The sequence below is a fragment of the Nelumbo lutea genome, chromosome 1 (assembly GCF_056320005.1).
Source record: "Nelumbo lutea isolate HS-2025 chromosome 1, American lotus-T2T, whole genome shotgun sequence".
Lineage (NCBI taxonomy): Eukaryota > Viridiplantae > Streptophyta > Magnoliopsida > Proteales > Nelumbonaceae > Nelumbo > Nelumbo lutea.
Genome location: NC_142684.1, coordinates 8452711 through 8524799, shown reverse-complemented (window position 1 = coordinate 8524799; position 72089 = coordinate 8452711). Strand labels below are relative to the sequence as shown.

The following is a 72089-nucleotide window of genomic DNA, read 5'->3' as shown; positions in this document are numbered from 1 at the left end:
AATAATACCTGATGGGCTAATCTTGCATCTACCCACAGTCCCTAGGTGTTACAAGGTGGCTTGGCCCAAGGACCACTTAGGGTAAATGTTGGACCCATAGGGCCCATCTGATGGGTTTCAGGGGGTGCACTGTCCATAACAGTGTATTCAGCCAGGTCTTGTAACAAAGGCTAGGCTGAACCCATGTGGCTGATGTGTAGATCAATGTTTGGGTCCCACGCCAAACAAGGAAGCCCAATTAGGCAGCAGTTTGAAAGGCTAAATGAATACATAACCTTAAATGGGCCTTTAGCCCATTTCGAACTGGGCTAATTTGATTAGTCATTTAAGGGGCGAATTCTGAGATGGATCAGCTGATAGGACTGAGCCCACACCCTATCCACTTAGAGAGTCCAAGATCTAAATAAGATTTAAATCTGGAAACTTCCTAATTAGATTAGGAGATGGTTGATCTAATCTGCAGATAAGATATGGGTTATCACTTATCTTAAAGGGACTTCTAATCTAGATATGATTTGGGTTAGCAACTCCTAATGGGATTAGGAGCTGATCCCTTTAAGTCTATAAAAGGAAGAGGGGGCGGCAACCTTTAAACATCACAAGCAAGCAACAGATAATCTTGTCTTCAGAGCTGAAATCACAGAAGAGAGAATCTGCACCCTGTAAATACTCTCTTGCCGCCTCCTTTCTGCAGCCGCCGCTTTCAGCAGTTCGATCTCCAATTCTTTGGAGAAATCAAGATTGGATCTTGATTCTAATCTTTTGGAGAAAAGATTGGTGGGAGTTGTATTCACAAGCCGTCCAGGTGATTCTTGAGAAGGGTCAAGTTCTTTTGGAAGAACACTGTTGATTCTGCTCCACCCTACACTGTGCCATTTTCAATGGGAGCAGATTTTGGATCCTTCCTTGGGCGTGAACACCTCCATTAGGAGATACTATTTCTCTGTATCAGGTATTATCTCTCCCTACTCCTTTTGGTTCAGATCTGGTTCAGTTTATGGTTCAAGAATGATCCTTGAATATATGATTTTCTAAATGGGGAATTCGATTCCCAATTGAAGGGAGAGAAAAATTTTTGAAATTTTCCCCCTTATTCCGCAATCTTTGGGCGTCCATGTGATAGATTTCTTATCCCTTCATAATAATTTTCATTCTCATCAAATCCCCCCACACTTAGACCTTGCCCATCCTCGAGCAAGACAAAATTCAAGCAAAATAAGCAAACTATTCTTCCAGACTTTAAACTCAATCTTCCTTCATCTTTTTCCACAAATATTCTTGGTTAACTATTGTAAATCGTTAAATCAACATGACCAAGTTACACACGACTCATCTATCAACCAGTTCAACTTTTGCTACTATAAACCAGGTAGTAAACTAGGGAAAACATTTTTATCTTCACTCTCTCTTTTTTCTCTTCTTGGTGAAAGTGAGTGCATTTTATGCTTCATCTCACATTTAGGAATACTTGGCTAGTAGGTGCATTTTATGCTTCATCCTACTTTTGAATGGCTGGTTAGTAGGTGCATTTTATGCTCCATCCTACTAGGTTACCTCAATTGTATGGAAAAAATGTTTACCATATTTACTTAAACCTGAATTTAGGACTAGCTTAAAAGGAAATGGCTTCAGATAAATTGTGTATTCCCTAATCGCACCTCATCATTAGGTTCACAAGAATTTTCCCAGAATATTGCTTCAATTGATTTCAAGAGTATTGAGTTTTTTTTTTTTTTTGAACTGAAATAAAGACTACTTATCTAAAATCCTGAATCAAATCATATACTTCCCCCCCACACTTAAATCATACATTGTCCTCAATGTATCAAAGCAAAATTCTAGTAGTATAAAGATAAGGGAGACTTCCTTGACTAGTGAGCTTTTGACGCAGCGGAAGGTGGGTGGGGAGGATAAATCATATACTTCCGCTTTTTGTAATCCTTTTCGATCGCATCTTCATCTTCCAACTCAAAAGTTTGCTGCACTAAAGAATCAATAATATCTATAGAAAAAACAGAATATACATCACTAGGATATCTCATAGCATCATAGATATTAAAGTTGATAATCTTACCATCAAACACCATGGTAAGTGTCCCCTTATGCACATCGATTTTAGTCTTGGATGTCTTAAGAAATGGCCTTCCCAACAAAATTGGAGTTGAATTGGAATAATTATCTTCTTCCATATCAATCACATAAAAATCAGTAGGAAAGACCAGATCATTGACTTGGACTAACATGTCCTCCAAAACCCCCTTTGGATATGTAGTGGATCGATCAGCAAGTTGTAGGATCACACCCGTTTCTTTCAATGGCCCAAGGTTCAAAGTTGTGTAAATAGAACGGGGCATGACATTTATCGAAGCTTCTAGATCTAACATTGCTTTCTCAATCTTAACATTTCCTATCTTACAAGGGATAGAAAACATGCCTGGATCCTTGCATTTAGGAGGTAATTTCTTCTGGAGGATTGTTGAAACATTCTCCCCTATTTGGACTTTCTCATCACCCTTCAGCTTTTTCTTAGTAGTGCATAACTCCTTGAGGAATTTGGCATAGCGGGGTACTTGCTTGATTGCATCAAGGAGGGGATATTTACCTCAACTTTATGGAATTTCTCAAGAATATCCTTGTCTTGCTCCTCCTTGAATTTTGCAAATCGGCTTAGAAAGGTGGAGCAGTCACTACAGCTTGGGGTTGCTTACCGCTTGGATCTTGAGTTTGGGGTAGTGCTTCCTTCTCTATTTCTTCTTCGGTTGTATTCTTAGGCACTTCCTTGCTAGGTCTATTCAGCTCCTTTCCACTTCTCAAGGTGATCGCACTTGCATTTTTCTTAGGGCCAGCCATGGTCTGGAAGGGTAGTTTTCCCGATCCTTGAGATTCCAATCGACTTACAACAGTTGCTAATTGGCTGACTTGATTCTCTAGGTTTTGGATGCTTGTCCTTGTCTCCTGTTGGAATTGCTGGGTATTAGCTGCAAGTGTTTTACAATTTCATCCAAAGACATACCTGGTCTGGGAGGTGCATGTTGTGGAGCTGGTTATCTAGGTTGAAAACTGAAGGGCTTGGCTCCATAGCTAAGATTAAGGTGATCCCTCCATCCTGGATTATATGTATTCGAATAGGGATAGTATCTCCTTTGTGGGAACCCTCCAACAGCATTGGCTTGTTCGTAGGGTTCATCTTAAAGTGTAGGACACATGTCAGTTGGATGACCTGTAGTGGAACAAATGCCACAAGTCTTTACTTGTTGTACATGACCTACTACCAATTTTTCCACAAGAGAGGTGAGAGTATCTAATCGCTGATCGATGGAGGAAGTACTTACCTCATTGACTCTCCTCGGTATGGACTCTTGTCTATTTTCGAACTGTTGTGCATTGGTAGCCATGTTTGAAATTAGTTCCCTTGCTTGAGTAGGAGTTTTGTTCACCAACACACCTCCACTTGTAGTGTCAATCATACTCCTATCGATTGGCAATAATCCTTCATAAAAGTATTGGATAAGGAGTTGATCTAGAATTTGATGTTGAGGACAGCTAGCACATAGTTGCTTGAATCTCTCCCAATACTCATAGAGAGTCTCTCCAGTGAATTTTCTTATCCCACAGATTTCCTTCCTAATACTAATAGCTCGTGATGCAGGGAAGAACTTCTCAAGAAACAACTTCATCTCATTCCATGTAGTGATAGAACCGGAGGGTAAGTAGTAAAGCCAATCCTTAGCTTTGTCAACTAGTGATAAAGGAAAGGCTCGCAACTTGATCTACTCTTCGGTAACACCTTGAGGTTTCATGCTCAAGCAGACTACATGAAATTCTTTTAAGTGTTTATGGGGATCTTCACCTGAGAGTCCACGGAAAGTAGAAAGTAAGTGGATAAGACCGGATTTCAATTCAAAAGGTATCGTGAAATCTATATATTTGATGCAGAGTGGTTGCTGATTTAGATCCGATGGAACTAGCTCTCTAAGAGTTCTTTCGTCGATGTTGGCCATGACTTCTTCTTCAGAGTTGTGAGATGGCTTGACGAGGTTTGTTGCCGACTTCACCCCGGAAGATGGGAGCGATGCCGATTGGTTGCGACGTTACTTGGCTTCCTTTCTTAAATGGTGAACTGTGTTTTCGATCTCGAGATCGTACTGGAGTTCACCTACACGAGAAGAGTGAGGCATAAACCAAGCAAAAGGGAATAAATCTACTTAGGACACCAATCCCCGGCAGCAGTGCCAAAATTTGGTGGGTGTTGAATCCAACCAAAGATAAATGTCCGGCTCAAATTAAATATTTTTGTAGATAGTGATGAACAAGGTCGTCTCCACAGGGATTGGGTGGATTTATTTCCAAGATAAAAGAAAATAGAGGGGTTGTTATAAAAGCAAGGAAATTAAAATAAAATAAAATAAAGCAAGGATTAAATCAATGGGAGATAGCTTCTGGTTGAAGGGACAAGTTCAACCTTGATTCTTATCATTGATCACTAATGCAAGGATAAATTCATATGTTTATGAATAAATTAGTTATAGCCATTAACATGCTCTAACAGTCAGCCTCTACTCATATTTCTCGGCAACCAAAACAAACTCTTTGATTGCTTATCTTATTAATAGAGAATCCTAAACAAGCTCTTAGGATTTAATCTATTAATAACATTAAGAGGGGAGAGACCCAATTCTGGCCAGCGATCTCACAAGCTTGGACCATTTAAACCAGATCATATATCCTCCTAACATAAATAAAAAACTTGTCCATAATCACTTTATATTAGTTGCCACCATGATTAAACCTACCAATCATATACGAAATTGGAGGTTCAATCGGCCATAGATTATTCTCATTGAATGAGCAAGGGATCATTCTTGCTTAATCAATAAAAATAATCCTCACAGGAAATCGCAGATAACATATGAATACCCATAAACAATGAACTGAAATAAAAATCAATTAGATCTCACAATGTTTAAGAATCAAAGCTTCCCTAACCTTTCAACTAGAAATCAAAAGCTTACATACACTTCATGTAGATATCGCAGCTTCCAGATGAGGGGGAAGTATTCTGCTTCTTTTCTCCCTGTTGCTGAATTCTTGTTTCCAAGATTTGATGATCCTTGGGTGCTAGTCTGCCCCCTTTATATAGCCTTAGGAGGGAGCAGTTTTCAACTCCTCTTAAGAGTTCTCTTTCTCAAAAATAGAAAGTCTTATTTCCTAATTCAAATCTAATCTTATCATTATCTCTAAATAGAAACTCTTAACTAAGTTTGACTCAAACTCTTTTCTTTCTTTAATATTACAATAAAAATCAGATCTGATTAAAGACTTTTAGCCAAATTCTATTAGGAATGATGAGTGGGCCCTACTACTGTATGTTGAATTGGGCTGGTCTTCTCCAGCGAGCTGGGCTTCTCTGCGAATTGGGCTTCTCTATGAATTTATAGAGAATTCAGACCCGATTTTAACCTTGATAAAGTCCGAATCTATCAAAACTCAAAACATGAAAATTATAAAAATTTTCCTTATCTTTCCAATGCATCTTGACTCATTTCAATCAGAGTCTATATGAGAGAGTTAGGTCCAAATTACCACACTGCACCGAAACTGTGCAATATTACCCGATTAGCCTTTTTTTCACCTAACGCCTCATTTCGTGCCCTACATCGAAATATAAGAATAGTGAGTCCAATTAGGCACTAAATAATTATAAAAGACTGAATATTAATGGATAAAGATATGATAATTTTCATTCTCATCACTTTTTCTCACACCAAATATTTAGAAAATAACATATATAGGGTTCCAATTCACAATAAGCAACTTTATCCACTCTAGTACAAACAACCAAGATCTGTTTTAGGAAAAAACCCTAACTGATGTAACCGTTTCTGGCCACGTACCAATTTTTTGTGATGTATAAATTTTTTGGCTATGTACCTCGTTATTTGACTCGGTGGTGACATGCCTTGGTGATGAGCTACTTGGTGGTGAACTCCTTGGTGGAGAACTACCTGGTGGTGAGTTCCCTGGTGGAGAGTTACTTGGTGATGAACTGCTTGGTGGTGAACTCCCTGGTGGAGAACTACCTGGTAGCACTCCCTGGTGGTGAACTTCCTGGTGGTGAACTCCCTGGTGGCGAAATGCCTGGTGGCGAAATGCCTGGGGGAGAACTGCCTGGTGGAGAACTCCCTGGTGGCGAATTGCCAGGTGGCAAACTGCCTGGTGGTGAACTACCTGGGGGAGAACTGCCTGGTGGACTCATCATTTGACTTGCTCCTAGGCGGCCTGCAACTCAGAGGATGGTCGAGCTCCATGGTGCAACACAACCCGACTGCACTTTGCATGAGGTGATTTCCTCTCCTTTGTAGGCGGCGGGAGCTGAGGGACCTGCGAGAACTGAATCAGAGGACCCGGGGGTATTTTACCGGCGGGGACTCTCTGATGCCTAAATTAGCACTCTGATTACAGAGAGCTTGGAGAGAAATGAGAGAACTAGAGAGCAGGGGTTACCATCCTTTTTTCCCTCTCTTTGGCTTTGGGGGTCGGAGTCCTTATATAGTGGTGTCCTCGCGAGTTAGGTGGGTGAAAAGCCTTCAAACGGTAAGACTCGTCATATCCCGTTAGAATTGGGGTACAGTATTGAACTCCTCGAGGTTGTTAGACTGGTGCTTGTGTCAGGCTGCCAGGTCGGCGCCTGGGCCAGGTTGACAGGTCGGCTCCTGTGTCAGTTGGCGGGTCGGTGTCTGGGCCAGGTTGTCAGGTCGGTGCCTGTGTCAGTCGACGGATCGGTGTCTGGGCCAGGTTGTTAGGCAGGAGATCTTCCTACGATACGCCAAACTACTCTTCTGTATCGAGCTACCCTACAAGTGGCGAGCTGCCCGGGGGAGCTATGCCAAGCTACTTGTGGCGAGCTTTGCCGAGCTTTGCCGAGCTGCCTGGCTCCTTAGTGGCGAGCTCCTTGGAGAGCTGCCTAGCTCCTTGGTGAGCTCTTTGGTGAGCTACCGAGTTCCTTGGCGAGCTCCTTGGTGAGCTACCAAGCTCGCGGGGTATGCCGTTATGGTTCATCGTGGGCATCTTATGGGTTGCCAGGTCAGCTAGGTCGGATCATGTGCCAGGTTGATCCAGCTAGGTCGCGTGCAGGCCGTGTAGGCCGCGCCAGCTCATGCGCAGGTCACGCCAGGCCGCGCTAGGCCAGCCAGACTGGTGCCCGGGTGGAACACCAACTTGGTAAGTTGTTGCCTGGGTGTTTGCCTAGTTGTCACGAGGTGCCACGTGCCACAATTTCACTGGAGGGCCAAATCCGCCCTCATCAATTGCCCCCCACTCCCGAGATGAGTGTAACTTAGTGAAGGGAGTAGATTTCTTTCGGCCCGTAAGTCGACGAGCTAGTAAGTGTTGATCTAATTCCTTAGGCTTCGAGAGCTGCCTGTATGTGACAAATTGCCAGTAAGGCGAGGGGGTCTCCGCCAGTTCAATAGGGCTTTGGGAGTGACTCGTAGTCTACTCTTTTTTTACTTTGCTCGTGTCGGAGAGACGACCGGGTCTTAAGCAGTAATGTGGCCCGTAGGCTTTGCCTGTGAGGTGTCGAGCTATGATTGTGCTGCATCAGCTTCGTAATGCCGGTCACCCACTCCTACAAGAAGCTACTAGGAGCTCGACCTTCGGGGGCAACACTACTAACTTTAGGTCGTCAGCTCACACGGGAGCCTTGGAAAGCTCGACCGATAAGGGCGCCTATGTAGTCTGTTGGCCGCCAACTCCCGTGGAAGCCACGAAGAGCTCATCTTTGTAGGGGGACCTTGCGGAGAGGACTAGTGAGGCATTATCTGAATTGAAAGTAAGGTTGGTTGAGCTACTTAGTCTGTTAGCTCCCTGCATAGTCTTTGAGTTCATAAAAAAATGTAAACTATAAAGCGATAGCTTCAATTTCTAAAAAGTGAGGGCTTAGCTTTGGTAAGATGAGAACTTAGCTTTTGTAGGATGAGAACTTAGCTTTTTGTAGCGTGTTCCCACAGACGACGCCAATTGATGTAACCGTTTCTAGTCACGTACCAATTTTTTGTGATGTATAAATTTTTGGCTAAGTACCTCGTTATTTGACCCGGTGATGACGTGCCTTGGTGATGAGCTACTTGGTGGTGAACTCCCTGGTGGCAAGCTCCCTAGTGGAGAGCTACTTGGTGGTGAACTCCCTGGTGGAGAACTACCTGGTGGCGCTCCCTGGTGGCGAACTACCAGGTGGCGAACTCCCTGGTGGCGAACTACCAGGTGGCGAACTCCCTGGTGGCGAAATGCCTGGTGGCGAACTGCCTGGGGGAGAACTGCCTGGTGGCGAACTGTCAGGGGGAGAACTGCCTGGTGGACTCGTCATTTGACCTGCTCCTAGGCGGCCTACAACTCAGAGGACGGTGGAGCTCCATGGTGCAACGCAACCCGACTGCCCTCTGCATGAGGTGATTTCCTCTCCTTTGTAGGCGGCGGGAGCTGAGGGACCTGTGAGAACTGAACCAGAGGACCCGAGGGTTTCCCGGTGGGGACTCTCCGATGCCTAAGTTAGCACTCTGATTACAAAGAGCTTGGAGAGAAATGAGAGAACTAGAGAGCAGGGGTTACCATCATTTTTTCCCTCTCTTTGGCTTTGGGGGTCGGTCCTTATATAGTGGTGTCCTCACGGGTTAGGTGGGTGAAAAGCCTTCATACGGTAAGACTCGTCATATCCCATCAGAACCGGGGTACGGTGGTGAACTCCTTGAGGTTGTCAGGCTGGCGCTTGTGTCAGGCGGCCAGGTTGGCGCCTGGGCAAGGTTGTCAGGTCAGCGCTTGTGTCAGTCGGCGGGTTGGTGTCTGGGCCAGGTTGTCAGGCAAAAGATCTTCCTGTGATACGCCATACTACTCTTCTATATCGAGCTACCCTACAAGTGGTGAGCTGCCCGGGGGAGCTATGTCGAGCTGCTTGTGGTGAGCTTTGCCGAGCTGCCTGGCTCCTTAGTGGTGAGCTCCTTGGAGAGCTACCTAGCTCCATGGCAAGTTCTTTGGTGAGCTACCGAGCTCCTTGGTGAGTTCCTTGGTGTGCTACCGAGCTCACGGGGTATGCCATTATGATTCACCGGCGGGCATCTTATGGGTTTCCAGGTCAGCCAGGTCGGATCATGTGCCAGGCTGATCCGGCCAGGTCGCGCAAGCTGCCCACAGGCCATGCAGGCCGCGCACAGGCCACGCCAGGTCGCACGCAGGCCACACCAGGCCACGTGCAGGCTGCACGTAGGCCGCATGCAGGTCGTGCCACGCCGCGCCAAGCCAGCCAGACCGATGCCTGGGTGGGACACCAACTTGGTCAGTTGTTGCCTGGGTGTTTGCCTAGTTGTCACGAGGTGCCACATGTCACAATTTCACTGGAGGGCCAAATCTGCCCTCATCACTAACCCTACAAACTTGCTAATAAGATCTATCATTTAGTTTGAATTTGAATTATTACCTTAAAACTAAGAATAACTTAAATTTAATGAGAGTGCAGAAGTATGAAACATTTTTGAATTTTAAAAGTTTCAATATAGGAGATAATATATGGTTAATTTAGTTTAAAAATAAGGGTAAATTGCCAAAACCTCTATTAAAGTTTTTAGTTGTTGTTGAAACCTCCCGAACTTTCTAGCATAGTTGCAAGTAGATTTCCTTTGTTAAAATCCTCTAAAAATGAGGCATGAAAGTGTGCAAAATACCCATGTGGTTGCTTTTGACCAAAACGTTTATTTTCCAAATTTTTTGTTCATATAATTAATCGCTAACCCAAACCTTTCAAATATCTTTCTTTTTTTTTTTTTGAAATTGATTTGTTTTCCAAATTTACCCTTCATATCAATCCCTCAAAGGTAAAGTTATTATAATTTTAAATTATCTTCTTTTCTGTGATTTATAAAGTTTATATTATGTTTTTTTTCTATAGAATCCAGCCTCAATAATAACTATATGAGTATTTTAGACATTTTTATAACTCTCATGCGGATTCTAACAAATGGACTTTACTTGCAATTGTGTTAAGAACTTTAGGGGAGATGATTGGAATTACCAAACTCCAGAGGAACTTTCGGTACCAATCAAAAACTTCAAGGAAGTTTTCATCAAATTATCCTAAAAATTAATTATAGAATGTATTAAAAATCAGCAGCTTTTTTTCTTTTTGGTAAACAATAAAAATATTGGTACACAAATACTATGAGAGTATTGGTCCATATTGTGGACATGGGTAGAATAAAGTTGAATTTCAGTGATGTTCCGAATGTACATGGTGATGTTACCCTGTTTGCGGTATGTCCTGCACTACTAGACCCCGGTTGATCCATTTGCAAATCGTACATTTCCACTCCTTCTCCGAAAGGTGTTCCAACTACACCTGTCTGGAAAGTGTAGGACATTGGGCCCATTGCTTAATTATTTTGCAGAATCACATGGTGGTAACATCTTCATACAGAATGATGTCATTTCTATATCAGAGTCAGAGTCTTTTATGAATAGGAAGGTAAACAGAAGAGACATTAGAAATTTGCCAGGATATCCATTCGACGAGGTTGATGAGATTAGAAACCATCAATATTCTGGATTAATACAACATGAGCTAGTAGATAGCTTGATGATAAAACAACCAACATTGTTTTTAATGCTGACAAACGAGACCACACTGCATATCAATCGAATTCAACACAGAAAGGAGCTTTTGTTAAAGTCGACCATCAATTCAAAAACCCACCAGTTTGGCTATAAATTCGTCAATGTTTTTATCAGAACTTCCTCCTCCACTCACTGCCTCTCTAGCCAAATCTCTCCATTTGATGGCATTCTTCCTAATCTGTTTCCCCTTCTCTCCTTCCATAACTTCCATTATGCATCGCTCCACTTCTTCCCTACTCACAATCCCCTTCTCATCTGGCTGAGCTCTGAGGCCCATTCCCCATATATCCTGAACAAATTTTGCGTTCAGGGTTTGGTCTGTCCACTGTGGTATTCCCACCATTGGTACTCCCAAGCTCACTCCCTCTAGAGTTGAATTCCACCCAGAATGCGTAACAAAGCAGCCCACAGCTTGGTGGTTCAATACCTCTAACTGTGGGCACCAACTTACTACCAACCCCTTGTCTGATGTCTCCTCCACAAAGCAGTTAGGGAGCTTGTCCGTCTCTGACCTCCTCACCACCCACAAGAAGTAGCTCTCGCTTCTCTTCAAGCCCCAGGCAATTTCTTCCATCTGTTCGACACTGAGTGCAGCCATGCTCCCGAATGATACGTAAACAACTGATGCATCAGCCCTCTCGTTCAGCCAGTTTATGCAAGCGCCATTGTCTGGTTTGTAGAGATTGAGACCATAGTCCTTGTCATCTTCCACCCGTTTGTCCAGGAAAATGGACGGTATTGTTGGTCCGATTGCCTTCAGTGGCAAGCGTTTAGCCATCCACTCCACCACCTAAAGTACACAATAAAATCAGTTCAACAAGGAAGGAAACAAAAATCTCAAAGAAAAATTAATGCGCATGAGACAGATCGACATGATCGATCATCAGACGACTTTGGATTAATTATTAGGATTATATTGTAGGTACGTACGTAGAAGTTGACAAATCACAAACCTCTTCCTCCAACTTGTTGAAAGTGTTGACAAGTATGCAATCTACCTTGTCTAAGTTAGAGAATTGACCTAGGATCATTGCAAAATAAGCTGGGTATAACCCTGGAGCAGAAATGTAAGATGGCATGTCCTTAATATCAAGAGGGGGCAACCCAGGAATGGAAACAGCGGGGTCTAGCAGTGGGAGAGTGAGCAATCCCTGGTGGAGATGGTAGTATATGTTGTTGGTGGCACACATTTGAGTGAACAAAGGAACCCCAACTATGCCAAGCTGTTTGGCCACATCCAGAGCCCAGGGGAAGAATGAGTCATATATCAGACAACTGACTGGTTGCCCAGAGCTATCCATCTTGTTGATGAGTTTAGCCAAGGTCTGAGAGCCCACTTCCTTAAAACGAGTGAGGTAGTCATGGATGCTCTGTGCATGCTCAAAGCCACCGTCGTCAAAACCATCAGAGATCAGCTGGAACTGGAGGGAGTTGGGTTTGGCGTGCATGGACTTAGAGACAAATCTGGTGATAGCAAATGTAACTTTTAGGCCTTTGAAGGCTAAGCGTTTGGAGAATTGGAGCAGGGGGTTTAGGTGGCCTTGGGCAGGGTAGGGAAAGACGATGACATGGGCTTTATAAGACTGCTCCTCCTCCATTTCGTTACTCTAATTTCTAGCTAGAAGCTAGAGCCTCTAGAGGGACGGACTTTCCTACTACACAGATCTCTAACTGTTAGCTGAGTTGCAGCTTGGGATGGGCGTCGTTGGCTTCTTTTTATAGACAAAATGTTGTCGAAATTAATTACTTTGTCGACTCGTTGCACAACTCGTGGAGCTGGGATTTTCCGAAAGCAAAAGGCGTAGGAACAACGCAGAAGTACAATGAGTCTATATGACACGTGTCCTAAGCATTCATTCAAACGTTTTTTCGGTTAGTCAGAAGTTATTTATTATTTTATTATTTTTATTAAAATAATTAAAAATAAAAAAAGTAAAAAAATAAAAAACCCAAACGTATTGGGAGTTGGGACTCATTTACGTTTTCCTTTTTCAGCCTGTTTGGCTTTAGCACGCTTCTGCCGTGCATACAGTGTGTTGACACGCTTTGACAAGATGCATCCTGCTTCTTATCAGTTATCCATGGTAGTGTACATCGTGATTAGTGAACAGCTAAGCTAAGGCGCTGCGAGTCCATCATCGCAACTGATGGTCTGATAGCAACTCTTCTTCTTCCTCTAGTTTCCCTTAGGGCTTCTGCTTCTATGTCTCATGGTTTTGAAAACCGGATCGGCCAGACGGTAGGACCAGTTGACCTGGCAACCATGTCAACTATCATAGGTCCGGGACTCCAAACCATCTGACCCTAAGCTTGGACTGGATGGTCGGACCATTTAACCAAAAAACCAATGGTTAAATAATTAATAAGTATTTATATTTTATGCACTATTTTCAATATTCTTTTATAATACAACAATTACAATAATTAATTTCATATAAGGTTGTTCAACAAATTGATGAAACCAACTAACTCAACTCAAGTTGGTCAATTTTCTAGTATTTCCATTTAGCTTTCGTTCAACAATTTCCCAACTCGACCAAGTTGAATCAATTTCGCTTTGGCCATTTATAAATCGACCAAAATCGAACGATCTGACCATATATTTATATATATATATATATATATATAATATAATTTTCTTAAAACGAGAAAGTGAGAAAATTTCCATATTTCTTAGTCTAAAATATTTTAATCATAAACTTAATTTTTACATTTATTTTTTTAATAATGCTACTATAAATTTTTTAAATTTAAACATAATTTTTTAAGTTTAAATCTTTTTAACCAACCGATACAATCCAAGTTGGTCGATTATGGTTACTCAATTTCAAGTGACCAACTCCTCAACTTGAACAGGTCAATTTGGTTGGACAAGCAACCTACAACCAAGTCAAAGCAACCTGTGAACACCCCTAATTTCAGCTAAATTAATAGCCCAATAACTAATAAATAACAAATAGTTTAATCTCCCATAATTATTGAAAATTAATAGAAAAAATATATAATTTGAAAATACATTGACAAAGAAAATATAATAATAACTAATAAAAATACAATAATCACAATAAATTTATACATAATTATAGAAAAAATATTTGTCACAAAAACATTATATAATTATTGAAAATACAATAAATATTAATTTTAGTATACATAAATGTTGATTAAGATTTTAAAATTATTATTAATAAATATTATTTTTTGGAAGTTATTTTCTAGAATTATTAATTGATATAAGTGAAAATAGTTATTTATATTATTTTTTAGTTATTTAAATAATATAATTACTTGAATTTAAAATATTAATTACTTATTGAATTTAATAATCTATAAAGTTATAATTTATACTATTAATACATAATTTCGTTATAAATTTTCTAAAATATAAAATTATTATTAATTTTAATATTTTGTTATTTAAATTTTTTAGTTATTAAAATATTTAAATAATAGTTAATTTTATTAATTTGAAAATTTTATTGTTTGAATAACATTTAAATTGAATAATTTGGAAAATCGTAATTTATATTGTTTGTACATAATTTTGTGATGAATTTTGTAAAAATATGAAATTATTAATAATATGAATATTTTTTAAATCAATTATAATTACTTTTTATGTTTTGAATAAATATTTTAAAGTTATTATATAATTTTGTTAGAATTTTAAATCATTTTGATATTTTTATAATTCAATCTTTCTTTAGCTAGATATAAATAAAATGTAGGAGAGAGGATAAATAGGAATTACAGATAATTTAGAAGAGAAACTCTATACAAAATTAGAGATAATTTAGGAGATGAAATAGGAATTAGAGAAAATTCAAGAGAAAGTGAGGGAGGGAGGTAGTTTAGGAGATGACATTATTTAGGTTATTGAGAACATGAGAGAGAGAGAGAGAGATTTTATGGGGAAGGAGAGCATCTCATTGGTTGTTTAAAAAAACAACATGGAATAAAAAGTAAAAATGAGAAAAATGAGAAAATTTCTAGACTGATGTGTTTTAGTCTGTGTGTGTGTGTGTATTAATTATTTTTTATTTTATTATTTTTAGTTTTGTTTATTAACAGAAAAGTCAATTTAATATTTAATTCTCAATTATTTTTTAAAAATAAATATGATGTTTTTTAATGTAAATCAAAATATTAATTAACAATTTGTAAAAGAATTCTTATTAAAAACTATACATATCTTTAGAATTTCTAAGATACATATCATGTACAAATTCTTAAACTTTAATTACTCAAATAATTATTGTATTATTCGTGTTTTATTTCTATAAAATTCCAAAAATTAAACATCAATTTCTTATATAAATAAGAGTGGGGCCTATAAGATGCATGGGCTTTGTTAAAATAACTTGGGGCAAAAGGAGTTAAGTTGCATCTTGGGTAAGCTTAACCTGAGCAAAACCAAGTTCAACCAAAGATTTTGCACAGGTTGGACTTGAGTTTTCAAACTTCAAGTTGGACTTAGGCTAAAATAACTCAAGTCTAACCTAAATTAAGGTTGAGCTTGGGTTGAGGCCACAGGTAGCCCAAGTTTGATTTGATCAATTAGAGTCTACCAACATTTTGTGATATATATATATCTTACATATTATCAATATATTAATTCTACCTAGAAATTGGGCTACAAAGTTCAACATGTCCAATTCTAAACCCAATCCAAGATGTTGGGTTAAGGCTCAAGTTAGGGCTAGGTTGGAAGGAGAAAAATTACTGGCAATTTTCAATAATTATTGATAATTTACTAATATATAACAAAAATAATATGACAATAATTATTGAGAATTTACTACCCTAAGCTTGAGTTTATCAACTTAGGTCCAATCCGAGCTTAACCTAACATCTTGGCCTTGGTGCATATTGAACTATATAGCTTAGTCTATCATAAAATATTGGCATGAGCTCAAATGGGTTGGATTGAGTTCGAACTACCCGAGGCTTCAACCCAAGCCCAACCTGAGTTTAGGTTAGACTTAAGTTTTTTTTGCCTAAACCTTGCTTAAAGTTTGAAAACTCAAAACCAACTTGTGCAAAAAGTTTTGGTTGATAAAACTAATATTTCATAAAAAAATATTGTTGTTATTAATAGTAATATTCAGTAATATTATTAATTAATAAAACTAATATTTTGAATTATCAAAAAAGTAATAAAATAATTAATTTAATTATTCATGAAAACACATATTAAATTTTTAATTTTAATATTAATATAAAATAACTAATTATTATTGGTAATTAATTAATTTTGATAATATATCACTAATTAATTAATAATTAATTATTAATATATCACTAATATTAATTATTAAAAAGTAATATATTTTGGTAATGCTTAAAAAATCGTGGATATAAATAATAGATTTTAAGTGAGTTTTGGTATTTTTTTAATTAATCCTGAGAATAGTTAATTAATGTTGGTAAACTATTAATAAATTGTCAAAAATATTAGTAATTAATCCCAAAATATTAATAAAATAAAAATTATTAATTATTAGAAATAGTATTTTTGTGAATTTGTAATTAATCATGAAAATGGTTAATTAATTAGGAGTATAAAAAAAGTTAGTTATGAGCAATATTTAAAGAATGAGAAGATGTTTTAGGAGTTGGGAGATGACATGTCTTAAATAATTGGAAGGGTATAAAATAAGAGTTTTATGGGCAATAAATTAGGAGTGGAGAGATTTTAGGAAAAAGGGTATAAAGAGAGAGATTTTAGGATTGTTTTTGGTAAGGAAATTTTAAAGGCCGATGACTTGTAGTTTGGGAGTGGTGGGAAGAGGGAGGAAGAGAGAATTAAGGAGAGAGAGAGCAGCATGGGGGGTTTGGATTAAGGAGAGGCCCTCTAACGTGGACCACTTTCTTTATCCCGGCAAAAAGTTGACCCAAGCCACGAATTTGACCCAATCCAACCTGAAAAAATAGGGTTAGGGTCTCATATTTAGCTACCTGAACTTGAGAATGACCGAACTTGGAGAAAAATGGGTTGAGTTGGGTTGGGTCATGCGTCAGCCCGCTTACCCGATTGTCAAGTCTAATTAGGACTATTTATGTATTTGTTAGAAGTTTCCACTCTTTAATCTTTACTATTTATTCTTCACTCTTTATTGTTTGCTATTTAAATTGTTAAATATTCAAGTTATTTTTTTATTTTATTTTGGAATTTTAAGATTAATTCATTTAATTTTGGTATTTTTTATGTATTTTTCATTGTTTTTAAATTTCCATTATTTTTTGGAATGACCCAAAATGACCCATGAGTCAACCCTAACCGAACAGTTAGGGTTAGGGTATAGCATTTACCAACCCAACCCGAAATTCAACCCAACTTCAAATTAACCCAAAATATCTTGGCCCAACCAGAACCCAACCCAATTGCCAAATCATTCAATTCATTCTTTTCTAGAATTACATGTGACCTCCATTTTTTTTTTCTTTTTACTTACCTAGCATGGCTTGGGAAGACCCATTGGGTTCATATTGTGTACCAACTGCAAGTTGAATTTCATTTTAATTTGTATTTAATAAGGATAGATTTGAAAATCCATAATTAATAGCATTAATAGTGGTAATGGAATTTGAAATTTTAGTTCTATGAAGACCATAGTTTATATGATTAATGGTGGTAATAATTAAATTTGCTTACCAAAAAATGGTGGTAATAAATTGTCTAAAAAAGCTGGTATGGCAATTAATGATGCAATTAAAGACGCGATATAATTCAATAAAGAAATGTCTGTATTGGGTATAGATGTTCCACAACACCTATTGGTGATCAACTCCTGGACTCCTGTAGGAGGTATGGAAGTACATTATTTAGTGCATCAAACAATACAGTGTCGTTTACTAAGTGGTTGTTTGGCATCGTTGTCATTTTTCAGAGCAATGGTGTTATATTAATGTCATATCGGAAAAAATGGTGCTCTACGAAACGAGCATTTGTTTGGAACCGTTTTTCATAAAAAATGGTGCTCTAAGCCATGTCTCAAAAATTTAGAAGCCATGGCTTGGAGCAATACCAAATTCGACGTTTCCTGGGGCTATAATTCGTTGCTACCAATAGGACAGTGATGCGGCACTGGATAATGAATACCGGAACTGCAAACGTTTACTGGAGCATTAGTGAAAAAAAAATTGTTGCTCCAGGAAACGTCCTAACTAGCAACAACGATTCCAAACGTTCTTGGGTTGTGTAGTTCCCCGTGATTAATGGCTCGACTCATGTTATACGCAACTTGAGTGTATAGAATACTTACACATATAATATGCTTTATTAATTATATTATATCAACTTAGGATGTATTCAATTTAGAGGAAAAGATAAGGAAAGAAACGGAAAGTTTAGAAAATTTATACGAAACTTTATATGGATTTCCGTATCTTTTCCTTCATTTGGACCAAACACAACCATATGTCTTAAGTTAGAATGATAGACCACTTATTGGAGGTCAAGAATAAAAGACTTTTTCCAAGTTTAAAGTTCTATGCATAACTTTTTACCTTTAAAGTAAGAACAGTGAACTTTTTCTTCACTTTTGGTTTCATGGGCTGTACAGCAGCATCCCCACTTCCCCAGTGCCCATAACCTCCTCAATCCTTTAAGAACGAGATTTGGTACAAAGTTTCAGTTAGCCGGTCTGCCTATCAGTTGGTGAGAACAAGTTACTTGGAGCTCTCTTAGGGTTTTGGTTAAATACTGAGGCCCTTTTACAGCCATGTATCCAGAATATCTCCATATTTATATATGGGGAGATATTCTCAATACATATCTGTAATTGGCTGTGAGCAAGGTGTAATCAACATTTTGTGAGGACAGAATCCCCTTTTGCATCTCCACTACTTGTGAATTGTAACTGTTGAAAGCATTTAGTTTAATTAATACTTTCCAAAATGTCATTATGTCTCCATACCGATGGAAATGAAAGGATCTCACGTTTTGCTACAACGTGTTCAACTTTCAGCCTTAATGGGCTAAAACCGTGAATAACGATCTCCTTTATGACGTCACCTCATCTAATCCAAGGTGACGTCACAATACCTTGATAACACGGGCGGGAGACCGCACTAAAATCAGGTCCCTGCAAATGGATTGAAAAAGGAAAAAGGAAAAAGCAAGAGGCACCATCATTGTGGGGAGTTCGGATTAGGGTTTGCAATTTTGACTCAATCCATTCATCTTAAAGCGCACACATGCCTAGTTGTGGGTCAATATTCAGTCCAGTGACTCTATTTGAAAGGAGTACAAATCACTGTTTTCAAAATCGGACCGAACTGGATGGTTGGACTAGAAAAACTGGAAACCGGTCACTTGATTAATTCCATTTTCCTTCAGAACCTTTATTTTTCTCAAAACCATTGATTTTGGTTAGTAAATTGCTGAATTGGTCGGTTAACCATTTGAATCTTTCAAATCGTTCGAACCGTTTTGATCGTTTTCCAATTCTTTATTTTTTTTTAATTTTTCTATTTTTTTTGTTAGAATGGGCCGGTCATTCGGGTCGAACTGTCAGACTGTTCGAACCGATAACCGAACCCCTGACCGGTTCAGTCATCAGTTTGTTTTTAAAAACCATTGTACAAATACAAATATGTAGAGAGTAAAACTTTGTATTTTCTATTATTTTGTATGTATTTATACTGTACATATTTGTGTTTGTATTCATTTCAAACTGAGCATTAAACTCAGATTGGGGTTGGGTCGTGAATATCTATTAGTAGATCAGATTGGCACCCCACAGACTCTGTCTCATAACCGCTTGGCAATGTTTCAGCATTCATTAGGAACATCTCTCGTATTTGTCATAGGGAGATGCTCTCAATACACAATTGGGATGGGTTATGGGGCACGTATGGGGCGCTGATGTGAATTCAACTCATTAGAATTAGGGCTAAAAATATTAATTATCAATTTGTAAACAAAATCTTATTTAAAAATATACAAATCTTTGGAATTTCTAACTCTTTGTGTAATCATACCACGAGTCCTTAATTGGTTGGAACCAGTGAAAAATAAGTCTATCAAGTTCGCCATTCTCACATCATTTTAACCCTAGCCTCTCTAGTCAGCACAAGCTGATCCATCATTTTCCTCACAAGATCTTCTACATGTTCGAAATTAACTACGTACCTACCACCAGTCCTCTCCACACATAGCTATAAATTTGACAAGTTCTTTATGCTTGGGTTCTCTGAGAAAATATGGTATTTGGGATTCATACCCCATATACATTCATCTACTATAACCTCTTCATGTTCCCTAATCACCCTTACCGCATTTTTCTTATACCTGATGATGAATCAATTTTTAGTGAAATATCAAATTTTTGTGCTAAGTACTTTGTCATTAGGTCTGCTTCCAAGTGGCCGATGACTCAGAGGTCGAAGTGGAGAACTTTTGCTGGACAGGTTGACCAAGCCGAGCTGAGAGCAGATTAGGAGCCGAGCTGATTGAGTCGAGCTGGGCAGGTTAGGTGCCGAGCTAACTGAGTCAAACTAGGCAAGTTAGGTGCCAAACTGACTGGGTCGAGCTGCATATTAGGTGACAAGCTGACCAGAGTGCCGAGCTGACCAGAATGCCGAGCTGCCTATTAGGTGACGACCTGACCAGAGTGTCGAGCTGCCTATTAGGTGATGAGCTAACTAGAGTGTCGAGCTACCTATTAGGTGACGAGCTGACTAGAGGGTCGAGCTGCTTATCAGGTGATGAGCTGACCAAAGGGCTGAGCTGCCTATTAGGTGACGAGCTTCGTAGCTCTTTAGAGTGAAGGGATGAGAGATACATCCCATGGGCGCCCAAAGATTGCGGAATAAGGGGCGAATTTCAAAAATTTTTCTCTCCCTTCAATTGGGAATCGCATTCCCTATTTAGAAAATCATATTTTCAAGGATCATTCTTGAACCATAAACTGAACCACATCTGAACCAAAAGGAGTAGGAGAGGATTATACCTGATACGGAGAAACGGTATTCCCCAACGAAGGTGTTCACGCCCAAGGAAGGATCCAAAGACTACTCCCACTGAAGATGGTGCAGTGCAGGATGGAGCAGAATCAGCAGCGTTCTTCTCCAAGAACTCTATCCTTCACAAGAAACAACAGGATGGCACGTAAGCACAACTTCCTATCAATTCTTCCTCCAAGAACTGATGTCAAGATCAAATCTTGACTTCTCCAACAACTGGAGATCGAACTGGCAAACAGGGGCGGCAAGAACAGGGAGGCGGCAAGAAAGAATTTTTCCAGGGATACTTAATTCTTCCTTCTTAATTTCAGCACTAAAGAAGATCTGAATGACCCTTTCATCTAAAGGCTGCCACCCCCTCCTTCTTTTGTTAACCTAAAGGATCAACTCCTAATCACATTAGGAGCTGCTTATCCAAATCATATTTGGATCAACCTTCTCTCCAGGTGATAAGGATAAACCCTTACCTTATCTACAGATTAGATTAGCTTTTCTCCTAATCTCATTTGGAGGTTTCTAGATCTGAATTACATTCAGATCTGGACTCTCTAAGTGGATAGGGTCAAAACCCTATCCTATATACTAATCCATCTCAGAATTTGCCCCGTTATTAACTAAATAAATAGCCCAGTTCAAAATGGGCTTTAAGCCCAATAAGCTTATGTACTCACTAAACCTTCATAACTGCTGCCCAGTTGGGCTTCCTTGTATGGCGTGGGACCCAAGCATTGATCTACACATCAGCCACATGGGTTTGGCCCAGCCTTTGTTACAAGGCCTGGCCGAATACACTGTTACGGACAGTGCACCCCCTGAAATCCATCAAATGGGCTCTATGGGCCCAACACTTACCCTAAGTGGTCCCTGGGCCAAGCCACCTTGTAACACCCAAGGACTGTGGGCAGATGCAAGATTAGCCCATCAGGTATTACCCTCAATGATCTTACACATAACCTCTCAGCCCATAATGATCATACACTACCCGACAAGAGAGGACCTCTCCCTCGGCTGCAAGGAATAGTGTTGCACTCTCTGCTTATATGGATCACAGGAATTAAAACATTCAACATTTTAGAAACCATAATATATATACTTTTATATCTCATATAAAATATACTTAGCAAAATAAATCTCAACGGTTGAAATCGGTTGCCGGTAGTCTTGGTTTCCATCAGTGAGAGTGCATCCCCGATCATTACCTTTGTCCGACATGAAGGGATGAGAGATCCATCCCATGGATGCCCAAAGATTGTGAAATAAGGGGCAAATTTCAAAAAATTTTCTCTCCCTTCAATTGGGAATCGCATTCCCTATTTAGAAAATGATATTTTCAATGATCATTCTTGAACCTTAAACTGAACTAGATTTGAACCAAAAGGAGTAGGGGAAGATTATACCTGATACGGAGAAATAATATCCCCCAACAAAGGTGTTCACGCCCAAGGAAGGATCCAAAGACTGCTCCCACTGAAGATGGCACAATGCAGGATGTAACAGAATCAACAGTGTTCTTCTCCAAGAACTCTGTCCTTCGCAAGAAACAGTTGGATGGTACGTGAGCACAGCTTCCTTTCAATCATTTCTCAAAGAACTGATGTCAAGATCGAATCTTGACTTCTCCCACAACTGGAGATCGAACTGGCAAACAGGGCGGCAAGAACAGGGAGGCAGCAAGAGAGTATTCGCAAGGTGCAGAATTCTCTCTTCTTGTGATTTCAGCACTAAAGAAAATCTGATGTGTGTCTTCTAAAGGCTACCGCCCCCTCCTTCTTTTGTTAACCTAAAGGATCAGCTCCTAATCCCATTAGGAGCTGCTTATCCAGATCATATTTAGATCAGCCTTCTCTTCAGGTGATAAGGATAAACCCTTATCTTTTTTGTAGATCAGATTATCTTTCTCCTAATCTCATAAGGAGGTTTCTAGATCTGAATCACATTCAGATCTGGACTCTCTGAGTGGATAGGGTCAATAGCCTATCCTATCTACTAATTCATCTCAGAATTTGCCCCATTATTAACTAAATAAATAGTCTAGTTCGAAAATGGGCTTTAGGCCCATTAAGGTTATGTACTCACTTAACCTTCCTAACTGCTGCCCAGTTGGGCTTCCTTGTATGGCGTGAGACCCAAGCATTGATCTACACATAAGCCACATGGGTTCAGTCCAGCCTTTGTTACAAAGCCTGGCCAAATACACTGTTAAGGACAGTGCACCCCCTGAAACCCATCAAATGGGCTCTATGGGCCCAACACTTACCCTAAGTGGTCTCTGGGCCAAACCACCTTGTAACACCCAGGGACTGTGGGCAGATGCAAGATTAGCTCATCAGGTATTATCCTCAATGGTCTTACACTTAACCTCTCAGCCCATAATGATCATACACTGCCCGACAAGAGAGGACCTCTCCATCGGTTGCAAGGAACAGTGTTGCACTCTCTACTTATATGGATCCCGGGAATTAAAAACTTCTTGCAAACATTTGAGAAACCATAATATATATACTTTTATATCTCATATAAAATATACTTTGCAAAACAAATCTCAACGGTTGAAATCTGTTGCCGACAGTCTTGGTTTCCATCAGTGAGAGTGCACCCCCGATCATTACCTTTGCCCGACAAAGGGGCTGATCCTGTCACTATGATCACCCACTCAGATGAATTCTCGGACTGTCCCAACATACCTAGGTTTTGACCCCCGCTAAGGATCTCACTAAATGGTACATCAAAGACAACCCAATCCGACACCTAGTGCAGTATCATAATCGAGTCTAGGTGTCGGGTGTAACTTTCTAGTTTTGCCCATCAATCTCCAAGGTCCAGGGCAATACTGGAAATCTGGTCCAATTCATAGATTCAATTAATCCTACACTGTATATGCCTAGGGTCTCACCCTGGCAGCTGAGATAGGCCACCCCAACCGACTTGGTGGCACCACGGTGTTAGCCTTGTCAAAATAGGTCTCCCTAAACCGATCCACTGGCTGTGAACATTCTAAACTAACATGAGTCTCATTAATTGTCCAGTTTAAGGGCATTACACAGAAACATACCAAGGGAACATGAATCAAATATGCACTTTTATTCATTTACAATATACTGATAAAGTACATCATTCTGATTGAAGCTAAGGGCATACAAAACTGTCTAATAGCTCCCACTTGCACTTAGGTCCAATTAGGTACTAGCCGGAGTCCCATGCTTTCCACGTGTTTCTCAAACACTATCTATGATAGTGGCTTCGCCAATGGGTCTGCTACATTTTCCGCTGACGCTACTTTCTGAATCAGGATGTCCCCTCTACCAACAATCTCCCGCTGTACGTGGTACTTTCTCTCGATGTGCTTCGACTTCGAGTGGGCTCGTGGCTCCTTAGCTTGAGCAATGGCTCCATTGTTGTCACACAACAATGGGATGGGTGATGTGCTGGACGGAACTACTCCCAACTCGTGAACGAACTTCTTCATCCACACGGCTTCTTTGGCAGCCTCACTTGCAGCAATGTACTCGGCCTCGGTCGTGGAGTCTGCAGTGGACCCCTGTTTGCTGCTTTTCCAGCAAACAGAATACGATCCTATCGTGAAAACATATCTAGATGTAGACTTTCTATCATCTGGGTCCGACTGGAAATCGACATCTGTATACCCTTGGATCTGTAGTGAGCTACCGTCGAATACTAGACAAAACTCTTTTGTCCTTCGAATGTACTTAAGTATGTTTTTCACAGCAGTCCAATGCTCCTACCTTGGGTTGGCCTGAAATCTGCTTACTACACTCACTACCTGAGCTATGTCAGGACGAGTGCACAACATGGCATACATGATGCTCCCTACGGCAGAGGCATAGGGAACGTCTTTCATGCCATCAATCTCCTCAGAGGTCTTGGGAGACATTTTCTTGAACAGAGTGACTTCGTGCCTGAAAGGAACATTTCTTTTCTTGGAGTTTCCATGTTGTATCTTTTGACACTTTTGTCAAAGTAACCAGATTGAGATAATCCTATTATCCGCTTCGATCTATCTCTATAGAATCGAAGACCCAGTATATAGGAGGCTTCTCCAAGATCTTTCATGGAGAATTGCTGTGATAGCCATACTTTCACCGTAGTTAACATTCCTACATCATTCCCAATAAGTAGAATGTCATCTACATACAGAACCAAGAAGGTAACCTAATCTCCACTGTACTTTCTGTAGACACAGGGTTCATCCGGATTCTACTCGAAGTAAAACGATTTGACAACAGAGTCAAAATGGATGTTCCAACTTCTAGAAGCTTGCTTAAGTCCATAAATGGATCTGTTAAGTTTACATACCATGTTTTCCTATCCTGCAGCAATGAAGCCTTGTGGCTACTGCATATAGATATCTTTAGTAAGATCTCCATTCAGGAATGCAGTTTTGACATCCATTTGCCAAATCTCATAATCATGGTATGCTGCTATAGCTAGCAGGATCCTAATGGATTTAAGCATGGCCACAGGCGAAAAGGTTTCCTCATAATCGATGCCCTCTTTCTGAGTGTACCCTTCGCCACCAGACGAGCTTTGAAGGTCTCAACCTTACCATCGAGGCCCTTCTTCCTCTTGTAAATCCATTTGCAATTGATTGCTTTTACCCCAGAGGGTGGATCTACTAGAGTCCAGACTCCATTGGTCTCCATTGAGTCCATCTCTGCTCTCATGGCCTCCACCCACTTCTGGGAATCTCTGTCCAACATAGCTTCCGCGTAAGTTACGGGATACTCCTCACTAATCAAGGTTTCCACCAGGTAACTATCCTGGTCATAACCATAACGGACTGGTGGCCTGGATACCCGAGTGGATCTTCTAGGTTGGTCACTACCTGGAACTTGTGGGACATCTCCCACTGCTCCTGAGCTCACCTCATCAAGAAAAACTTCCTGACGATGGGTGTCCAGGATATAATCAGTTTCCAAGAATTGTGCATTTCGATTGCAGAACACTTTCTGCTCACATGGGTCATAGAATAGGTAACCTATAGAGCCTTTTGGGTAGCCTACAAATAGGCAACGACTGGTTTTGGATTGCAACTTGTCTGCACTCGTTCTTTTAACGTGTGCTGGACAACCCCAAATCTTCAAGTGTCTGACACTTGGTTTCTTTCCGGTTGAAAGTTCATATGGAGTATTCGGAACCGATTTGGTTAAAACTCGATTCAGCACATAGATCGCAGTCTCTAATGCGTAACCCCAAAAGGATGTGGGTAACTCTGAGTGTATGAGAAGTGACCGGACCATATCCAATAAGGTCCTATTCCTCCTCTCTGAAACACCGTTAAGTTGTGGTGTAGCAGGAGGAGCTAACTGTGATACTATCCATTGTCCTTTAAGTAGTCCCTGAATTCATCAGAAAGATACTCGCCACCTCGATCTGATCGAAGGGCTTTAATTTCTCTCCCTAACTATTTCTCGACCTCTTATCTAAACTCTTTGAACTTTTCAAAGGATTCAGACTTGTGTCTCATTTGGTACACGTAACCATATTGTGAAAAATCATCTGTGAAGGTGATGAAATACACGTGTTGGTTCCGTGTCCTAACACTCAGGGGACCACATACATCAGTATATATTAGGTCAAGTGTGCTTGTACATCTTTCAGGCTTACCGTTAAATGGCCGTTTCGTCATCTTACCTTGTAGGCAAGGCTCACAGGTGGGAAAATCTTCTACAGTTAGAAAATCCAAAGGACCATCCTTTACCAACCTTGTGATTTGGTCAACACCAATGTGGCCAAGTCGGTAACGCCACAGACACGTGGGATTGACTGTATCACGGGCTCTCTTCTTGGGGATTTTAGCCGACGTAGTTTCAGTTATGTTAGTTTCTAGAGAATGAAGTAGAACATAGAGACCATTCTCCAGTTCCCCGTATGCGATGAATCTGTTATTTCTTTTAATAGTAATTGTATTACTAAAGAAGACAGAATAACCATCTGCACACAGTTTTAAAACAGAAATCAAATTTCTCCTTAAATTTTGCACATAAAGACAATCTTTCAGTACAATAGTTCATTCTCTAAAAAATAACTCCACGGTTCCTATGGCGCGGCTGCAACAGTTGCATTAGTCCCCAAGTAGAGTGTGACTTCTCCTTCACTCAGCCTTCTGCTTACCTTGAACCCCTGCAGTGAGTTACACGCATGAGTTGAAACCCTGGAGTCAATACACCAGGACGCAGAAGCTACCTATAAATTGGTTTCTATAACACAAGTTTCAAAATTACCTTTCTTGGATTCCAGGTAGGCAGGACAGTTCCTTTTCCAGTGGCCAGTCTTCTTGCAGAAGTGACAGGCATCCGATGCTTTGTCTTTCTTCTGCTTCTTGCCCCTAGTGGCTTTCTTCTGAGGCTTCTTTGCCTTCCTCTTTCTCTTGCTTGTCTCTCCTTCGGGCCTCAGAAGCCCTATCACCTGGACGCTCCAGGGCAGGATTCTTTGCCACTTTGTCTAGCTTTTCAAAAACTAGGACCAGCATAAAGTTCCTGTACAAGTTGGCATAGTTTGGGCCCTTCAACTTGTTGTTGTCAAGTAGTTTTGCAAATGATCCGTTTGCCATTTTCTGATAAAAGAGCAAACATCAGTCCACAACCTAATTTGATACATGTTCAATTCATAGATATGAATTTTAATTTACGTTCCATTTCCATTTATTCATCTCTAACATTTCCCTCCTTTCTCAGTGACAGACACTACGGGTCGTCTCTGGAAATGTGGGAAATCGCATAGGGTGCATGGATCCAATTGTTTCAACTACATAACCCCACCACCTTTTCTGTGAAGGATCATATCCACTCATCATATGAGTTTTCCCTTTGGCCTCTGTCAGATAAGGTTCAGAGCCGTTTCCAATTAAACCTTTCTGTCCAGTGAGTGCTTACCCATCATATTCGTGAATGCCAAGGTACCGTGAGAGAGTTCCCATTTTCTGGTGAAGCCCCTCCCACATCGGTCTATGACGCCCCTATCATCCTATGAAACACTTAGACAAGCCCAACAGCAATTGGATAGCCCATTTTCTGGTGCGTTTCCTCATTACTGAAGGACCCATCCTCATGCTAATGATGGAAGGCCTTTAGAGATTTCATCATATGAATCTCCCTATCACATGCACTCATATTAGCTGGAGGGAACCGTTGATTACGCCCTAGTTCTAATTTTAGGTCAAACCAAAGTGGCTCCCACTGACTTTCATAAAGCAAAATTTCGGTGGGCCTAAAACGGCTAGGGTTCCACACGTAACCACTCGACGAGGTGTGGGGCCCACCACTGAGGGAGGTCATCCAATGACCAAAAAGGGACACCATGGCAATGATGTGCATTCAGCCATGGTGTGCGCAAGAGCCACTGTTGACTGAGCATGGGCCAAGTACTTATGGCCCATATACATAGCACATCACACATCCATACATCACATGCAGGGATAAATTGATCCAATCAATTAATCATCTGTAAGGCCCATTTGAAGCCCATTTTAAATCCATAATATTAACCATTAATATTATCTAGGTACATGGGCCGAATGGTTCAGCCCATATAGCTTTAAATGTTAAGTGGGCTTTTAGCAGTTTTAACCTTTTAAAACTGGGCCTTTATAGGTTGGGCCGAATTAACCATTTAATTAATCATCAATCCTTAGGCCCATTAGTGGGAAAATTAGGGTTGACTTTCAGCCTTGATTAAACCCTAGATTCGGTCCAAACAATTTGAACCAATCTTGGTTCGAATGGGTTTACGGTTTGATCTTTAATTAAATCTTTAATTCAAGAAAATAATTTGAAATTAAATACCTCTAAAAGAAAATCAAGAATCAGTCAATCAGGCCTGTTCACACAATCCATCCTGCAAAACAGAGGTTAGATCACAGAATGTAGTTTCACAAACTGCAAATCGCAGATAGCGATTCTCCCATCTGCGAAATCTCCTTCTCTGCGAAATCTCCTTTTCTGCGCCGCCATCTTTGATCCAAAATAAAATAAATAGAAATCCTATTTCTATTAATAATTACATCAGATCGAATACCTATACATTAAGCCTAGAAAATTAAAAAAAAAATTATTTACAGACCAAAAATAATTCAAGAACTGCAAAATCGCAGGTTCCCTGCGCAAGTAAAGAATTCGATCTCCTCTTGTACGAACAACCCATAAATCACAAAAATCATAAAGAACAATTCTAAATAATAATCAGATTTATGTAAAATTAATTTCAGATTATTCGCCCATTAATTTTGGAAACAAATTTCCCAAAACCCATATCTGCGCAAAGCGGGGAGAACACCTTCTGCCCATTTGCGTAGGTTCAGATCTGAAACAAATTGGTTCAAGATTTAAACCTGGCTCTGATACCACTGAAGGGATGAGAGATCCATCCCATGGACGCCCAAAGATTGCGGAATAAGGGGCAAATTTCAAAAACTTTTCTCTCCCTTCAACTATGAATCGCATTCCCAATTTAGAAAATCATATTTTCAAGGATCATTCTTGAAACTTAAACTGACCCAGATCTGAACCAAAAGGAGTAGGGGAGGATTAAACCTGATACGGATAAATAATATCCCCCAACGAAGGTGTTCATGCCCAAGGAAGGATCCAAAGACTGCTCCCACTGAAGATGGCGTAGTGCAGGATGGAGCAGAATCAACAGTGTTCTTCTCCAAAAACTCTGTCCTTCGCAAGAAACAGTAGGATGGTACGTGAGCACAACTTTCTTTCAATCCTTTCTCAAAGAACTGATGTCAAGATCGAATCTTGACTTCTCCCACAACTGGAGATCGAACTAGCAAACAGGGCGGCAAGAGAGTATTCGCAGGGTGCATAATTCTCTCTTCTTGTGATTTCAGCACTGAAAAAAATCTTATGTGTGTCTTCTAAAGGCTGCCGCCCCCTTCTTCTTTTGTTAACCTAAAGGATCAGCTGCTAATCCCATTAGGAGCTGCTTATCCAAATCATATTTGGATCAGCCTTCTCTTCAGGTGATAAGGATAAACCCTTATCTTATCTGCAGATTAGATTAGCTTTCTCCTAATCTCATTAGGAGGTTTCTAGATCTGAATCACATTCAGATCTAGACTCTCTGAGTGGATAGGGGCTAATCCATCTCAGAATTCACCCCATTATTAACTAAATAAATAGCCCAGTTCGAAATGGGCTTTAGGCCCAGTAAGCTTATGTGCTTATTTAACCTTCCTAACTGCTGCCCAGTTGGGCTTCCTTGTATGGCATGGGACCCAACCATTGATCTACACATCAGCCACATGGGTTCAGCCCAGCCTTTGTTACAAGGCCTGGTCGAATACACTATTATGGACAATGCACCCCTTGAAACCTATCAAATGGGCTCTATGGGCCCAACACTTACTCTAAGTGGTCCCTGGGCCAAACCACCTTGTAACACCTAGGGACTGTGGGCAGATGCAAGATTAGCCCATTAGGTATTATCCTCAATGGTCTTACACTTAACCTCTCAGCCCATAATGATCATACATTGCTTGACAAGAGAGGACCTCTCCCTCGGCTGCAAGGAACAGTGTTGCACTCTCTGCTTATATGGATCTCGGGAATTAAAACCTTCTTGCAAACATTTGAGAAACCATAATATATATACTTTTATATCTCATATAAAATATACTTTGCAAAACAAATCTCAACGGTTGAAATCGGCTGCCGACAGTCTTGGTTTCCATCACTAAGAGTGCATTACCAATCATTACCTTTGTCGGACAAAGGGGCTGATCCTGTCACTATGATCACCCACTTAGATGAATTCTTTGACTATCCCAACATACCCAGGTTTTTACCCCCGCTAAGGATCTCACTGATTGGTACATCAAAGACAGCCCAATCCGACACCTAGTGCAGTATCATAATCGAGTGTAGGGGTTGGGTGTAACTTTCCAGTTTTGACCATCAATCTCCAAGGTCCAGGGCAATACTGGAAATCAGGTCCAGTTCATAGATTCAATTAATCCTACATTGTATGTGCCTAGGGTCTCACCCCGGAGGCTGAGATAGGCCACCCCAACTGACTTGGTGGCACCACAGTGTCAACCTTGTCAGGATAGGTCTCCCCAGACCGATCCATTGGCTGTGAACATTCTAAATTAACACGAGTCTCATTAAGTGTCCAGTTTAAGGGCATTACACAGAAACATACCATAGGAACATGAATCAAATATGCAATTTTATTCATTTACAATAAACTCATAAAGTACATCATTCTGATTGAAGCTAAGGGCATACAAAACTGTGTAACACAAATTATACAAAAGGCAACTTGTATTGCATTAATCAGTGGTAAGCACAAGCACACAATACAGTGTCGAGGGGATCTCGTGCTTTACCTTTACATGTTTATGAGCTCACTCGACTACCTACCTCCCCTCAAAGAGTACGTTAAGCTTTTGGGGGAGTGATATAAGAAAACATCAAAAGAGTGGAAAATCATACTAAGTAATTACAATAACACCATTGGCGGTCCCCCTTTACAAGATACATACATAGTCTACCCATGACACACATGATGAAACCAAGAAGGCACGCTGTAGGCACTCTGAAGGCACGATGATAGGTGCTTGATGGCGCAGTGAAGGAGTCACTTGTGACAATGTGTCACTATTTCATTGGTGGGCCAAATCCACCCTCATCACCTAATGTTATAATCTTTCATCTTTTCCGAGTTGTACCATCTTAGATTCTTCATATCTATTAGTGTCATCTTTCTCTCCAGAGTGAACCACTTCATCGCAAGCCTCTCCACCAAATCATCCCAAGTGTGAATGTCGGTGGGCACTATATTCACGAACCATGTGTATGCTTACCCAATATAAGAATTCTCTCAACTTTAGATCTCCCTTGGTGGAGTGTGGTCCCAAGGTTTATAAGGTTTTTGTATGATGTGGATAGGGTAAGGTCTTTGATAGGATAAGGACTTTGTTTTGTTCCTCAAAACTACCAGCTACAAATACTCCAAGAGCACCTCCTTGGTAAAGTGTTGAACCCTCTCTTTCTAGTGTTTCTTGGTTTGGAACACTTTGAATCAAAAAACATCAAATTAGTGTCGTTTGTGGGAAACATACAAAAAATCATTTCCCAAACCCCTTTCCATGCATTAAAAGCAACTATGCCTAAGAACACATCCGACTGCTCCAGAGCCTGTTTCCCATCTCGGGATCCCGCTCACTTCGTAGCTCCCCACCTCGGGAGCCCCAGCATCAAGTAATAGTTGACCCCGCACAATTCCTCCCTATGTAGTAGAAAGTTGACCGTATCCTCACCATGATGAAGACGCAGGGACAACCGGTGCACACCCCCAAGCCACTTGCCCTTCCCCAGCCGATCCTCACATTGAGGACTCCAAAAAGCGTCATGCAGGTCAGCATAGGGCCCAATCCAATTGCAAGTGTCTGCATCCATCCCGAAGGTCTAACCCCCCAACTTGGCCTCGTGTGCACGATGCCCATAGTAAATCACATCACTTTGGCACAAGGATTGTAGTGTGAGAACTACTTGAACAATGCATACAACAACCACCAATCTTGATAGCCGAATCCAACTCACTTCGAGATCAACAAGCAGTTCCGAAAGCAAAGAAGTCCATCAACATGGTACTGGCTGAAAGGGATGCTGAAATCGGGGACCTATGACAATGGTTGGCTGAGCCGGAGCGTAGCTAAGTAGATCGCAACATGGCCTCTCCGACGACCCGATCAACAGAACAACATCACGATCAACAACCTGCAAAAGAGCCCATCTTCATCTAAGAGATTGTCAACAAGCTTCCTCCATCCGGATGGTGGCCTCCTCAGTTCGAAAGGTACAATGGGGCCTTAGACCCAAACAATCATATTGAAGGGTTCAAGGCGATAATGATTTTACATAGCTCCTCTAAGGGTTTCATGTGCAAGGCCTTCATCGCCACCCTCCATGGAGTCCCAGAACCTGGTACGCCTCCCTTCCACTGCGGTCCATATCCTGTTGGGAATAGTTGGAGACACAGTTCCTGACACAGTTCACTACCAGCCAAAGGCACTAGAAAATGTCAACCAACCTCATGCAAGTACCACAACGGAAAGGAGAAACCTTGAAGGAATACTTGGCAAGGTTCAACATTGAGGCCCTTCAAGTTCAAGCTCTAGACCAATTAGTAGTCATGATAGCCATAATGAGCGGAATGCACTCCTCAATGTTCAACTTCTTGTTGCAAAAGAACACTTTGTCTAACCTAACCGTGCCCATGAAGCATGCATAGAAGTACATGAACGCCGAGGAATCCCAAGCACTACGAAGACGTGAAGAGGACCAAAATGATCGGAAGCGAAAGGACCATGATGAGCGCAAATTGGATAGAGACAACAAGAGATAGGACCGTTGACCTGATCATAGACCGAGGACCCCATCGCCGACGTATAGGAACTTTACTTTCCTAAACGTGCCACGATCCAAAATATTAATGCAGATCTATGACCACAACTTCATCAAGTGGCCTGAAAAGATAAAACCCATGGCAACAAAAGGAATTAGGAGAGGTATTGTGATTTCCACTGAGACCACAACCACGACACCGAAAGTTTCCACGACCTTTGCCACCACTTGGAAGACCTCGTCTGACGTGGATACCTCGTGGGTTCATCGATACCAAAGAGCTTAAACCCATAGAAGAGTTGCACTACACCGACAAGCCTCTAACCCAAGCTCCCCCGATCAGGGTCATCGCTGTCATCTTGGGTAGGACGACCATTAAAGGGGGGAAACTAAGCACGGAGGACCCACACCAAAGAGCTAGAGTGCCAAGAATTCAAATGTAATAATGACAATCAGTGCAAGCACTAACAATGACCAAGCCATACAAACTCAATGAATAAAGAGTGTTCTTTCAAGCACAAATGACTAAATGCCTGCACATAGTTTGACAAAACTCTAACTGCTGAACTCCACACTAACCAATGGTCACAGTGCAACGACAATCTCATAAAATACTTGGCCGACTTATAATGGCCAAGGCCCAACAACCATTACACAAAAGACTCGACCGACCATAGACAGTCGAGGTCAGAACAATCCCCCGATGGGAACCGTGGAAAAGATGTCCCCGCCACATAATGGCAAGAGGATGACCATCGAACTTCGTACACCCTCCCAACTCACAGTCGGTGCAGCCAAGGAACATGGCTAGCCTAGTCAAAGAGCGCAAAGCTCTCCAAGACCAGATGCCACTAAGCTCCTCAGTGACATTGAGAGCTCGTAAGCACATCGACTAGCATAAGAATGAGGCCACTAAGACAAAGACCTCGGTTGGTGAGAATCGGAGCCAAAGACCTCAGCCAATGTAAGACTGAGGCCACAAAGCTAAAGACCTCGACCATGAAGCTGAGGACTGCGGAAAGCCCAAGACATCGGCCAACATGAGACTAAGGACACAAAGCCCAAGACCTCGACCAACATGAGACCAAGGCCATAATGAACCCTACCGACTAACCTAATGAGCCCTACCGACTAAGAGCAAGTAATAGAGCGCAACCTATGAACCCTACCGACTAACCTAATTCCAAAGCAGAACAACTTAGAGAGAAGAGAGAAGCAATGCAAAATGTACTCGACAAAAAGACTAAATTTCCATCAATCAAGAAGCTGACACAATGATTATAAACCTGACATATCGAGATAAATACAAAGACCCTAAAAAAAGAGGGGAAGAGACAACACGTCAATTTTCTGTTGGGGGGTCCTCAGCACACTCCTAGGCATCAACATTGACAACATCTTTGTGCTCGGGCTCTTCGGTAATGAACGGCTTGAACCCGTAAATGACACCGAGCACCTCTGGGAACTAACGCATCACCTTCAATTGAAAGAGAGCAAATCCCTCCTTCTAAGAGTCAGAAGCATAGTCGTCTAGGTCATTTTGATGAGCCTCCAAAGCTCTATACTCAGAGACGCCCTACTCCTTCTCAGCCTCCTTGAGCCCCCTCCTCAGCACCTCTCGCGACTCTTTGTGATCATTAATGTGGCCCTTTAGCTTGTAGACGGTGTTATCCCTCTCCTCGATGCCACATTTCAACTCGACCAACTCTGCTTTCAATTGGATGTTCTCGATCTCTCACAATTCATAAAATCACTGCAACCCACGGAGGCAATCGATAAGGCTGACGCGACCAAATAAACCAACTATAGGGCACTGAATAGTTAGCACAAAAGAAAAGAAGAGAAACAAGGAAGAATAAGTAAAGCCGAACTTACTGCCATGATTTGATGGAGAGTCGCACTCTACAGGAAGTTGCTGGTGTGGCTACTGTATTCCTTCCTAATACCGGGGAGAATCACACCCTGGGAAAGCTGCTCAACCACCCCCTCCATGTCAAGGATGTCCTCCAGCTAACCGACCACTACGGCACGTACACACTGACTGAGGCCTCAATAGAAGCATATTCTGGAGCATCCTCCCTCTACGACAAAGATTGCTCGAGTTGCATTGTGGCCTCCCTGGAGTCAATTACCACGACTTCCTCCATCAACCTTGGCCACTTCCTTTGTTGAGGTGTACACTACGCTGAATGGCATTGAAACTCCACAGCTCTGGGTTGCGTGCTTGAGGCCCTAGCCACTTATTCCTTCCTCACGGTCGCGACTCGCATATGCTAAGCTCTCTCTTCAGCACCAGCCATGTCTGAATCTACACAGTTCACCACAAAGTTAGAACCGTGTGAAAACAGGCTCACTAAAAAGAAAGGGAGACCATGTAGCCCATGGACCAGACTGGGATTGTTCGGCCGAAGGGCACATTAGCCTAGCCAAGGTTAGCAATTGGGACGATGTGTACTCCTCAATGTGCACCCACATTGTCCTCCTCATAGCAACTATCTCCTCCTTCTACAACTTGACCTAGGAAGGACCCTTATCCTTGGTCTTCAAAGCAGATAGGATGAGGGAAAATGACCAACCTCCTCAACACTCCACAAAGAAGAAACCCTCTTTCCATTGCTTAATGGGAGAGGGAGCCCCAACGAGCACCTTGACGTTCGACCTATCCGACGGGTAGTAGTACTCCTACTTGTGTTGAGAAAGTATCTAAACATTGGCAGGGTAATCTCAATATCCTTGAGAGTGCAATAGAAAAGTAGCCCGACCAGGTACCAAAATGAGTTCAACATCAATTGAACAGATAGGACCCAATACCACCTTAAGATGGCCACTACCCCGAAACGTACACACAACTCCCCTTGGGATAGGCCAAAGTGGCTCTCTCAATATCCTTGAGAGTGTAGTAGCAAAGTAGCCCGACCAGGTACCAAAATGAGTTCAACATCAATTGAACAGGTAGGACCCAATGCCACCTTAAGATGGACACTACCCCGAAACGTACACACAACTCCCATCGGGACAAGCCAAAGTGGCTCTCTCCCCAATCCTAGGACACCAAAGTTCATACTCTTCAAGAATGCGATACACTTCCCCGATTTGAGCCATACTTGCTAGAGAAAGGCTACATGGAGCTAAGGCAAACCACTCCCCAAATCTCCTCTCAAGGGCTTGCTCTTCTGACTCCACATCAACTTCAGCCACCTTGTCGGCACCAGTCTCTCAAGCACCAATATCTTAGACCTCAACATTGCTCTCGTCACCAACCTTGGCCACATTAACATTGGTCTCTAGTACCCTAACCTCTATCACCTCGTGCCGAGAACTACCCTCACTTTTATCCCCCAAAGTATACCTAGTGAAAAGGGAAGACAGGGAAGACGTAGTGGAACCGTGGAAGACATCTTATTGAAGAAAAAGTTCGAGACAACTGAGATATCAACCAAGGGATGTCAGCCGAACTCCAAGGCGTAGACTCTTCCCAAATGACAAAGTGAAATTGCCCACCTACCCCCTTTTTATAAAGGCAGCCAACGGTCCAGATCAAATCAGATCAACGACGCCGATTCAATGCTGCACTTTGCACGCATGTGACCTTGGGAAGATGAAATGACACATCTACCGACCTGTAATGGAAACTGGTGAGGGCAGATTTGGCCTTCCTATGACATTATGACACCTAGCACCTCATGCCAACTAAGTGCAGCATCTTGACAACTAGACAACTCGAGCTTGCAACTTACAGACAAATCACCACAGGCAACTCGCTACAGGCAACTCGCCACATGCAGCTCGCCATAGGCAGCTCGCCACTTACAGGCAGCTCGCCACTTATAGGCAACTCGCTACAGGTAGCTCACCACAAGTAGCTCGCCACATGTAGCTTGCCTCCTAGTCAGACCAACCACCGTGTGACAACCCCGAGGAGCTCACCACCGTACCCCACATTTTACGGGATTATGACTTGTAACGGTTGCATTAGCTCACCCACACCCCGAGTCAGGCAGAAATGGGAAACCTTATCGGTTGGTGGCTTTATCCCCACCTAACACGAAAGCAGGTCCCGTTCCAGCGGGAATCCAGGAACTGTTCCACCAAACCCGTGAGGGCTCCAGTATATAAAGGCCTCACCCCCCAGGGATGAAAAGGAGAGAGGTAATCCCTGCTTTCTAGCTCTCTCATTCTCTTATATCATTTTTCAGCTCTACTACTAAGTGTTGACTTAGCCATCAGAGTGACCTCGTCGGGTATACACCCCCAGGTTCTCTGATTCAATTCTCGCAGGTCCCTCAACTCCCGCCATCTACAAAGATGAGCATATCATCTCCTGCAGGGAGGACGGGTTCCTCAGTTCCCGCTGTCTACAAAGAGGAGTAGATCATTTCCTCCAGAGAGCAGTCGGGTTGCACTACACTAGGGAGCTCCACTTCAGCCCCTGAGTCATAGGCCACTTGGGAGCAGACGAGGTGACGAGGTACTTAGCCAAAAAAAATTGATACATGACCAGAAACCATTACATCAATTAGCGTCGTCTGTGGGAACACGCTACACAAAGCTACGTTCTCATCCTACAAAAAACTAAGTTCTTATCTTACAAAAAGCTAAGTCCTCACCTTTTTAGAAACTGAAGCTCCCGCTTTATAGTTTCCTTTTTTTTATGAACTCAAAGAAACTGAAGCTCCCGCATTATAAGGCGGAGGCAGCGCAATAATAGCTATAAGGCACCCCCCGGCGGCCTGGCACAGACTGTGACGGCCTGGCATGGCCTGGTGCATCCTACGCGCGGCCTGGCAGCTTGGCAGCCTGGCACATGCGCCAACCTGGCAGTCGGCGCGACCTGGCACAGACGCCAACCTGGCCGCCTGGCCCAGGCGCGAACTGACGAACTGATAAAAGATTTCCTCATCGCTTAAGACCCAATTGCCTCTTCGGCATGGGCAAAGTTCAAGAATGGACTATGAGTCGCTCCCAAAGCGTAAGGGCTACAATACTACTTAAGACCTATTTGCCTCTTCGGCATGGGCAAAGTTCAAGAGTGGATTATGAGTCACTCCCAAAACCTAAGGGCCACAATACTGCACAAGACCCAGTTGCCTCTTCGGCATGGGCAAAGTTCAGGAGTGGACTATGAGTCGCTCCCAAAGCCTAAGGGCCACAATACTGCACAAGACCCAGTTGCCTCTTCAACATGGTCAAAGTTTAGGAGTGGACTATGAGTCGCTCCCAAAGCCTAAGGGCTACAATACTGCATAAGACCCAGTTGCCTCTTCGGCATGGGCAAAGTTCAGGAGTGGACTACAAGTCGCTCCCAGAGCCTAAGGGCTACAGTACCAAACTGGTAGAGACCTCAGCACCTTACGGGCAGCTCGCTTCCAAGCAGCTCCCAGAGCCTAAGAAACTGAATCAGCGCTTACGAGCTCGTCGAATTATGGGCCAAAAGGAAAAATCTACTCCATTCGCCAAGTTACTTTCAGCTCGAGAGTGGGGGGCAAATGATGAGGGCGGATTTGGCCCTCCAATGACATTATGGCACCTGGCACCTCATGCCAACTAAGTGCAGCTCATGCCAACCGTTACATCAGAAACAGTATGAGAGTTGAACTAGCCGGTCTACCTAGCGAACCGGTCTTACCCTAGGCCAGCCAACTCAAAGAAATTATAGTTCCTTAGTCGAAGACCGCAGAGCTCTTTCACATCTAGCCACAACCGAGCACTACAATCCTCGACTTCGGAACTAGGGTAGTGGTGTTCGGGTGATGGTTGAGTTGGCCAAGGATGCTATGCGGCTATCTCCACAGTCGCCCCCCTTCAAACCACATCGACGCAATGCATAACGGAAGAGCACAACTAAGAAGGAGTATTCTACACAGACAAGGAAGTGAACTCCGTCGAGGAAGATGAAACCTCCTGAAGACTTCGGTGGATGCCCTCATCTCGACAACCCTGGGAGCCCTATTCGTTTGGGACACGGAAACCCAACTATAAATAGGTATTCGTTGCTCGAGGTAAGGGACCCCTTTTGGAACTGCACTCTTTGAATACCTCTTTGCATAATCTCTTCGGCACCAATGCTATTTCAACCTACTCGGCCCGACCACATCCTTCTCGATCTTACTGACTTGAGCGTCGGAATACCTAACCGGGGAACAACTCCTTGGACCTCTAAACTTTCTCCTGATTGCAGATCTCGATGCACGGATTCATCCTTTTACCTCGGCCCTGTTTGATTGGCAGGACTATCTGATTGCATCCTCAGTTCAAAACACATCGAATTGAACAACATCAGGAGCCATGGTTTACGGTATTTTCTAAACAAGGTGAAACATGAAGTGTAAAAGTTCAGAGCTTATTTTTATTGTCAGTTTGTGAATATGGAGAGACGGTGAAACTCAATTTTCTGTTTGTTTCAGCGCTGGAGTGCCTAAACAAAATAACACAAGATGTGACCAGAAAGTGAATTTTTGATCGGAAGAAGAAACTCACTGTAATATGGAGGATGTGTTGTGCTAACAAAGTTGTTGAACACAATGATATAGAGGAGCCTGGCTTCTATTTCCTAAGGGCTAGATTGATTTAACTTTGAAAAGGTAACTTACTGAGAAAAATAAGAGCAGGAAGATGAGTCAAAACAGAGCGTTCCTTTTTTATAGTAGACTGAGAGAAAGAAGGAAGAGTTAGCAAAAACTACAATTTCAGACTAAGCCCAAGAATTTTTACTACGACCTTTGAGGATTCCATTCCAATTTATAGGCTTTCACAGGGCTAAGTTACAAATTTCAGACTTCCAAGCACGATCCAATGTCCAAAAGCCCAAATCTATTCATTTCACAAAGAAGGGCTTAATCCTCAAAAAAATGGCAGTTTTTCTTCTCAATGAATGCTGCTCAGCACATACTGAACTCTGAACCTTTATATTTGTTGTTGATGAGGTTTTCTATTTGCAGTTGTGGCCGAACATCCATTTGATGAGGAAGAAAAGGGACCAACCGAATCATTTGGGAATTTTGACCAAGGGTATAATTGGGTGTTTGAAATAATGCTATTTGTAACGATGATTCATAACGGATGGTTAAGAGAGGGGTAATATTTGTCTAATGATATAATCAACAGGGGAGGTTTAAGCCCTTTTCCAAAAGAAAGGGGAAGTTTTAGTATTTATAGGAAACTCCAGGGGAGTGTAAGTCTTTTACCCTATAATATTTTAGTTTACAGCATTTCTACCGTAAGTGGGGGGTTCAAGCAGCGTCCCTGCAGTCAACACGGTTGCAAACCATAGGGTGTCTTTGTCATATAAAACTAACTATAGGTAGGTCTTAGTCATTATGCCAAACTGTAGGGACGTCTTAGTAAATCACCCACCTATTTATCTATGGGGAAGACACAAGAGACGTTAAAAATATGCTGGGATTCATTAACGAGGTTATTGACTAGCTAGAGAACTCGTCAATATATATTCAGGAAGATATATAATTAATTAACAGGATTACCTATAGACCACAAGACTGGTATCCCATAGTAGTTGATCATAAAACAACAATTTTTCCAAGGAAAAGAAAAAGAAGCAAACCCAGCAGACTAATGGTGAGAATGGGAGACTGACTGCAAACCCACCAGTTTGACTACAAATTCGTCAATATTCTTATCAGAAGTTCCTCCTTCACCCACAGCCTCTCTAGCCAAATCTCTCCATTTGATGGCATTCTTCCTAATCTCTTTCACCTTCTCTCCTTCCATAATTTCCCTTACGCATCGCTCAACTTCTTCCCTACTTACAATCCCCTTCTCATTAGGCTGAGCTCTGAGACCCATTCCCCATATATCCTGAACAAATTTTGCGTTGGGAATCTGGTCTGTCCACTGTGGTATTCCCACCATTGGTACTCCTAAGCTTACTCCCTCTAGAGTTGAATTCCACCCACAATGAGTAACAAAGCAGCCTACTGTGTTGTGGGTTAACACCTCCAACTGTGGGCACCAAGTTACTATCAACCCCTTGTCTGATGTCTCCTCCACAAATTTGCTTGGGAGCTTCTCCGCCTCTGACCTCCTGACCACCCACAAGAAGTAGCTGTCGCTTCTTCTCAAGCCCCAGGCAATTTCTTCCATCTGTTCCACACTGAGTGCAGCCATGCTCCCAAATGATACGTAAACAACCGATCCCTCCGCCCTTTTGTTTAACCAATTTATGCAGTCGCCACTGTCTGGTTTGTAGAGATGGAGACCATAATCACTGTCGTCTTCCACCTGTTTGTCCAGGTACATGGACGGAATTGTTGGTCCGATTGCTCGCAATGGAAAGCGTTTCTCCATCCACTCGATCACCTATATCATGGGAATTATGTACATATATTAAATGATACAGCAATTAATTAAATCAGATCATCAGAATTAAAGGAAAGAAAAATTAATCATCAGTTATGTTTGACACAATTTCAAAGGCAAATGTGACGACAAACCTCTTCCTCCAACTTGCTGAAAGTGTTGACGAAGATCCAATCTACCCTCTCTGTGTTGGAGAATTGACTCATGATCATTGCATGGTAAGCTGGGTAAGACTGTGGATCGGAGATGTAAGATGGCATGTCCCCAATGTCGATCGCCGGCAACCCAGGAATCGAAACGACTAGCTCTCGCACTGGGAGCTGGAGTAGCCCCTGGTGGACATGGTAGTATATGTTGTTGACGGCACACATTTGAGTGAAGAAAGGAGCTCCGACTAAGCCGAACTGTTTGGCCACATCTAGAGCCCAAGGAAAGAAGGAATCATATATCAGACAATCGACTGGTTTTCCAGAGCTATCCTGTTTCTTGATGAGCTCGGCCAAGGTTAGAGAGCCCACTTCTTTAAAACGAGAGAGGTAGTCATGGATGCTCTCTGCTTGCTCAAACCCACCATCATCAAAACCATCAGAGATCAACTGAACCTGGACTGAGTTGGAATTGGTGTGCATGGACTTAGAGACGAATTTTGTGACTGCAAATGTAACTCCGAGGCCTTTAAAGGCTAAGCGCTTGGAGAATTGTAGCATTGGATTTATGTGGCCTTGGGCAGGGTAGGGAAATACGATTACATGGGCTTCATGAGCTCTATCTTTCTTCTCCATTTCTCTACTCTCTGATATCTGAAGGCACAGGGGAGCCATTTTGTAGACCAAAGTCGTCGCTCCACGTGGAGTCAACCGTGAACTTTCGGCGTTCTTGCCCTACACGTAACCTTTACAGAGGCCCAGGAGTCACCGTCCCACAGTTTATTCTTATTTATTTTCCTCTCTCCATTAAATATAGTTAAATGAACTATCATCTTATACCGGAAATTAATTGCTTAGGATTAATGAAATTAACATGTAATTTTAAGATTGTGAAACTGTACTTCATGTCTATCAATAAGTGTTTTTTATCATATATACATATATATTGAAAGCAAAAATTAATAGTATAGGTATTAGTGTATTTGGAAAATAATTTGCACTCATCCATTTACAAACCATGTTTGGTTTCAGGATCAAAGGGGTATAAGTTATTAAATAAATCATATGGGTTTAATTAAGTATTTCAGTGTGATACCCTACGGGCAGGGTATGTAAGAATTCTAGTATATCAAACAAAATGGATAAGATATCTCTGCTGGAACTCAGAACCAGATCCAATTAGGAGTAAATTTTAAAAGAAAAGCCAAAAGGCACATCACTTCTAGTGTTTTTTTCTCTAAATTATAGGACAATTTTAGTAAATTTCTTAAATTATCCTTATAATTTTGTTAATTGAATAAGGCTACTTTTATTGTTTGAAAATTGACGAACGCTATCTCTAATGTTTTTTACAATTGATTAATCCTTCTTAATCATTTAAGTGTGTCAACTAAGACATAAAAAAAAGACTATTTTACTCTCCTACTCGGGTCTCTCCCTCTCCCTCTCATTCTCTTTGCTGGAATTGCCAGAACCATCAATGATCCCAAAAACCTCCAGCAAAGTGCTGATGGCTCCTTAGAGCACAAATATACCCTAATGGAGATTGGAAAAACCTTGGTGCTTGACAAGGGTCTATCCTACGTGGTGTATGTTTTGCAGCACCACCAGGACATGTTAATGAAGGTGTGGCCCATCCTGCATGTGGCGGTGGTGGATCCGAAAGAGGAGTCATTCATGAAGGCGAAGGGTGAGCCGATGTCCTCATACTACAGAGACAAGCCAAAGATGAACGAGCTAATGTAAAAAGCCATGTCGGGGGTATTTGTGACGTTCATGAAGGCGATATTAGAGGGCTATGATGGGTTCAAAAGGTGTCCTCTCTCTCTCTCTCTCTTACTTTGTTCCGCCATCGCCACTACAACCTTCAATGACGGATTTGGTACTTATCTCTCCACCACCTCTCTTTCTCTCTCGTCTCCCTATCTCTCATTCTCTCTTCACGCTATTTCTCTCTCCTCTTTCACTTTGTTTCACCACCGCCACTGCAAGTTGCAGCAACGGATTTTGGTACTTCTCTCTCCCGCCACCTCTCATTCCCTCTTGTCTCCCTATCTCTCGTTCTCTCTTCCCACTCTTTCTCTCTCCTCTCTTTCTCTCTCCCCTCTCTCTCCTCCTCTTTCACTTCCTCTGTTTCACCACCACCACTACAAGTTGCAGCAGCAGATTTGGTACTTCTCTCTCCCACCACCTCTCTTTCCCTCTTGTCTTCCTATCTCTCGTTCTCTCTTCCCACTATTTCTCTCTCTTTCTCTCTCCCCTCACTCTCCTCCTCTTTCATTTCCTCTGTTTCACCACCGTAGTTGCAAGTTGTAGCAGCAGATTTGATACTTCTCTTTCCCGCCACCTCTCTTTCCCTCTCGTCTCTCTCTCTCTCTCTCTCTCTCTCTCTCTCTCTCTCTCTCTCTCCTTCTCTATCCCTCCTCCTTTCTAACTATCTCTATTCCGCTACCGCCATTGTAAGTTGCAGAGTTGGATTTGGTACTTCTCCTTCTTCTACAAATTGCTACTATTATCGTTGGTCGAGCACTTTAAAATTCTAGGATACCCACGAGGGCCCCCGGCACGTTGCGATCCTTCATTTTCTCAATCACTCCAAACAACAACCAACTCTCTGACCACAACATCGTCTTGATCTTTGCACCCACCGACAGAATCAATGACACCACCTCTTCTCAACATCTCAACTTCGTCGACCTTACCAACAAAGGCAACTGCAATAATCACTTGTTCGACATCGAATTTGATGTGTTCAAAAATCAAGAGTTCAACGGTATCAATGATAACCACATCGGCATCGATGAGAACTCGCTCACGTCAAAAACTGCCGAGCCTACCGGTTATTAGGGTGAACTGGTGAAGATAGAGGTCAAAGGATATTTTTAGGAATAAAGGTGAAAAAGGGTATTTTTGAAATTTATGATAAATATATTAGTCATATGATATCATATGTAACGGAAAGTTAACGGATGTTACCGGATAAACTTATTCAATTGTAAAAAACAATAGGAATATCGTTAATCAATTTTCAAATAATACTTAATTATCTAAACTATAAGAATAGTTTAAGAAATTTATCATAAATTATATAAGATCTCTCTTTTGTGACAGTTAAATTTTCCTGACTTTTTAGGTACGTCCGGAGACCCCTCAATAGAGATGTTACATCATAAGGCAGATGAAAAATAATAAATTATTAATTTACTCGACTGCACGTGGCCATCATCCATATATTTTTTCAAATATATAGGTTTATTTATTTATTTATCTTTTGAAAACACATATTTTTTCGTAAACCCTAAAACACGCTATTCATCCACCTACGTGTAACAGGACCGACTTCACACACGCTATTCAGTTTTATATATATATATATATATATATATAAACCTCCAATGGCCTTCAGACATTACCTATCAGGACGGATACGATTCTTGATCCTTTTGCCCAAAAATTTTGGCCTCTTATGCATGATTTATATATTCTTGGAAACATAAATTCTGTATGTACAGTAGTAAGGTTCGGTATGATATGTCTTTTGTGTTCATGAGATCATCGTGTATTTTGTTGAAATCTTTCTTTTTCATTTTTTTAGGGGGTGTTATTTTTTGGAATTTGGGAGGGGGAAGTTAGTCAATAGAATTATGATTTTCATTGATCAATAATTCCATATTTAGTTTTCAAATTTATGTGGGGATCAGGGAATGTTTATTTTCCTACATACCACTTATTTGGATAAGTTATACCCATCTCCTAGGTGGGTAAATAAATTTCCCACTTAGGGGAAAATTTGCTAATACTTGAATGGGATAAAAATGCCCCTTTTAATAATGGATTTTTATAGTTAAAATAGTCATTACTTCATTTATCTAGAAAATAAAAGAACATATGTAAATGCACTTGCTCAGGTAATTAAGTCTTTCCCAAGAAAAACTTATCTAGATAATTGCATTTACCCAGGTAAATAACTTACTGAAAAGCGAATAGGACCTTACTTTTTGTAAAGAATATAGATACTTTTACTAAAGATGAAATTGATCAGGGCTGAAAAAATGGGAACATCCCTAATGAAAAAATGGCCCTATGTAAATTAAGAACCGATGAAAACTTTACATAGGTTCGCTTTTGTAAGCATTTGGAAGGAGCATGTAATTATGATTGACGTAAAACTCCACTCCGATTCAGTTTTACATGTGTTTGGATGGATTGGAGTTTTACGTGGATAATCGATGTAAAACCTCATTAAGCGTAAGATTTTGCATCGATAATCGATGTAAAAGCCACATTGATTTTATCGATGTAAAACTTTACACTATTCCACCCCATTGCGTTTTTCAAAAAGAAACAATCATTTTCATAGTTCAGTGTAAAACATTATCAGTGTATTTTTTTCATCAATAACGTTTTACACATATTCCAAACACAGCCAAAAGTAAAATAGGATGTTAATAACAAATCACCCTTTAGTAAACCTTATACATGTAAACCCCATTGCACATTTATTGCTGTTAAATACTTTTAATTAAAGTTATGTTGACTAGGGATAATATATCCACTCGACCAGGTGAGAGAGTGGTTTTAATATTTGTTAAAAACGTTATTAAGAGAAGTTTAAGGATTGAATTTTATATTTTAATTACTTTTGTACATATATGGCTCGAGTAGGGTTTAAGTTGGTTCAGGACTGAATAGAACCAGTTCTAAACCAATAATAATCAAGCAATATGTCAGAAACCGAAACCGATCCACTGGTTTCAGATCCCAAACCATAACCGATCCAGTCGGTATGGATTCATTGACTCCATGAAGTCAGACCCGACCCATTGATGGCCTACTCCCTTATCGAGGAGCATTGAAGTAACGAAACTGACCTTCCTACCTGTTTGAAAATATACTTTGAATGTTTCCCCTCAACTCAATCTTCTTCATATGGGATCAAAGTTTGCATTCTACAGAGGAGGTTATTGTTACAATCAAAACACAGGGGAGGCTTATATAATTGTAAGAAAATTCAGGGGATCAGAGATTTTTACATTTAACCCAAAAAAATAATATTTTTTATATCTGTAATAGTAGACATTTAGTTTTTGAAAAATCAGGGCATGTAAAGACAAAAAACGATTTGATGGTTCATGCAGTGTTTTTTTTTTTATTCAAATTTGATCCATTTAAATTTCGATCCCAATGGAATCTTATTTATATATGAATTCATGGAATACTGAATAGTATTAAAAAATTAAACTAAAATTATTAATAAAATTGATTAAAAGTAACTTTGATATTATATCATGCATAAACAAAATAGATTTTACTAAATTTGAATCAATGACTATTTAGTAAAAAATAATACAACATTCAAGTATATTTATTCCAACTAACTTCCTATGAGATAAAATATATATTTTAAACATATATAAAGTAATAAAGATATATACACTTTGCAACCCTATTTTTAAGACATACTTTAAATAATGATTAAAGAAGTAAAATTATGCGATCAATGTTTCCATATTATTCCTTTAAAATTAATTGTCTCAATATACTCCTTATCCAGATAGTCAATTAATAGAATTGTTTCCTAATATATGTTTGGCATCGATGCTGTAGATAAAAAATGATACTATTAATGTATGAATTAGAAGCATCATTTTCCAAGAAAATAATATATATATATTCATAAATATTCATAAATATCATCTCTTCCACATGTTCAAGTTGACTCCAGAGTCCAGAGTCCACTTTTTTAATGTGTTTCGACTCTCGAGTGGAAAGTTGTAATTTTGGCATACGTGAAGTGAACGTCTTTCATTGATTGAGAGGATCCTTTCTATCGTCAACTATGCCCATGCTTACTAATTGAGAGATCCTTTATCGTCAACAATGCCTCTGCTTTTTCTTCCACTACTCTTGTCTAGGATATGAATATGGTGTCTATCCACCAACCAAGTATGACGTAGGTATCTGGATTTAAACATTCCTTTCACACCATATGTTCCTTTCACACCGACTCATCCCAAAATCCAACTTGGTTAATAAGATCAGAATCAATTTAATTATTACAAATAGATTTCAGCTTGGAGTATAAATTTATATATAATACTATTGGATTTATGTTATCAGTAGTACATGTTTCTTGTTGTGACTAAGATCTTGTTTTTTTTTACCATTTTAATTTCTTTTAGGCTGTGTTTGGTTTGAAGGAAAATATAGGGAAGGGAAGGGAAAGGCAAGAAAACATATACAAAGTTTGTAAAGGTTTCCTTACATTTCCCTTCATTTCCCTACATTTTCCTTCAAATCAAACATAGCCTTATTTACCATCTACTTGGAAAACTCAATTACGTACCCAAGACTATGGCAAAGGCATATCAATTCTCTATATTTCTTATTCGATGGCAATGGCAATTGATGAAGGGTAATTTGGTCCTCCAATGACTTCATGACACGTGGCAATGCTGAACAATTGGGTGACACCTCAATACCACGCAAGAAGATCACCTCACACACTTTATAACTGCATTGGTGACCTCAGGGCCACCCCATTATACTAAACTGTGAACAAATAGATGGTATCTCAAGTCGGTGTATGAGGCGATCTGTTTCCACTAAATTACCTTGGTCCCATCGAGATGTCAGGTCGGCATGAGAGGCAACCTACTTCTACCAACCTGACCTAGGTTCAGGTAGCAACATGCCATATCTCCCCCTCGAGTGAGTAATTGTTTCTGACTTCTCTGGGATCACAATGCTTGATCGTTAGACCCATCTGTCCTCATCGAAGTTGTTTAGATGGACTTTATCCCTCTATGTGGATCATATATCCAATTGTGAGGTCTCTTCTGAACATGACGGGCGCAGTTTCCCTAGAATCTCAAATGCATTACTGGAAGCTCTTAGTTTCTTACACCTATATAAAGGCGTCCCTTCCCTCAGAGAAGGTATGTGTGAGATTCAGCTCTCAAACACTCTATCTCTTTTTCTCTTTAGCTCTCTCCAAAATCTTCAATTCGCTGACTTAAGCATTGGAGTGCTTATCCTGGGTAAAACAGCCCATGCACTCTAATATTGTCTCTTTTCTAGTCGACCGCATGAACTAGCCAACTCGGCATCTGAGCTGTCCTCTAGTAGGGAGCTGCAAGATCGCACACCATCAGCAACCACCATCTATAGCAACAACCCAAGGCTATGGTGACTAGAATAAGCGACCACCCATCTCCCTTTTGCTCTTACCCAATGTGTCAAGGACCTCCATTTGAACCTTTTATTATTTCCTACAATGGTTGGAAATAAAATCCCTTGTTCCCACATGGACCATATGCATGCCTCCTAGTTTGGAGTTGATTGAGTTGGCTAATTAAGACAATGCATCAGACAAGCATTCTCTAACCAGGGTATTTGCTTGAGCGTAAATTACTTCAGACCCTCAATAAGTTCTCATACCCGTAGCAAGTATCATGCCATGGTGGACTTCCGAGCTCCAAAGTTGTCGTTCATCTAATTAACAATGAATTAAGAGTCACTAAGGTTATATTTGGTTTGAAGGAAAGGGCAGAGAAAGGAAAGGAAAGGCTGGGAAACCGGTTTGTATAGGTTTCCTTGCCTTTCCTTTCCTTTCCCTGGTTTTTCCTTCAAACCAAACACAACCTAAATGCTTCCACACAATTTGCACAAACCTCTTGAGTTAATTGGATTCCTGTGATGAGGGCTTCATATACAACATTGTTGTTAGAAGCCATGAAGTTGTACCTAAGTGCATGCTCCAAGTTAATGTCATCCGGTTTGAAGATAAGACCAACACTGCTCCTTTGTTGAAGCCATCCACATGTAGGGTCCACACAAGTGGGAGCTTGTCTACTGGTTGGGGTGGAGTAGTGAAGGTGCAATTACCAATGATGTTAGCCAATTCTTGGGCTTTGATGGCTATCCAAGGTCTATACTTTATGTCAAACTTGCCAAGCTCGATGGCCAAATAAATTAATCAACTAAGGCTATGTTTGGTTTGAAGGAGAAGGTAGGGAAAGATAGGGGAACCTATACAAGGTTTGTAAAGGTTTCCCTACCTTTCCCTGCATTTTACTTCAAACCAAACCTATCCTAAAGGTCTTGGTCTTCTGTCGTTAATCAAGCATTCCCGGTTGTTACACCATACTACTACCAAGAGGAAGGTGAAGGTGGGAAATAGCTTGGAGGATAAGACTTTTGTGTGATTCTCTAATAATAGGGTCCCCTGTATAGTGATTAGTAAGACTTATTAGTGGAATCGCCTCCAATGATAGGCTGTAAACAATCCAATAACTCTTCCTTAGATAGATGCCAGATCTATCTAAGGAAATGCCTCCAATGATAGGTTGTAAACAATCTAATAACACTTAGACAGATGCTAGATCTTCTCACGCTACTTTCTCCCACCATCGGGATTAGATTTGAAACTCCTATAACTGGAGCATGAAATGTTGGTGAAGGAGGGTGGGGAGATAGTGGTGGACATGCGACGTATTTGTAGGTGGAATGGCTCAGCCAACAATTGTTGCTTTAACTCCCACTAAAGATTGATGTAGTGTGACAATCAACTTTGGATTTGGTTGTTGGTAAATGAATGTATTGGACGAGATTCGCGAGAGTCCTAGGAGATCCCAAATCTGTATATTTCCTATACAGTTAGGAAGCTTTATGTTTTAGAATTTTTGTTTTTAGCAACCTTATTTTTAGGAAGATATTTTTTTTGGATTAGGAAGTCTTTTGGAGATAGAAGTTGCATTGCATTTAGGACATAGGGTTTTTAGAAAGTTTTGGGAGCAAGAAACTCCATCGAGTTTGTATATATATATCATAAGATAACAATGGAAAGACAACATTTGGCTTCCGAAATTTTTCATGGTATTAAAGCCATATTCTAGCAAGTCAAATCCATCGACCCTTGGATATGAAGGTAGCTGGCAGCCATTATAAGATGGTAAAGCTCATCGACACTGACGTTGATGTACTCTGAGTCCCAGTTCCTGATTTCTTCGTGAGCCTCATTAGGGTCGTCCATCTTCTTCTTGGAATCAAACTCGACGTGTTTCCTGCAATAATCAATCACCTTGGGTAAGATATTACTACTGATGTTGAGCAACGGAATCACATCGACACCAAAGTCATCTTCGACCATTTGCTTGAACATCTCAGACGAGTCTTGCCGATCGGTCACCATGGCTGCCAACAACAACAAGAACGGTAAGAGCACAAGTAAGTCTATTGGACCATCTTCTCCTTTCTATTTGCATCCATTAGATAATCCTGGAATTATCATCAATCCGGTGGTCATGAGAGGAGATAACTACGACAAATGGGCAAAGATGATGAGAACTGCTTTTCGTGCCAAAAACAAAATCGATTTCATCAAAGGCAGGGTCACAAAGCCAGAGAACGATGCTCCAGAGATCGATCTCTGGTGGGTTGTGAACTTGATGTTGGTGGCTTGGGTTTTCAATACTGTCGATCCATCACTGCGTTCAACTATCATGTATATGGAGATGGTTAAGGAGCTTTAGGATGATTTGAAGGAACGATTCTCGATCGGCAACGAAACACGGATTTATCAGATTAAATCCGAGCTTGCTAACTGCAAGCAACATGGACAGACAGTGGTTGCATATTACAAAAAATTGAAGGCAATGTGGGATGAATTAGGAAGCTACTCTAAGGTACCCGTGTGTATATGCATTCCAACATATTGAGTATGGAGTCAATTACAAATATGAACAAAGTTTACTCAATGATCATACAAGAAGATCGACATCGATCGTTGGCACGAGGTAAGGAGGAACGGGCAGATGCGGTTGGTTTTGCAGCACAAGCCTCACAAACATCACGAGACAGTAGAGCTGCTTCAAAAGACAAAACAATTGTGTGTAACAATTGTGGTCGACCTGGCCATGAAGCAAAGAATTGCTTCCAATTAATTGGATACCCTGAATGGTGAGGAGACAGACCCCACAGTACGTCGACCGGGCATGGAGCAGGACGAGGAAAAGGGGGTGGACCCTCTGGTGGACGGGGCCGAGGCATGGCAAAAGCTCATGCTGCTCAATCATCAGCAGGGCATAAGGTGGCTACTAATGCAGTTGTGACTGACGGAGACCGGACCAGACTGAGTGGGCTTAATGACAAGCAATGGCTGACTCTTGTAAGCATGCTTAATGCTTACAAAACCAAGACTAATGAAAAAATCTCTGGTAAGAATTACTCCACTATATGGATTATTGACTTTGGGGCATCACATCACATGACAGGGAATTTGAATGTGCTTGTCGACACCTATGATGTTGCACCTTGTCCTTTTAGGTTACCAAATGGTGCGCACACCAAGGACGTGATAGAAGGCACTGTTGAACTTGGAAATAATTTTAAATTGATGCACGTATTATATGTCCCAAAACTCAATTGTAATTTATTGCCAGTAGGTCAGTTGCTTCGTGACATAGATTGTATTGTAACGTTTAATAATAAGTTGTGTGTGATACAGGATTGCATCTCGAGGACTCTGATTGGTGTGGGTGAATAGTTTGATGGGGTCTATGTCTTCATGGGTGTGGCGTCGGTTCGTGCTTACAAGACAAATGGAATTGGGTCATGCGGTTTGTGGCATCAGAGATTGGGACACCCTTCTTATCAAACGGTTAGCTTGCTTCTTAATATCAGTAATAGTAAGAACAAAACATGTGATGTTTGTTTGAAGGCAAAGCAAACTAGAGATGTTTTTATTCAAAGCAGCAATAAAGTAACTGATTGTTTTGCATTGATTCATTGTGACTTATGGGGTGCTTATAGAGTATCTACATCTTGTGGTGTTATATATTTTTTGACAATTGTTGATGATTATTCTCGAGCGGTTTGAAATTATTTGTTGGCTTAAAAAAGTGAAGTTGGTCGAACACTCAAAAATTTGTGTGCAATGATTGAACGGCAATTTAATAAGAAGGTTAAGGTGGTGAGAAGTGATAATGGAACAAAGGTTAAATCCTTGAGATCATATTTTGACGAATAAGGAATTTTATTTCAAACTTCTTGTGTTGAAACACTTTGGAAACCAAAGACAACAAATCCATTACTTCAAGTGGCACCAATCCAGGGATCGAAGGAACCGACTCTGAAACAAGGAGTTTTAGTAGACCCATGTGCACATGGTAGTATATGTTGTTCACAACACACGATTGAGTGAAGAACTGAGCTCCTGATATGCTCAACTTGTTGGAAACATCCAAGGCCCAGGGTAAGAACGAGTCATATATCAGGCAAACCACATAATCATCTTGCTTCTAGATGAGCTCAATCAAGCTTTCAGAGCCAACTTCCTTGAAAGAAGTGAGGTAGGCTTCAATACTCTCTACTTGCATAATCCCACCCTCATCGTAGCCATCAGAGATTGTGTGGACCTCAACATAGCAGGATTCAGCTTGCATGGATTTGGAGATGAAGGTGGTAGTAACTAGTGTGGGTTTAAGGCCTTTGAAGGCTAAACACTTGGAGAATTGAAGTATTGGGTTTATGTGGCCTTGGACTAGACATGGAAGTAGTAGTACATGGGCTCCGTGAATTCTTTTTTCCTTCTCCATTTCTCCAAATAATGCTCTACTTCATCTCCATGAGCACTGTTGCAGAGTTTATTTTATAGGAATTGATGAGGGCGGATTCGGCCCTCTAATGACATTGTGACACATGGCATCTCAAAATAGCTAGACGACACCAAGACACCACCTAAGTGATGATTTGGAGTCCTAGATCGCGGCTTGTCTTTACCCTGACCTGGAGACTTGCCTTTATGCCGACCTAGCGACCTCGACCACAACTCAGGTCGGCTAGAAGCACCTTGTCCATGGCCGACTTGCAGCACCTCGTCACTGGCCAAAGTGACCTCGACGCAAGGAGCGACCTCCCTCGAAGGTGTGTCGGCCTGACTGAGGTCCAGGTGGCAACCTACGAGACATGCTTGCCAATAAATTCGGCATGCATATCCCGACACTCCCATGGTTCTTAGAAGTTGGCCCACATACCGAATGTTTCGGAGGATGGTCAACATGCATGGAAATTGTCTCCAAGGATCTCGAACCGGTTAGGCACGATCTCCCAGAAATCTCGGTTGTAGTGCGTGAGGCCCACACCAAACAATGCCTATATAAAGGCACCAACCGCAATGACACAAGGGGTATGCGCGTGATTTTTCTACTCTCTAGCTCTCTAGCTCTCTAGCTCTCAAAGCTTTCAGCTCGCACCACAGTACACTAACTTAAGCATCAAAGTGACCTCGCGAGGTTAGCCACCCCGGGTTCTCTGATTCGCTGTCTTGCAGATCCACCTAGTTCATTGCTCCATTGGAAGCCAGATCATCCTCCAGTAGGGAGTAGTCAGATCACGCTACATTGATTGGCGCCGTCTGTGGGAAATGCTACAAGGTTCTCACCTTCTAAAAGGCTAAGTCCTCTTCTTTCAAAAAGTTAAGATCTCACATTTTAGAAACTAAAGTTATCACTTTTTGATTTCCATTTTTATGAACTTAAAGGCACCTTTGACCAGCATCAACACCCAGAGCAAATACCGATTATTGGGGGGCAAAAACATCTATGATGAACCTAGAGTACTCCCCTGTGACAATCAAACAAGTTCAAGCCGAACTCAGCACCCCCAGTGCCCCAAATAAATACCCCACTACCGCATGTGAACGCCCCACTCCCCATGGTAGAGCCATTAGCAGTTCCCGTCGGGATCGAAGCACGGTAATTCCATGAGATGAAGCATGAATTTCCAGATGTGAGCATGGGAGTAGCTCGACATATTCATGTCGATGCAGAATAAGTAGCACCAGAATGACCTTAACAACTAGTAGTCCAACGACAGACACCTCGAAGTAAGGCTGTCCTCGTAGGTTGAGCCAATCATGGTTCCCGCAGGAAGTTGATGGCCAACAAACTAAGCAGCTCTGCTGACTTTATTTCAGCTCGGATAAGCCTCATCAGTCCTCTAGGCGAGGTATCCTCTACAAGATGAGCTCTTTGTGGCTTTCGCGGGAGTTGGCGGCCAATGGACTGAATGGACGCCCTTGCAGGTCGAGCCTTCCAAGGCTCCCGTGTGAGCTGGTGACCTAAAGTCAGTAGTGCTGCCCCTGTAGGTCGAGCACCCAGTGGCTTCTTGTAGGAGTGGGTGACCAACGTCACTAACGAGGCTAATGCACTGCAGCCATGGCCCTGAACTGCCGACTCACACTAGCAACAACATTATGCCCTCACAAGGGGGGCAGAACATGTACAATGTGGCTCGCAAGCACTCACTCAAGAAGATAACCCCACGGGATTATGTAGGAGCAACCATATTAGAAGTTACTATAGAATGACCACCCGCTTAGGCGGAAAGTTCAAGTCGCACGTCAGTTAATCAAGGATAAGGAGAGTGGACTGCGAGTCGCTCCCAGAGCCTAAGGGCTAAGGTGCCGAGCTGATAAAAGACCTCGGCACCACATTAGACCCAGTAGCCTCTTCGTAATGGGCAAAATCAAAGATAAGGGGAGTGGACCGCGAGTCGCTCCCAGAGCCTAAGGGCTAAGGTGCCGAGCTGATAAAAGACCTCGGCACCACATGAGACCAAGTAGCCTCTTCGGTAGTGGACCGCAAGTCACTCCTAGAGCCTAAGGACTAAGGTGTCAAGCTGATAAAAGACTTCGGCATCACATAAGACCTAGTCGCCTCTTTTGCATGGGCGAAATAAAAAGCAATTCGCATTCAGCACGAGAAAGAAAACAAAGGAAAGACTAGTTCGCTCTCAACACCATGATGGATGCAAACTTGGCCGATTTCTTCACAATCGACCTCCACCTCGGTTGCAGGCTCTGCATCGAGCTCACTGGCTAGAACGAGCTCGAAGGACGCTGCATCAAAGTCTACCTAGGTGGAGCAACCTGATAAAGCAGTCACACAGAACCCCCTCTTGAGGATGGCATGATGAGCTTTACTCTTGAGGTGCTTAGTTGGATTTCAGAACCTCTTGATGGTCACATCCCTAATAAGGTAGATGCCCTCAGGGTACCTGCTCCACCTCTCCTCAAGCAGATGAATTCGCTCTCATGCCCCGAAAATAAAGATGACGAGGTCCTGCATAAGGCTGCAAACACTTGGACTCTTCCGACCTGAGAAGCAAATTGGATCGATGCTTACAAGCTTATCGAATCAGTCATTTCAGGCCAAAAGGAGCGATCTACTCCCTTCACCAAGTTACTTTCAGCTCGGGAGTGGGGGGCAATTGATGAGGGTGGATTTGGCCCTCCAATGACATTGTGACACATGGCATCTCAGAACAACTAGACGACACCTAGACACCACCTAAGTGATGATTTGGAGTCCTAGATCGTAGCTCATCTTTACCCCGACCTGGCGACCAGCCTTTATGCCGACCTAGCAACCTCAACCACAACTCAGGTCGGCTAGAAGCACCTGGTCCAGGGCCGACCTGCAGCACCTCGTCACTGGCCGAAGTGACCTCGACGCAAGGAGCGACCTCCCTCGAAGGCGTGCCGGCCTGACTGAGGTCCAGGTGGTGACCTGTGAGACGTGCTCACCGACAAATTCGGCATGCATATCCCGACACTCCCACGATTCTTGAAAGTTGGCCCACATACCGAACGTTCTTGAGGATAGTCAACATGCATGGCAGTTGCCTACGAGGATCTTGTACCGGTTAGGCACGATCTCCTGGAAATCTTGGATGCGGTGCATGAAACCCAAACCAAACAATGCCTATATAAAGGCACCAGCCGCAATGACACTAACTTAAGCATCGGAACGACCTCACCGGATTAGCCACCCTGAGTTCTCTGATTCGTTGTCTTACAAGCCCACCTAGTTTGTTGCTCGATTGGAAGCCAGATTATCCTCTAGATGGGAGTAGTCAGATCGCGCTACATCTCGAAATGAAGAACTTGGGCATTGACATTTAAGTAATTGATAGATATGTGTGGGGTGAGAAACCTAATAAACAATTTGGAAATAAGTGAAGAGAATAAGAAAATATTTGTCCTTTCTTTTTATGTAATTCATCCAAATAAATAAAAATTAATATTTATCCTTCTTTAATTTAATGCATGCATTTGATCAGTATAACAGTATTTTTTAAGGAGACGTGGGTGACCAGCTAGCTAGCTAGCTTTCTTTTTCTTACAGCAAATTCAAACATGACATATTTGGTGTTTGGTCCACCTCATGTATTTTATTAATTTTTTGAGTTTTATTTACATATGATTTACTATCCCTTGAATTTTGATTTATTCCCCACTTGTCACTGTTCTAGCTGTACAAATCGTAAACTGAACAATGAAAACCCTACTGGACCTACTAGTTTACTTTTGCTCAAGAATTAAGATAGCTCCACGTAATGTTCGGGTTATGTTAATTTAGGCCATATGAACTGTTTGGCTTTTTCTATCCAGTTTCCTCTGTTTACTAAGCTGTTCATATATGTTGAGTTGTATCCCAGTGGAAAAAAGACCCAGCAAAGGCTGTGTTCTACTGTCAGTTTAGGTGTTGTCTGGGTTATGTTAAGTTTAGGCCACGTGTCCTTTTTTATATATCTTTTTTGCTCTGTTTTCTAAGCTGCTCATATATATTGAGTACTAGTAGGGCCTGTGCATTTTCTTTTTTTTTTTTTTTATCAAAAAAAGAAACCACTACAAACATCACGGATATGGAAGGTGGACGCCACACCATCACTCTCTCTCAGATCTTGAAGATGGCTGCTGCACCGGCTCCTCAGATCTATGGAAGGTAGACGTCACACCAGGCACCACCCCTCTCTCTATCTCACATGTTGAAGTTGGTCGTCGCACCACCACCACCACCCTCTCTCTTTACCACTCAAATCTCCGATTTGAATTAGCAAACACATTGCCACTCTTTCTTCCTCACTCAAATCTCCAGATTGAAGATTCAAATCTTGGAGCTTGGCATTTGGAGTATTACACCGTGCTTTAGCTTGATATTGTCATAATTTTAGGGTATTATGATAAAAAAATCAATTACCAAAGAGGAAAATATGTAAAATTTTCATTTTACATGAAAAATTTTGATTTTTACACTGGCGCAATCTAATATGAATATTATCCAATGACAAAATGCCATGAAAAAACTTTTAATTTTTTCTAATATGATTTTTTTTGCAGCTACTGTTTTTTTCCAAAATATTTTTTTGAAACTTTTATTATTTTCTTGTTTTTCTGTATTTCTTTTACTTTTATGTTATATATAGATTTTTTAATATTCTATCATTTTGAGTATTTTGTAGTTTCTGGTTTTATCCAAATTTTATATTTTTCTGAGTTTTTTGTCTTTTCCAATTTACTTGTATTTTTTTGCAATTTCTAATGTTTGTCAGTTTTATGTGTTTTTATGTATTTTATATTTTAAAATACTTTTGAACTTTTTATCTTTTTTCATATCCTTTTAGTTGAAATATATGTGTGTGTATTTACATTTTTATTTATTTTTTTATTTTTATATTTTCTGATTTTTTATAGTTTTCATGTATTTTTTGCAATTTCTGGTGTTTTCCATGAAATATATATTATTTATCATTTCTTGTGTTTTTATAGGTTTTTATTTTTTATTTGAATTTTTGAATTTTTTATATTCGTTTATTCTATGTTTTTATGCAATTAAAATAGAGAAAAAAAAAACTACTTCAAATTAGAGGGTCAAATGGGTGGGTTAGGGTGGGTCAAGGTCAGAATGGGTTGTGACCCACTTTGACCCACAGACATGGGTGCCAAATCGGTTGGGCTTAAATAGAGGCCTTGGGTCGCCCAACCCAACCTAACCCAATTTGAGCCCACCCAACATTTTATGATAAACATATCTACATGTCATCAATTTATTCTACCTAAAAATAGGGCTACACACACCCAAGCCCAAGCCCAACCTACGATTTGGGTTAATCTCAAGTTAGACCTAGGTTGGTACACTCAAGCTTAACCTTGAGTTGGGCCAAGCCTAAGCTCGAGGTTTGAGAATTAGGGTTGGCCTTGGGTTGACCCTCAACCCAACCCAACTTACCCAAGTTGCACCACAGGAAGTAGCATTGTGACTTTCCTAATTGTATTAGTTTTTATTCTTTTATTAAATTGTTTTGACTTTTACTAAATTTTTATTTAGTGGATTGGGGGATTAATTAAGTTTAAGACTAATAATTTTGTTTTTTTTACTAATTTATATTATTCTTATCTATATTTTTATAACATTATTAACTTAATTAGTTAACTAATTTATTATGTTATTAATTAATTAGTTAACTAATTAAAAAAGCTTTAGTAATTAAGTTATAATTAGTTAACTAATTATATAATTATCTTATTATTTAGTTAAAATTTTTAATTATATAATCATTTTCTAAGTGAACTAAATTTGTTTAGTAAATTAATGTAATTAAGAAACTAATAACTAATTAGTTAATTAATTTAATTTAATTAAGGTTTATTTATTCTCAAGGTTATTCCATTAATTTTATTTTTTACATTTTACTAATTATATTTTGAAATTCTACTTAATTTTAGTTTCGTGGTGAAATTTTTCATTAAATAAAATGATCATATAATTTAATTAGATTGTATAATGTTCAATTAAAATTATAATATAATTAATTGAGTTATTGATGGAACACCTATCGATTTATTGAAAACCAAATATTCCAGATTTAGCATGTCTTTTAAAGAAGATAACTGAATTCCCAGCATGCCTTAGAAAAATGGAATAGTTATTATAAGAATATTGCCTTTGAAAATTGAGGTGAGATACAAGGAGCAAGGAGAGGATAATGACGTGGGTTAAGGAGGTAGTTGGGAATGATAAATGAAAGAGAAAGAGGTTTAAGGAGGAAGTTTCCCACTTTAAAATGATTTGGGTTAGTAATAGATAGAGTCTTGCCATGTGGCTAAATAAGAAGTCTGGGTTGAGGAAAGGGAGGAAAGAGAGAGAGTGAATGAGAGAGCAGGGATGGGGTAAGGGAGAAATGAGAGGAGAGAAGGAGAAGAGTGCTAACATGGGGCCTAATTGCTTTATAGTATAGTATAGATTTATGATAATTTATTTATAATTCTAGATAATTTTGTACTAATTTGTGGTAATTTTTGGACATTTCTACTATTTTATGATAACTTTTAATAATTATACATAATTTATGGTAATTTATTTTGGTTATATTATTTGATAATTTCAAGTAATTTCTACTAATTTATGTTGAATTTCCGGTAAAAATTAGTGGTAATTTATGGTAACTAGTGATAGTTTCCAATGAATTGAAATTCCTACTAATTTTTGTAAATTTATTAATAGACTATTGGTAATTTCGTGCTAATTTCTAATAAAATCTTACTATTTCATGATATTTTTTGGTATTTATTGGTAATTTATAATAATTTATGGTAAATAACGATGACTTGAAATTTATACTAATTTATTGGTTATTTATCATATAATTATTAATAATCTCTAGTAATTTTTGTGAGGATTTTTGGTCATTTTTGGACATTTCTACTAATTTATTATACTTATATAATTTATATATTAAATATATGATTTAAATGTAATTACTGTTAATTACAGTTTAAATATAGTTATAATTAAATTTTATTTTATTTTATATTTAAATATAATTTAAATACTTAAACCGTAATATTAATTAAAGCATTAGATCGGGCCCGACCGGATCAAAAAGATGATCCTGACCGATTAATGCCAACACAGATTCGAATTGGAACTTGATCGGATATGAAAACCCAACCCATATATCTCATCTTCTTAACCCGGGTCGAGCTACAGTGGAATGGAGTCATTTTTTACTTAGTTTAGGCATCCAAAACTGAAGCAAAGATGTTGTTGGCCAATCTTTGCATCAAAACCAGACAAGAAAAGGAAGATTCGACCAATAAGCTCTTTATTTTTGTTTCAAATTTCTCTGTTTTCATTCTAAATGTTTTCAAATAGAATCTATGTTTCTAAAATGATCAAAAAATGAAATAGATGGTTGGTTGGAGTATTTCAAAACAATCCAAGAGAGAAAATAAGTGAGAGAAGAAAGAACCTTCCGCCCCTTGCTTTATGGTGATCTTCCGCCCAACAAATGAGAGAAAAACAATGAACAGCGGTGTCCTTCTGCCCTTGCTTTTCAGCCCCTGCTTTTTTGTCCAAAACAAAGAGATTAATAGTGGATTTAGAGTAAAGGAGAGAGAGAGAGAGAGAGAGAGAGAGAGAGAGAGAGAGAGAGGATAAAGAACAGAGAAAGGAGAAAGGAATTGGGGAAGGGGATATTACTTATTCCGCTGATGCATTTTGGACCTTCAAGCCCTGATTTTCGTCCAAAATAGAGAAAGATGAGGAGGAAAGAAGAGTTGGAAATGAAAAGAAAGTAAACCAAGCTGGTTCCTTAGTTGAACACAACTTAGGAGAGTCCATTGGACATGAGCACCAGACGTGGTATAGCTAGTTTATCATAGTTTATCATGATTCTTGGAGAGGTCATCAGACGTGGCCTGAACAGAGAAAGAGTCATCTTACCTGGCCAACGAAGAGAAATAAATAAGTTTTATTCATTACTTCGGTTTTGACGTGAGAAATTTGATTTGTGAGAGAACATATAAAGTAGATTAGAAAAATTCAAAATTCAAAAAAAATAGAGAAAAATTCTAGACTATTGTATTTTATTCTATATTAGTGGGGAGCACGGGATTTATTAAGAGAAAGCTAAATAACAGAAATTGTCATATAATAAAATACCCCTTATAGTTTCATGGGTATACTGAAATCTACCATATAGTTGGCACTTTACTGAAACATCACTTATAATTTGTAATGGATCAATCTTCCATTAGATGATGGTAGAAAATGACAGTTTTGACCCTAATGTTCATTTAAATAAATTTAATGAAAACAAAGTAAAAGTAAAAATACCATTTTTGCCCTTAATAATACACGGGCAACCACTCTATTGGCAATATTTGGCCAATTTTGTTTTTTATACAAAAAAGTGTTAAGAGTATTTTTGAAATAAAACATCATGGACCTAATGGCAAAACAAACACTTCTTAATGAAAGGTTACTTAAGTAAATAAGTTGTAAAATATATGAGATGTTTTAGTAAAATGAAAACTATAAGGTAGATTTAAGTAAATATGTAAAACTATAAGGTGTGTAGGAATGATAACGGGGCGGGGATCATATTCCCCGTCCCCGACCCCGATTCTGAAATTAACCCCATCCCTGATCCCCAACGAGGATGGGTTCCCTGTGGGGACCGAAATCCCTAAAATGTTTTTAGATAATAGTATTTTTTAAATAAATTTATTTAAAATGAATAAAATTTTAAATTATAAATAATGTTTTAAATATGTTTTGATATATATATATATATACATATATATATAATATAAATAACGTAATAGTATATTTAATATAAATTATATTTAATATATATATATATATCGGGGTCGGGGTGAGGCGTTGACCTCAATCCCCATCCCCGACCCCGACCTCGACCAGGGATTTCTATTAATCCCCGTCCCCGCCCCACCAAAGAAATCCCCATCCCTAGCCCCATTAGGTCGTGGAAGTCGAGCCAAATAGCCTATGACTGAACCAAACAAACTCATGAGCATTCATAATTCTAGATAAATTAATTGTTTTTTCTCTAAAAAATAACAATAGTTTAATCTCCAATAATTATTGAAAATTTATAGCAAAAATACACAATTACTAAAAATATATTGATAATGAAAAATACAAAAATTACAAAAATTACAAAAATACAATAAGTACAAAAAATATATTAACTTAGTCAATAAATAGTATAATCTCAAATAATAGTTTAATCTCTAATTAATATTAACCAATAACTTATAACAAAAATACAATAAATATAATAGGTACAGCAAATTAAATTAAAAATTTTCAATAGTAGTAATTTAATCTTCTATAATTATTCAACGTTTTCTGTTAAATAACAAAACAAAATAAATTTATTCATAATCATTGAAAATGCATTTATCACAATAGATAATAAATATTAATTTTATTATTTATAATTTTATAAAAAATACAGACAAAGAGTTTAAAATTATTATTAACAAATATTAATATTTTTAAGTTATTTTCTAGAATTATTACTTGATATATGTGAAATTAATTATTTACAATATTATTTAAAAATATTAAATTATTACTAATTTCAATGTTATGTTATAATTATTTTTCTACTTTTTAGATCTTTTTAAAATTTATTAAAATAATTTTTTTTATTTTAACTATTTAAATATAATTATGTTAAATGTTTTATTATTTAAAATATTTAGTTACTTAAATACTTAAATAATATGTAAAATACATAAGTTTTAAAATATTAATTATTTATTGAATTTATTTATCCATAAATCATAAGCTATACTATTACTACATAATTTTATTATTAGTTTTGTTATATATTAATTATTATTAATTTCAATATTGTGTTATAAATATTTTTCTACTTTGTAGATTTTTTTTTAATTTATTACAATATTTTATTATTTTAACTATTTAAAATCTAGTTATGACAAATAATTAGTTATTTAAATTGATAATCCAGAAAACATTTAAATTATTTAAATTGATAATCCTGAAAAATATAATTTAAATTGTTAGTACATAATTTCATGATATGTTTTGTAAAAATATAAAATTATTTTGTGTTTTTAATAACTATTTTAAAGTTATTATATAATTTTGTTAGAATATTTAAATAATTCTTAAATTTTTTAATCCAAACTTTTTTAGATAGATATAGATAAATATTAGGAGAGGGAATAAATAGGAATTAGAGATAATTTAGGAGAGAAACTCTCTAGTAAATTAGAGATAACTTTGGAGATAAATAGGAATTAGAGATAATTTTGGAGAAAGTGGGGAGTAGACCTATTCATGGGCCGGGTGGCCCGACGGGCCAGCCCGACCCCCGGACGGGCTTGAACATGCTTATAGGCCCATGGGCTTAAATTCAGGCCAAAAAGCCCGGCCTGCAATAAATTCGAGCCGGGCTCGGGTTTTGTCAAAATAGCCCCGCCCGAGCCCGGCCTGGCCCAACCTAATATTAAACTTAAAATTAGTTATGTGATTATGTCCATTTGAATAAATTTTTTGATTTAAGAATGTAAAATTGTGTTTTAAAATATAAAAAAAAAGGGAAAAATACCATCTTGTAGGCCCATTGTTCATTTAAATAGAAAAAAATACTATCTTAATTTTTAATTCTAATTTGAATAGGGAAAATTATTTTTTTTTCAATTAGGTCGGGCTTTGGGCTTGGGCTCGGGTTTCGGGCTTTTTACCAAGGCCAAGCTCGGGCCCAAGTTATAGGCCCGTTGGTCGGGCCGGGCTTGGGCTCGGGCTTAGTATATTTTCATTAGTGATAAGTGAAAGTCCGGCCTGAGCCCGGCCCGGCCCAACCCATGAACAGGTCTAGTGGGGAGGTAGTTTAAGAGTAATTTTAGGAGAAGAGATTATTTAGGTTATTGGGAAGTGCATCTCATTGGTTGTTTCAAAAAATGACATGGAATAAAAAAATAAAAATTCAGAAAAATGAGAAAATTTCTTGACCGCTTTGTTTTTTATATATATATATATATATATATATATATATACTAAAGGGGATTTATTAAGCACAAGCTAAATAGTAGAAAAGGTCATTTACTAAAATACCCCTTATAGTTTCATGGATATGCTAAAATCTACCCTATTGTTAGCATTTTACTAAAACACCACTTATAATTTGCAATGGATTTAACCAATCTTCCATTACATGATAGTGGAAAATGACATTGTTGACCCTAACGTTCATTTAAATAAATTTAATTGAAAGAAAATAAAAATAAAAATACCATTTTTGCCCTTAATAAGACAAAGGCAACCACTCTATTGGCTATATTTGGTCATTTTTGTTTTTTTATACAAAAAAAAAGTGTTAAGGATAATTTTTGAATAAAAAATCATGGGACTAAGGGCAAAACAAACACTCTTTAATGAAAGGTTGATTAAGTAAATAAGTTGTAAAATATATGGGATGTTTTAGTAAAATGAAAACTATAAGGTAGGTTTAAACAAATATGTAAAACTATAAGGTGTGTAGGAATGTCAACGGGAAGGGGTCATATTCCCCATCACTGACCCCAATTCTAAAATTAGCCCCCATCCCCAATCCTCGACGGAGACGGGTTCCCTATGGAGACTCAAATCCCCAAAATGTTTTTAGATAATAGTATTTTAAATAAATAAAAATTTAAATTATAAATAATGTTTTAAATATGTTTTGATATGTATATATATAAAATAAATAATATAATAGTATATTTAATATAAATAACATTTAATATATATAATCAAGGTCGGGTCGAGGCGGTGACCTCAATCAGCATCCCCGACCCCGCTCCCAACTGGGGATTCCTATTAATCCCTGTTCCCATTCTGCCCTACCAAAACAATCCCCATCCATAGCCCCATCGGGTCGAGGAAGTTGAGTCCCCATTGGAAATGGGGAAAATTGTCATCCCAAAAGGTGTGTTCTAGTAAATGACCCTAGTAGAAACACATAAGAGTATACAATTGTTTTATATTTTTAACTTTTTAAATAATTAATAATTATTCATATTTTATATACTATTTTTAATAAATTTTTATAATACAAGAATAACAATAATTAATTTTAGTTAGGTCGTTTTCATCAGTTTGATGAATAAAATTCATCAAACAAATTAATTGTATAGAATATTAAATAGAGTTATAGAGGAAAAGACTAAACATTTAAATAGACCGACTATATAGAAACAGAGATTTCAGCATAAATAATGGAGAGTTTCCCACTTTCACACGATTTATTGTCAATGATAAATAGAGCTTTGCCATGTGGCCTAGCGGGAAGCCTAGGTAGGGAAATGGGAGGAAAGAGAGTGAGTGAATGAGAGAAATAGAAATGGGCAAGGGAGAAAGTAGAGAAGTTTAAGAAGAGAAAAGAGAAGGGGAAATAGGAGAAGAAGAGGATGGCTGACATGGGAACTGATCGCTTTACAATATAGTATAGATTGTATCCCTAGTTGATAACAAAGGGTGTGTTCTAAAATTCTCTTTTTTTGTCTATGGAATTATTTGGGTTATATTAATTTGGGAACATTTTCTTTTTGTCTTGCTTGTTTTGTTTTCCAAGCTGCTCATACAAATTTAGTATTTTATCCCATTTGAAAGTTATTCAAAGAAGCTAGGGCACATAAAAGTGTTGAAGAAAATAGAGATAAAAAGGATAAGAATGCATGATAAAGGTAATCAACCATCTAACCAAGTCCATCACATGTAGAGTTCTTGCATGAGAAGGCACTACACGAAATTCACTATGGTTTGTGTATACTATCTCTATTTCAAATTGTATCTTATCTTTTGTAATTGATCATCAAATGTAAATATATACTTCAATGGTATACTCGGCCATTTTTTATCTCTACTTTGTGTCTCTTAGGCGTTTGATAGCACTTTTCAGATCTCTGAAGTCTTAAAAATGTTGCTTTTCAGATGCCGCCTACGTTTGTGTTGGGTTTGATTTTCAGATTTAGAACCCAATTTCATATCTAAATAGAAAAGATCTTCCCTAGGTGCTTAACGCGTTAATAGGCATTTCAGACGTGAACAAAAGACAAAAGAGCGCCATAGAAATTTCAAATAATCTTAATGCCCTCATATAAGCCAAAAATTTAGGTCATTCGACTCCTCCCCTAATTCGGAAAAGGAGATTTGCCACTATGATGTTCTGCTCTCTTCTTCTTCTTCTTCCCCACTATGGTATGGTGCAAGCTGTTGCTTCTTCTTCTTCTTCTTCTTCTTCTTCTTCTCTCTCTCCTGTCTTCCCGCCACTGTCGCTACAACTCTTAGCAACGGTGGTTCTTTGCTCTCTCTCTCTCTCTCTCTCTCTCTCTCTCTCTCTCTCTCTCTCTCTCTCCCTTGTCTTCCTGCCACCACTGCTACAACTCTTAGCAGTGATGGTTCTTTGATCTCTCTCCCCTGTCTGCCAGCCACCGCCATTGCAACTCTTAGCAGCGGCAGCAGTGGCAATGGTTCTTTCCAATTTTATTCCTACTTTAATAAATTATATTTGTATTATTATTAATTATTTTAATTTTTATTGCTTCACAATCTTCATTACTATTTTCATTATCATTTTAACTCTTAATAATTTATTTTTTATTTATATATTGGTATGTATTGTTCAATCTTATTCTTATTTCAATAAATTATTTTTACTTTTATAATTTACTCATATTTTTTTTAATATTATTTTAAATTTAATAAATTATTTTTTATGAAATAATACAAATTGAACTCAAAATTACCAAATAGTCTATTTTAGGGGCAAAATAGTAAAATTGATGAATTTCAGATGCTGCACAAACAACCTTCTTTATTTAGAGCCTCTAAAAAGTCAAAAAGCAACTATATCTCTTTTGAGATTCCAAACACTTTTAATATCTTTTTAACTTTTCAGATTTATCAAAGCCACCTGAATGTATTAGAGCACTAACAAGCCAGCATTATCCTGGACTTTGTTCTCTCCTTGCCATGTCCCTTTGCTCAAGAAGTTATAGCTATTGCCTCATGGAAGAAACAATATCACTTCCTATTATTCAATTGGATAATCACCCTGTTATCATAGATATCTACTCTCTTTCATGTTGTTGGTTGCAAAACCAGCAAGGAGGTCTTGGACACACTAGAACACTCTTTGCTCCTCGTGGCACTACTAGTGCTACTAACCTCTGTAATGAGATCAAAAATCTTTAAAAGAATAATATGACCTTGCTTGATTATATGCAATAGATAAAACTTTATGCCAATAAGTTTGTTGCCATTGGTGAACCTCTCACCAGTTCACAACTTCATCATGCAATCCATGGCCTTAATGCTAAATATGAAGCCTCCATTACCATTTTTACCACATGTCATGATGATCTCCCTTATGCCAATTTACAAGGTATGTTTTTTACTTTTAAAAGTCACTAGTACGTGTACACGTGCTTTGCACATGTCAATTCTATATGGTGATAATGATATAGTAATAATATATCCAAAATTTTCTATAAATTTTATATATTTTTTATTTTTTCTATTATTAATTGGATGCAAATTGCAAAATCCAAATCTGATTATATAAACATCTCATCTAAATATGTGATAATCAGGTGGAACTGTGAAGTTTCAAGTATCATTGACCGGCTACACTCTTCTTTTTATAATGTTATGTTTTCTCATTTTGGTGTATCTTTTTCCCTTTGTTCATTGAAAAAAAAATAAGATTTAAATAGAGGGAATTGAATGAGGTGAAAAGTAGGAATTCAAGTTACAATTTAAACCTTAAAATTAAATAGAGACTAAATTCAAAAATGAGTATTTTAGTCAGAAGAAAATTGCACAATCTTATTCATATTTTTAATAGTAATGTAAGTAATTATAGATGTGTTCAATTTTTTCTACAATTTTTTTATATTTTTGTGTGTAAAAATAATTCTAATATATCACACTTACTTTTTATTTAATATGATAAATATATGATATTATACATATGCTTGAACGCTTTTTTCAATATTTATGTATATATTCATATTCGTGTTTTTATACTATATTAATTTTTATTATTTATTTGTGACATTAAATGTTAACACATTTAACCCAAAAGTTAAACTATTTATTATTAATTTTTATAATTCATTTTTGGTTAGTTCTAAATTATGTATTTTATTTTCATTATCAATAAATATAATCCTTGTTTATTATACTTATTTAATAATTTGATTAGTGAAACTATCATAAATGTGTCTAACTTTTTCTACATTTTTGTAATTTTTTATATTTATTTCCATTTTAAAAATTTTATTACCTAACTATATGACTTTGTAAGTTGATCAATTTGATTTGAATGGCCGAATTACTTAGCCACCACTTTGATAAAAAATGGTTTTGTTTTTTAGTCAGTTAGATTTATATTGTTAAAAAATATTGACATAAATCTAACTAATAGCATTTATTAGTGAAAATAACTAAAAATATAAGATTTAATAAGAGAAAATGATATTTAATACCTTAAGTATAAAACTTAATGAAAGGGGATTAAATGAGGTGGAAAGTAATGATTGAAGTTGCATTTTCAACCCTTACAATTAGAGACAAACTAAATACACAAAAATAGGCATTTTAGTAGCCATTAAAACTATAATAAAATGATTTTTATACCCTTTTTTCTCAAACAAACAAGAGTGTAATTTTATTACAAAAAAAAAGGTTCACGTTGATAGTAAGTGTGCATGTGATTTACATTTGATAATTTTAGATGATGATAATAATATTAATAATGTATCCAAATTTTTCTATAAATGTTATGTATTTTTTATATTTTGTTTTTTTTATTATTAATTCAATGCGGATTGAAAATATATCCAAATCTGATTACATAAACACCTCATCAAAACATGTGATAATCAAACTAAGTTATGAAGTTTCAAGTATCATTGATAGGCCTATTTGTTTGGCTAGATTCTTCTTTTTGTAATATTTAATCTTTTTGGTGTATCCTTTTTTTTTTTGTTCATTTATCAAAAAAAAATGTAAGATTTAAATAGAATGAATTGAATGCGGTGAAAAGTTGTAGTTCAATTTACAATTTAAAGTTCATAATTAAATAGGGACTAAATTCAAAAATGAATATTATGTCAAAAAAAAGTTCCACAATCTTATTCATATTTTTAATAGTAGTGTAAATATAGAATTATAGATGTGTTCAATTTTTTTCTAAACTTTTTTGTATTTTTCCGTATAAAAATAATTCTAGTATGTCGCACTTACTTTTTATTTAATATGATAAATATATGATATTATTCATGTGTCTAAATGTTTTTTTATTTTTGCAAACTTTATGTTTTTTTTTCATTTTTATATTTTATTTTTTTGTTATTTATTTATGATAGTAAAGATTAACATGATTGAGCCAAATTTTAAACTATTGATCTTTGCCAAATAGTAAAATAATTTCATTTCCGACCAGTTCTAAATTATGTATTTCATTTTCATTACCAATAAAAATAATTATTGTTTATTACACTTATTTTTTAATTGGATTAATAAAAATATCATAAATGTGTCTAATTTTTCTATATGTTTTTAAGTTTTTATATTTATTTCTATTTTAAAATTTTTATTACATAACTATGACTTTGTAGGTTGATCACTTTGATTCGGATGGTTGAATTGTTTAGCCACCACTTGGATTAAAAATACGGGTGAGAAAGAAAAAACGAATCGACCGAAACCAAACTGAAAATTCGATTAGAAAAATCAGTTGGTTCGTTTTGATTCAATATTTTAAGAAAACCAAAGGTACCAGTTCGGTTTCGGTTAACCAAAATAGAAAACCGACAATTAACCAAAACAACTGGTATACATATATTTTATGTATATTTATATATATTATACATATTTTATATTTTTTGTGCATTATAAATTAATAAATATGCATTATATATAAATATATATATTATATATTTATAATATATAATATTTTATTTATTATTTAAAATATAATATTATATATATTATAATATTGTAAATAATAAAACACTGAAAAAACGACGAACCGAACCGCTGGTTAACCGATTGTCTTCAATTCGATTTCAGTTACCAGTTTTCCATAAATCAATAATCCCGATTCAGTTTCAAAAAATAGCCACCATGAGCACTCCTAATTAAAAACATTTTTTTTAGTCAATTTTAAAATATATGGATTTGTATTATTAAAATTATTGACACAAATCTAATTAGGGTGGCAATTGGGCAGATTGGATTGGGCTCGGCTTGGATTGAGCTTCAACCCAACACATCCAACCCACCAACCCATTAATGACCCAGTTAGATGGAATTAAATGGGTTGGGTTCAACCAAACCCACCTTGACTCAACCCAACCCATTTAGAAAAATAATGAAAATTACACAAAAATAATAGAAATTGCAGTAACCAAAATAGAAATTAATTAAACAAAATCACAAAAAAAAAAACATAAAATTAATAAACAATCATAAAAACATTAAAAAACAGAAATTACAACTTTTATTTTATCCTTGCTATATACATGAAATTAACCCATAATATTACTTTGTTTGGGACATAATATTTGAATGTTTCATCATCTAAAATTACCTCGCACAACCACTATGTACCAACCTTTATACATGTCTACGAACTCATTTGCATAATTAAATAACCAACTTTGACGATTATCACAATCTAAGTTAGCTAGAGCATTCGGCAGCTGATTAGCCTCCCTGAGAATATGCACAAAATGAAATTCACAATTAGTTAGTACCATAGTCACCTTGGGATTGAAACTACACCGTTAACAATGTTGCAAATAACTTGAGAATTTTTTGTCTCAACCACTACCTTTGTGAAGCCGAGAGGTCTTACCATTTGAACGAACTCCTCCTAGTTCTAGCAAAGCCTTAGCTTCAGCGATCAGCTTTGTATCCCTGCCATAGAATCTGTAGAACGCCCAATAAAGGAGTCCTGCTCATCTCTAATGATTCCACTTCCCCCATTGGGGCAAGGGTTTTCCCCTAGATACCGCGCCATCTACATTTAGTTTGACGAAACCATTAGATTAGAGATTGGATTTAAAGCATAGTTTTCAAAACCGGATCGAATCGGACGGTTAGACCTGAAAAACTGGAATTGGTTAGGTGATCCGTTCCATTTTTTCTCAAAACCAGATTTTTCTCAAAATCATTGATTTTTGGTTAGCAAACTGCTGATCCGGGCGATTAACCATTCAACCTATTCGAACTGTTCAAATGGTTTTGACCATTTTTTATTTTTTTTTATTTTTATATTTTTTGTCAGAACAGGCCAACCGTTCGATTTGAACAATCAGACTGTTCGACCCCAAAACCGGACCCCTGACCGATTCGTTCTCTGAAGAGCTAGTTTTTACTTGTATGAAAGCCTACCATTTAACCTTTTCAAATGAAAAGTCTCATGCAACCGCTTCGAAACATTATAGCAAATCTGCTGACAACACCTGAATTTACCTTCCATTCACCGCTGCTAAAACCAATTGAGAAGCAAATCACAAATTGATTCCAAATCCCTAACTTTCACACCCAAGAATCTACCAAAAAAAAAATGCTCAACTGTTAAATTGAGCAGTGAAATTGAAATCTCGTTTCTATTCCTGCTGGAATGGCATTCCTCCATTTGAGGGAATGACCATTCTCTGCCCCTTTTTTGGGAATGAAATTCCATTTCTATTGATTTTAGTTCTCATTCCCATTTTTGTCTGTATCAAACAAACTATAAGAATGAACCATTCCGATTCCCAAGAATTTAGATTCTGATTCCAACCAAACAGACCCCAATTTCCTTGCAAAGAATTCTTGCTTCCCATCTATCTGCACATTTAGCATAAACAACTGATAATAAAAAAGAAATGCCATTACTCATAATGATTTGAACTACAAACATTGTTCACTATCATCTACCAAAACAACATTTAAGGATGATAACC

At 38.9% G+C, this 72089-nt stretch overlaps 3 protein-coding genes and 1 pseudogene across 16 annotated transcripts; all 4 read right to left on the bottom strand.

The window, feature by feature from the left end:
* Positions 1-1871: 1871 nt before the first annotated feature.
* Positions 1872-4001, bottom strand: LOC148873418 (uncharacterized; annotated as a pseudogene).
* A 6525-nt stretch (positions 4002-10526) lies between these two features.
* LOC148873417 (UDP-glycosyltransferase 74F2-like) lies at positions 10527-12408 on the bottom strand. Its single transcript, XM_088966316.1, has 2 exons — positions 11613-12408; positions 10527-11449 (listed from the first exon to the last, which is right to left on the bottom strand). Exons 1-2 carry the CDS (start codon positions 12255-12257, stop codon positions 10727-10729), a joined length of 1368 nt encoding a protein of 455 aa, XP_088822442.1. The 5' UTR covers positions 12258-12408; the 3' UTR covers positions 10527-10726.
* A 28011-nt stretch (positions 12409-40419) lies between these two features.
* LOC148873416 (UDP-glycosyltransferase 74F2-like) lies at positions 40420-43966 on the bottom strand. Its single transcript, XM_088966870.1, has 2 exons — positions 41453-43966; positions 40420-41318 (listed from the first exon to the last, which is right to left on the bottom strand). The coding sequence occupies exons 1-2, from the start codon at positions 42137-42139 to the stop codon at positions 40572-40574; spliced, it is 1434 nt and encodes a 477-aa protein (XP_088822996.1). The 5' UTR covers positions 42140-43966; the 3' UTR covers positions 40420-40571.
* A 6274-nt stretch (positions 43967-50240) lies between these two features.
* Positions 50241-71180, bottom strand: LOC148873415 (SKP1-like protein 11). 14 transcript variants are annotated; one of them, XR_016104899.1, is made up of 5 exons: positions 70970-71174; positions 70751-70851; positions 60790-61032; positions 60560-60650; positions 50241-50659 (listed from the first exon to the last, which is right to left on the bottom strand). XR_016104899.1 is itself a non-coding variant. In XM_088964285.1 (5 exons), exons 2-5 carry the CDS (start codon positions 70758-70760, stop codon positions 50358-50360), a joined length of 306 nt encoding a protein of 101 aa, XP_088820411.1. In that variant the 5' UTR covers positions 70761-70851; positions 70994-71174; the 3' UTR covers positions 50241-50357. The 14 variants fall into 14 exon arrangements, 1 of the variants encoding a protein (XP_088820411.1); XR_016104904.1 differs by having other exon boundaries at positions 50241-50529; XR_016104911.1 differs by having other exon boundaries at positions 70994-71174.
* Positions 71181-72089: the final 909 nt, after the last annotated feature.

Coding starts and splice junctions, on each gene's coding strand:
- LOC148873417 (XM_088966316.1), bottom strand. CDS start 12,257: ATGGAGGAGGAGCAGTCTTATAAAGCCCATGTCATCGTCTTTCCCTAC. Junction 11,450..11,612: donor TCAACAAGTTGGAGGAAGAG/GTTTGTGATTTG, acceptor TGTGTACTTTAG/GTGGTGGAGTGGATGGCTAA.
- LOC148873416 (XM_088966870.1), bottom strand. CDS start 42,139: ATGGCTCCCCTGTGCCTTCAGATATCAGAGAGTAGAGAAATGGAGAAG. Junction 41,319..41,452: donor TCAGCAAGTTGGAGGAAGAG/GTTTGTCGTCAC, acceptor CCCATGATATAG/GTGATCGAGTGGATGGAGAA.
- LOC148873415 (XM_088964285.1), bottom strand. Junction 60,651..60,789: donor AAAATGCATCAGCGGAATAA/GTAATATCCCCT, acceptor ACAAAAAAGCAG/GGGCTGAAAAGCAAGGGCAG. Junction 50,530..60,559: donor CATAAAGCAAGGGGCGGAAG/GTTCTTTCTTCT, acceptor TGATTATTGCAG/GAAACACGTCGAGTTTGATT.